This window comes from Gouania willdenowi, chromosome 21 (assembly GCF_900634775.1).
Source record: "Gouania willdenowi chromosome 21, fGouWil2.1, whole genome shotgun sequence".
Classification (NCBI taxonomy): domain Eukaryota; kingdom Metazoa; phylum Chordata; class Actinopteri; order Blenniiformes; family Gobiesocidae; genus Gouania; species Gouania willdenowi.
The window spans coordinates 35058366-35130454 of NC_041064.1; the positions used below are offsets into that span (position 1 = coordinate 35058366).

The 72089-nt window shown below is 38.5% G+C and overlaps 1 protein-coding gene and 1 pseudogene across 1 annotated transcript; both read left to right on the forward strand.

The window, feature by feature from the left end:
- The first annotated feature begins 7014 nt into the window (after positions 1–7014).
- LOC114455710 (zona pellucida-like domain-containing protein 1) lies at positions 7015–8175 on the forward strand. The gene has a single exon (XM_028437091.1). The coding sequence runs from the start codon at positions 7015–7017 to the stop codon at positions 8173–8175; it is 1161 nt and encodes a 386-aa protein (XP_028292892.1).
- Positions 8176–13538: 5363 nt separating this feature from the next.
- LOC114455769 (uncharacterized) lies at positions 13539–13656 on the forward strand (annotated as a pseudogene).
- Positions 13657–72089: the final 58433 nt, after the last annotated feature.

Consider the following 72089-nt stretch of genomic DNA (forward strand, 5'->3'; position numbering starts at 1 on the left):
CATAGTTCACAGAGTAGTTTACATGTTAATGCTAATATTCATAGTTCACAGTATAGTTTACATTTTAATGCTAATATTCATAGTTCACAGAGTAGTTTACATGTTAATGCTAATGTTCATAGTTCACAGAGTAGTTTACATTTTAATGCTAATGTTCATTGTTCACAGCGTAGTTTACATTTTAATGCTAATATTCATAGTTCACAGAGTAGTTTACATGTTAATGCTAATGTTCATAGTTCACAGTATAGTTTACATTTTAATGCTAATATTCATAGTTCACAGAGTAGTTTACATGTTAATGCTAATGTTCATAGTTCACAGAGTAGTTTACATGTTAATGCTAATATTCATAGTTCACAGTATAGTTTACATTTTAATGCTAATATTCATAGTTCACAGAGTAGTTTACATGTTAATGCTAATGTTCATAGTTCACAGAGTAGTTTACATTTTAATGCTAATGTTCATTGTTCACAGCGTAGTTTACATTTTACTGCTAATGTTGATAGTTCACAGAGTAGTTTACATGTTAATGCTAATATTCATAGTTCACAGTATAGTTTACATTTTAATGCTAATATTCATAGTTCACAGAGTAGTTTACATGTTAATGCTAATGTTCATAGTTCACAGAGTAGTTTACATTTTAATGCTAATGTTCATAGTTCACAGAGTAGTTTACATGTTAATGCTAATGTTCATAGTTCACAGCGTAGTTTACATGTAAATGCTAATGTTCATAGTTCACAGAGTAGTTTACATTTTAATGCTAATGTTCATAGTTCACAGAGTAGTTTACATGTTAATGCTAATGTTCATAGTTCACAGCATAGTTTACATTTTAATGCTAATGTTCATAGTTCACAGAGTAGTTTACATTTTAATGCTAATGTTTGTAGCTCACAGCATTGTTTACATGTTAATGCTAATGTTTGTAGCTCACAGCATTGTTTACATTTTAATGCTAATGTTCATAGTTCACAGCGTAGTTTACATGGTAATGCTAATGTTCATAGTTCATAGCGTAGTTTACATTTTTATGCTAATGTTCAACGTTCACAGCATAGTTTACATGTTAATGCTAATGTTCAAAGTTCACAGTGTAGTTTACATGTTAAGGCTAATGTTCATAGTTCACAGCGTAGTTTACAAGTTAATGCTATTGTTCATAGTTCACAGCATAGCTTACATGTTAATGCTAATGTTCATAGTTCACAGCATAGTTTACATGTTAATGCTAATGTTCATAGTTCACAGCGTAGTTTACAAGTTAATGCTAATGTTCAAAGTTCACAGTGTAGTTTACATGTTCATGCTAATGTTCATAGTTCATAGCGTAGTTTACATTTTTATCGTAATGTTCAAAGTTCACAGCATAGTTTACATGTCAATGCTAATGTTCATTGTTCACAGCGTAGTTTACATGTTAATGCTAATATTCATAGTTCACAGTGTAGTTTACATGTTGATGCTAATATTCATAGTTTACAGTGTAGTTTACATGTTAATGCTAATATTCATAGTTCACAGTGTAGTTTACATTTTAATGCTAATATTCATAGTTCACAGCGTAGTTTACATGTTAATGCTAATATTCATAGTTCACAGTGTAGTTTACATTTTAGATTTGTGTTAAAGAAAATTCTCCAAAGGTTGATTTCTGTTGACAGGTTTGTTGTCAGCACTTCAGATCGTTTTTTCCGAAACAACTACGTTTGCCAGAACGTTAGCAGGATTTCATAAGTGACATTCGATTTCCTCAGCATAACAAGCAGGTGTTGGGTCAGCATGTATATGGTTGTATGGAGGCTTTGCTTTACAGACTGACACTTTATCTGGTGTGAAGCAGGTCAGCCTTTAATGGCTGTGCTGCCGTCAGAGCAGGAAAAGGACGAGAAAAGCACAAAACACATGAGTTTTAAACGCTGCTTGGCCTCATGACTCAGAGATGTGTGTGTGTGTGTGTACAGTACATGTGTGTGTACGTGTGTGTGTGTTTAGGGCTCCTAATAAATAAGGGTGTATAAATCTAGCAGTAAATACTGTATAAACAGAGTGATGTAAGTGATGTTTTTAGATGTTTCCTCTCATAATAAAGTGTAGATTCATTGAATAATTCATAATGTTAACAAACAGCTGCAGTATTAAAAGAGCTTTGTAGCTTTTACATAAAACTTGAACTCATCTATTGTCACATCATCGTGCAAACTACAACAATTCTGCACTTTTGCTGCACACTTTATCTAAAAAATGGCTACATTTCCTCTTTTTTTTTTAGTAAACAGTTCATTACCAAGCGCAGAAACCAGAGATGAAGTAAAATAAATGGTTTAATTTAAAAAATATCACTTTCAAAAACCAAATCCCACACACAATAGGTACAATACGCACCACTATAACATTACATTTCACTCTCACTGTAAAACAGCAATAACAAAACATGCATTGCTGTCTTAAAAAGATTGGACTTCTTGTAACGTTGACCTCCGACAGCATGTGCAGACAAGGCCTGGGGGCCAAATCCAGCCCTTTAGAGCATCCAATGTGGCCCCAAGGAGAGAGTATAAATGACAGAAAACATGAGTCATTGTGTACATGATGAAGTAATCCAGCTGTAGATAACTCAGTCCTTCCAAATACACAAATTCAAGAAAATTCCAGAATACTGGCAGGGCTCACAGTTTTTCCAATGCTTATATCACATGATGGAAGTCATGTATAATCTTATATTATACATTATACATTGTCTACATTATACAAATTATACATGACTTATTGTAAATCATGCATGACTTTTTCCTTTTACTGTTTTTTTCAGTGCTTTGTCGTCTGTTGTTTTAATGTCAATATAGATGCCATCCTGTTTTTCACTGCAAAACTAATCTACCTAAGGGTGTTAATAAAGTCATCTGAACCTGAACCTAAATTAACAAAAAAAATATTCATTTTGGTAAAATTCCGCTATTTTTCACAAAAATACCACTCAATTTTTCCAAAATACAAAAAAAAAATTGCAATTGAGGATTTTTCCTGTGAAGATCCTGCAGTCATTGAAACGTGATCATGTTTGCTTGGATATTGTTGGTGCCTTACATTCTCTATATATCATTGTACAAGTGAAAAGTGGGTCACAATAATGTTGAGTTTGATCATTTTAATGTTTGACATCAAACTTCTCCATATTTGGCCCCTGATCATAAAGGAGTTGGACCGTCCTGTTTTAGAGCATCCGACGTGTCCCATAGGAGAAACAATAACAGAGGAATCATGATGTAAACTACATACTAATTCAATCTGTGTACCATTCGTTCTTTGGTTATCATGTTTTAAAACCAAATCAAAATGACAAATAAACAGTGTGGTTATTTTGTTTTACTGTAAACAGAAATACAGAAAAAAGAAAAAAACAAACAAGCAGCATTTTTCTGTTTTAAAATTAAATTTTGTTCTGTTTGTGAGATAATTAGATATTTACGGGGAAACTAAGACGAGAGCTTCATGTTTTAATCTCACCACACAGATGGACTTTTATTCTGCTGCGTTTGATAAAATGATCTTGTATCATGTTGTCCACCTCACACTGACGGTAAAGAAGTGTAATTTGTGCGTTGATAACGTTTCGTTAAAGAGTTATTGATGCTGGAAGTCTGAATCTGTGAATATCTGCCAACTTTACTGAACAGTGTTACGGTACAAATAGTATCCAGATAAACTGATGACTGGGGAGACTTTTGCTTCTCGACAAAAAAGCAGCAAAGCATAACAAGTTTTTTCCGAAACAACTACGTTTGCCAGAACGTTAGCAGGATTTCACAAGTGACATTCGATTTCCTCAGCATAACAAGCAGGTGTTGGGTCAGCATGTATATGGTTGTATGGAGGCTTTGCTTTACAGACTGACACTTTATCTGGTGTGAAGCAGGTCAGCCTTTAATGGCTGTGCTGCAGTCAGAGCAGGAAAAGGAAGAGAAAAGCACAAAACACATGAGTTTTAAACGCTGCTTGGCCTCATGACTCAGAGATGTGTGTGTGTGTGTGTACAGTACATGTGTGTGTACGTGTGTGTGTGTGTGTGTTTAGGGCTCCTAATAAATAAGGGTGTATAAATCTAGCAGTAAACATTGTATAAACAGAGTGATGTAAGTGATGTTTTTAGATGTTTCCTCTCATAATAAACCCCGGGGCCCTAATCAAATTGTGCAAGGCATAATTTTAATCTACGTTGAATTACCTTTGAAATGATATATCGCACGACTATGTTCCCATAAATTTGAAAATTAACGGAAATGAGGGGCTCCGGGCGTCTCATCAAATTCATTGATAAAGTTTTCATACCAAACTGCATCCCAATCTAACGAGAACTAACGGAGGAGTAGTAATTTGAAAAAACGAGGCCCCCAGGGACCCCCTGGCGCCCCCGTGACACGTACGGGGTAATGGGCACCATTTATATATTGGTATGTGCCAATGATTCGGTACCACCTACCATCGTAATATTTGACTGGCAAATAAAAAGGAAATTCACTTTTGTTTTGTTTTTTCTTTTGCCCCTGGGCCCCAAATCAAAAAATGGGCTCCGAGCGTTGATGCGTACACATTCATATATTATAGCTACCAAATTTCAGCCTGATTCGTCCATGAATAACAGAGGAGTAGTGACTTTAACTAGTGTATACAATAACAAGAAGAAGAAGAACAAAGTGAGGGCGTTTTGAGTCCGGACTAAAAAAAGCACAAGATCTTCTGTTTCCGACACAATCATTAAATACTTTTTCTTACACTTGAATAGAAGAGAATAGAAGAGACTTTATATTGTCATTACACAGTGATGTAATGAAATATGATGCTCAGGTCCAAACTTGGTGCAAAAAAAAAAAAAAAATATAGGATCTATTTATGGAAGATAAAATATACATAAACCTTAAGTTAAAATATTTACAGATAAGATATAAAATGTAGGAGCTATTTACAGAAAAATAAAGAGATACATCAGATAAAAAGATGCAGTGTAATGTACATTTATTATTTTTATTTCTTGCACACTAGACCTGAGTATCCAATTTCATTGCATCACTGCGTTATTACAAAAAAAGTCTTTTCTATTCTATTAAACTCAAAATCAGGCCATAGTGAATCTGAGGACTTTTGGTTTGAAACTTAAATACAAAACATTAACTTAAAACCAGCAAAACTGACCAATAACTAAATGTATTTATCCATAGAATGAGGATGTGTACATTTGAGGTAATGTTGGATTTTGTTTCTGGTGCATTTTAAATAAAAGTCAAATAAAAACAGAATCTTTTAATCCACATTATTCAAAATAATTTCAACAAAATGTAATTGTTTTTATATTGTTTTGATTTTGTGTTTTGCTATAATTGACCATGTAACGTTGACTTGTAACGACCACTAGTTATTGGTAGTGCCTAATGGGGATCCAAATAAATAAAAAAAGAAGTACATTTTTGACTACTTTATCAAAAATTGAAATGTCTTGGCGAGTCTCTGGAAAAAATGTTTATGCTTTTCCCCAGAATCAAGTCCAAAAATGTCCAATCTTGATCTTTAGTGGAACATGTATGATGCCTCTTGTTGACAGATTATTCTATTTTTATGTCCCATGCATTGCTTAAAATGTAGATGGAGGTGTGGAACATCTATAGAAGAATCACTTTCTGCAATGACTATGAATTATTTCCTATCACGGACAAAAGAAAAGCTGGAAGTGTTGATGCATGTGTGCACTAATTTATTAAATCCTTTTGAATTCATCAATTCACCTATTGATATTCTTTATATGCATCAATCATCCCCACAAACAACTAAAATCATCAGTTTCTCTGTGTGACATTAGCAGTAGGCCAATAAAAATGCTTGTTATTGTAGCCTTGGCTTCACTTTGCTTTGAATGTCATTGTTTTTGTTTCATTGTATCACAATAAAAAGGACAAAAGAGAATTATTCCTTCTTTTTCCATACCTGAAAGTACACAGAAGACTTTTCCTTAAAGAAACAGATGTCATGTTTTATAATCTTTAATTATGTGTCATTTTACATTCATACAGTATGAGAAAGATGTGGAAATAAATTAGAATGTAACATTGTGATTTCAATATATGAAACTTCAAAATTTTTATGTTCAGGCTTTACTTTTTATAAAAGTTAAAAATCATCTTCTTTCACTAAACAATTTTGTCTTGGTCCATCACATAAAATCTTAATACTTTATGGTTTAAATGTGACATAATGTGGAAAAGCCAAGCGGTATGAAAACATTTGCGAGCGAGTGCGTAGAAGAAGCTTTTATATAACCTGCAAATTAGAGTGAAGTGATATGTGTGTCCACAGCCATTATATAGATTCAGTTACCTTCATAATCCAGAGAAGAACAGGTTGTCCTTTCCTCCAAACACACAGTTTACCACCAACAATGGAACCTAGTAACCATTATACATGTTAGTACAGCAAAATAATGACTCCAGTTCATGTGTTTTGCCATTTGTGCTTAAGATGAACACACAGTGACATCACATCTGGATTTCAAGTAAAAATGTGTGAATAAGGAAGAAGTGACTTCTGGTTCTTCTGTAGGTCAAAAGAAACCCTGAGAGAAGAACCGCCAAAACTTTGTAGGTCATTCACCTATTCATCCTATTCACGGCTATATTTACTTACTTCATGACAGCTTCGTAATACACAGCATAGAAATGTATATTTCAGAGCAGATTTAACAATGAAAGACCCCTTATTGTCTCATTATTGAAGGTACCAAGATGCTTCAGGTTTCACTTGTTGCCCTCAGGATCTGGTCCAGGCTCAAGATCCTAATACAATACATCTGTTCACTAATAGCAAGATGTTTGACCTGGTTTTAGACCAATCCTAGAAGACACACATACCTATAAAGACCCCTGACTGCTAACCAAAGCCTTCAAGCAGACTCTAAAGACTGACAAGCTCTCAAGAAAAGCAGATTTCTGCAAAGAACCCAGCGTAAACCTGAACAAGATGAAGATACTTGTGCTTTTCCTGTCCTTGATAGCTCGCAGTAGCCAACTTACATTGAGTGATTGTGGGTCAGATGCAAGGCGCCCACAGCTCAACGACATCGCCGTGAGTTGCGGCACAACATCTATCGGCCTGGCTATTCAAGTGTGTCCCGTCATCTACACCGGCTACAACGAGACTCTCCTGATCCTCAACCACATGCTGGAGCCAAAGTGTAGAGCAACCCTCGACGAGTCCGTCTCTCCACCGGTGGCTCGATTTAACTTTCCACTGAACATGACGCATTCGTGTGGTAGCGTTTTCAGGACCACGAGTGCTGCAGGGACTGGAATCTTCTCCGACTTCTCCAACATCCAGACGGTGAACATCAGCGGTATCATTCGCTCTGTGGATCCAACCACTGGCACCATCACGTACAACGCTGAGCTGAAGTACTACTACTCCTGCGCCTATCCCTTAGAATATCTGATCAACAACACCCAGATTGACGTGTCGGCCTCTTCCATCTCCATCAAGGACAACAATGGAAGTTTCATCAGCACTTTGAGCATGGACCTGTACAGTGACGCCAACTACACCCGACCAATGGTCATCCCAGAGCTGGGGATTGAACTGAGGACTGATGTGTTCGTAGAGGTCAAGGCCACCAACTTGACGGGCCAGTACCACATTCTCCTGGACCGATGCTATGCCTCCATCTCTCCTCTGCCCTCCAACTCCAGCTTCTTCAACCTGTTTGTGCCTTGCTCCAAGGATCAGTTCACAACCATGATTGAGAACGGAGACAGCCAGAGCGCCCGCTTCAAGTTCCCCGCTTTCCGCTTCATTGAGCAGCAGAACGAGACCGTGTCCACCTACTTCCTCCACTGCATCACCCGCCTCTGTGAGCAGAGCACCTGCAGCACCTTCAAGCAGTGCAACAAGCGCAGGAAGAGAGACACCCTTGACACTTCTGTGTCAGGTATAACCCAGACTTACACCCTCACCTCTCCCAGGATCGTCACCAGAGCTGAAACTACAGATTCCAAAGAGAAGCCGCTCGTCACTGGGAAAACATCCAACTCTGCGGTTGGGCTGGGCGTGGCTGTGGGCGTCCTCGCCTTCGCTTGCCTGGTTGCTCTCGGTGTAGCTGCTGTGTTTTTCAAAAGGCTCCGGAACTAATAAGCACAAGTGTTTTCTGTGTAGTTTGTATTGATTTACTGGTGGAGGACTGGGGTTAGCTTATTGGTGTGTCTTTTACTGCATTGCTTAAAAACGTAGATGGAGGTGTGGAACATCTATAGAAGAATCACTCTCTGCAATGACTATGAATTATTTCCTATCACGGACACAGAAAAGCTGGAAGTGTTGATGCATGTGTGCACTAATTTATTAAATCCTTTTGAGTTCATCAATTCACCTAATTGATATTCTTTATATGCATCAATCATCCCCACAAACAACTAAAATCATCAGTTTCTCTGTGTGACATTAGCAGTAGGCCAATAAAAATGCTTGTTATTGTAGCCTTGGCTTCACTTTGCTTTGTATGTCATTGTTTTTGTTTCATTGTATCACAATAAAAAGGACAAAAGAGAATTATTCCTTCTTTTTCCATACCTGAAAGTACACAGAAGACTTTTCCTTAAAGAAACATGTCATGTTTTGCATCTTTTTTTATGTGTCATTTTACATTCATACAGTATGAGAAAGTTTTGGAAATGAATTAAAATGTAATTGTGATTTCAATATATGAAACTTCAATATGAGGAGAGCAATACAATTCATACACATTAATTGTTATTACTATTAAGAAAACAACAATATAATGAATATTATTATTTTTTTAAATGTTATATTGCAACATACAAGACATGACAGAAACGTTACAGTATATACATGATACACAGACATAAAACAGTACATACACAGTACAATGAGTATATAATGAATATTCTAACAATATTCAAAATAATATCAATAATGATGATAATAATACATTTTTATTTAAAAGCATCTTTCAGGTCACCCACGAACACTTTAAAATAAAAACAGTGTATTACATAATAAAACAGAATAATACAAAAAAAAAAAAAACATGGAAGAAACATTGAATTACAGAGAATACAGTTTTCTTCACACATGAAAGGAAAATACAAACTTTTTAAATGAACAAAAGTCCAATTTCAGACCAAATCAGTGACATTTGGTACAGGTGGTAGAGGGTCGACTTCGGAGAGGTTTGGGGTTCGATCCCGCTACCTGACTATGTGTCGAAGTGTCCATGGGCAAGACACTGAACCCTAAGTTGCTCCCAGTGGTCGACGAGCGCCTTGCATGGCAGTCCTGTCCCACTGGTGTGTGAATGTGAGAGTGATTGGGTGAATGAGCTGATATGTAAAGCGCTTTGGGACTGCTTCAGTGTGGGGATAAAGCGCTACATAAATCAAGTCCATTTACCATTACCATTAGCTGACAGCGGCTAACAGTGTATCTGCTGCCACTGGTAAATCCGAGAAAAAACGTGGGAAAAACCTGTGTGTGTGCATGTGAGGAAGGTCCCTGACAATGTGAGGACTCAGGGTAGTACATCTTTATTCCCACAGCATCATAGTCGTCCCGCGATGTTCAGTGAAAACAGTCTGAGTGATGGAGAGAAAATGTTGAGCTGACCTCTCCAGGGTCATGTGACCAAACCTGACTAACCATTCTGGCCGTCGGTTACCTGAGTTATTGTCGTTAAAGAGACCTTAGTCTTTGCAAACAGTGGAAACCAGATATTTACAAACACTACATCAAAATATTGTTTTAGGTCAAGTAGCAATTTTAGAATTATTTCTAAATTATTATTGCGAAATGTCAGAATAATGATTGAATAATAATTTCTTTCTTTCTTTCTTTCTTTCTTTCTGGAAATCCTACTTCCCATGCACAAACCATCACCAAATTCAATTTGCCAATCATCCTAAAGGTGTTACAACAGCAAGCCTTTGAGTGTCAAGAATCTTAAAAATCATAAAAACCATATATGCTACAGATTAGTAACTCTTACCAAAATGAAGCCCCAAAACTGAGGAAACTTTAGTACATTTAAACTTAATGCAAATTATGAAAACTGTAAAACGTATCAAACTTATCTCATAGTTTCAATTGATACCAAACTTGTTCATCTTCAGACTGTCCTACACAAACCATCATCACATTGGCGTGTACATCCCACCGTCAGCTGATGTGCGCGAGGCACAGCGCACACTCGCCGACCAGATCCTGTGCGTGGAGCGGACCTACCCGGACTCTTTTATCATTGTGCTTGGTGACTTTAATAAAGGGGACCTCTCACACCAGCTCCCCAAATATAGACAATTAATTAAATGTCCGACCAGAGAGGAGAAGACACTGGATCACTGTTACACCACACTAAGCAGTGCTTATCACGCCGTTTCCCGTGCTGCACTGGGCCAATCGGACCATTTGATGGTCCATCTGATTCCTTCATACAGACAGAGGCTGAAGCTCTGTAAACCTGTGGTGAAGGAATCTAAACAATGGACCAGTGAAGCAGTGGAGAAACTCCAGGAGTGTTTGGACTGGACTGACTGGGATGTTTTCAGGTCTGCGAACAGTTCTCTGGATGAGTTTACAGACGCTGTGACGTCCTACATCAGCTTCTGTGAGGACAGCTGTATTCCATCAAAGACCAGGGTGAGTTATAACAATGACAAACCCTGGTTCACAGCTAAGCTCAGAGGGCTGAGGACAGACAAAGAGGTCGCTTTCAGGAGTGGAGACAGAGCCAGGTACAGAGAGTCGAAGTACACGTTTGAAAAGGAGGTGAGAAAAGCCAAACGTTTGTACTCAGAGAAGCTACAATATCAGTTCTCTGCAAATGACTCGGCTTCTGTCTGGAGAGGGCTCAGGCAAATTACAAACTACAAGCCCAGAGCCCCTGCTGCTGCTAACGACCTCTGCCTGGCCAACAGTCTGAATGAGTTCTATTGTAGATTTGACAGACAATGGGACAGACCTGACTCCAACCCCCCTCACACCTCTGACCAGCCTCACTCCAACACCTTCACCCCCCACATCAAAGCTACAGTTTCACCCCAGCTGCCTACAGAGGCTCTCTCCCCTATCTTCCCCCCCTCCTCCCCCCCTCCTACAGAGACACCTTTCTCCATCAAAGAGAGAGATGTGAATAGACTTTTCAGGAGACAAAACCCCCGTAAGGCTTGTGGACCGGACTCTGTCTCTCCCTCTACCTTGAAGCACTGTGCTGATCAGCTGTCTCCAGTGTTCACAGACATTTTTAACACCTCACTGGAGACATGCACCGTACCAGCCTGTTTTAAGGCCTCCACCATCGTTCCTGTCCCTAAAAAGCTGAGGATCACAGGACTTAATGACTACAGACCCATCGCTCTGACATCTGTGGTCATGAAGTCCTTTGAACGCCTCATGCTCTCCCACATCAAGGACATCACCGACCCCCACATGGACCCCCTGCAGTTTGCCTATAGATCCAACAGGTCAGTAGACGATGCTGTAAACCTGGCTCTCCACTTCATCCTCCAGCACCTGGACTCCCCAGGCTCCTACGCCAGGATCCTGTTTGTGGACTTCAGCTCTGCTTTTAATACAATAATCCCAGCTCTCCTTCAGGACAAGCTTTCCCAGCTGAACGTGCCAGACTCCACCTGCAGGTGGATCACAGACTTCCTGTCTGACAGGAAGCAGCACGTGAAGCTGGGAAAAACCATCTCTGCTCCCCGGACCATCAGCACTGGATCTCCTCAGGGCTGTGTTCTTTCTCCTCTGCTCTTCTCCCTGTACACCAACAGCTGCACCTCCTCTCACCAGTCGGTCAAACTCCTGAAGTTTGCAGACGACACGACCATCATCGGTCTCATCGCTGATGGAGACGAGTCCGACTACAGGTGGGAGACAGACCGGCTGGTGTCCTGGTGCAGCCAGAACAACCTGGAGCTCAATGCTTTAAAGACAGTGGAGATGATAGCAGACTTCAGGAAGAACCCAGCCCCCCTCACCCCCCTCACCCTGGGAGACTCTACAGTGAGCTCTGTAGAGTACTTCTGCTTCCTGGGGACCATCATCACTCAGGACCTCAAGTGGGAGCTGAACATCAGCTCCCTTATCAAAAAAGCTCAGCAGAGGATGTACTTTTGCGGCAGCTGAAGAAGTTCAGTCTGCCAACAAAGATGATGGTGAACTTCTACAGCTCCATCATCCAGTCCATCCTCTGCTCCTCCATCACCATCTGGTACGCTGCAGCTACGGCCAAGGACAAGGCCAGACTGCAGCGTATCATCCACTCTGCAGAGAAGGTCATCGGCTGCAATCTGCCCTCCCTCCAGGACCTGTACGCCTCCAGGATTTTGAGGCGTGCAGGAAAGATTGTGGCCGACCCCTCCCACCCCGGTCATAAACTGTTTCAATCTCTCCCTTCTGGTAGGAGGTTTCGGTCCATCAGGACCAGAACCTCCAGACACAAAAACAGCTTCTTTCCCTCTGCCACCATCCACATGAACACACCCCAAGTCACCCACTGAACCCCCCCCCCCCACCCGATCACCACCTCCACCAGCTTGATACCTGCTGCACTGTATATATATATATTTATATTTATATTTATCCTATTTATCCTTTATTCTCTATCTATCCTTTATTTATCCCTCATCCTTTATATTTATCATTATTATTATTATTATTGTTGCTGGGTTGTGCTTTGTTGTTCTGTTTTTATTTCTTTTATTTCTTTTTGTTGCTTGTTTTGTGCACCAACCACCAAGTCAAATTCCTTGTACTGTCCTCAAAACTGTACATGGCAAATAAAACATTTCTGATTCTGATTCTGATTCTGATCACAGACTTTTGGTTTAACTTAAATTGAGCCTACAGTGCATCAACATGTGTGACTGTCAACATCTGTCTGGTTGATGCCTAGACATTCATGGTTGTGGTTAGAGTGGAGCCTCGTCTCCCACTTCTGACTCCTCCCATTTAGCCAACCACACCCTCATTCCATCTACACACAGTCCTCTAACAGGTGCTGTCCACACAGTAGTGACCTTTGACCCCTGTAACACACCCACCACACTGCTTACACACCATTTACAAGCCACACATTCACACCCCATACTCACTCATTCTCATTCCACTCACACATGGTCTAGCACCAGGTGTTTCCATGTAGGCAGACCTGCTAATACTGTATCATGTTTTTCTGCAGTCTGTGCCTTCTCCCCATCATCCTCTCTCCTTTTCTGATTTAATCAAAAATTCATGTTTTTGGTTTGTTTTTGTCTTTACTTTGGGAGCCACACAGAAGTATAGACTAAGGGCCACAAGGGCCCCCGGCCTGAGGGTTGTCCATGATTGACCTTGGAGAACAAAAACAATTAAACTCAATCTGTTGACTATCACACACACAGATTAAGATTATTGACTTACTGTATATAAAGACATTGTTTTAAGGTGTTTCACCATTTTCTCTAATAAACACATTCATAATTGGAATATCCTATTCACCATGTGGCCACACCAGCCTGGCATTGCCCGATCCCGTTAGATCTTGGAAGCTAAGCAGGTCTGGGCCTGGTTTGTAGTTGGATGGGAGACCACTGAGAATTCCAGGTGCCACAGTGGGGTGGCAGTCGCTGCAGTGGTATCTGTCATTGTGTCCTTGGGCAAGGCACTTCACCTACATTGCCTAGTATGAACGTAGTGTGTGAGTGATTGTTAGTGGTGGTCGGAGGGTCCGATGGCGCACTATGGCAGCCTCGCTTCCCAGGGCAGCTGTGGCTACAACAGTAGTTTGCCACCACTAATTGTGGAGTGAAAGAATAATGCCTTAATTCTGTAAAGCGTCTATGATAAAGCGCTATATAAAACTGATGCATTATTATTATTATTACCATTTTTGGCCCTCCAGATTTTGAGTATCTGCTGCACCTTGATTTGTCCTCTAGTTTAAAAAAAGATATGCACAATATTTAGTAAACAATGTAGATATATAATGCATAAAAGCTTAATTTATAGATACTTAACAAGCACTACTCTTGCATGGTCTCCCTATTTAAGATGAGATCAACAGTTAAATTAAAGTTAAAAGTCCTTTGATTCAGAGCTGACAAAACGCACAACACCATGTTTCCACTGTAACTTAGATAGATTCATTGATAGATGCTTTATTGATCCCGAGGGAAATTCAAAACATCCAGTAGCAGTATACAAGACAAAAGTACAATAAACAGTAAACAGTAATAAGTAAAAGAAACAGTAAACTGTAATAAATAAGCAGTTAAAAATAAACAGTAAAAAGTAAAAGTAAACATTAAACATTAAACATTAAACATTAAACATTAAACAGTAAAACAAATAAACAGCGCAGTCGTCCCTCCCTTCTGTATATAATATACACAGACTGATACTGACTCCTGACCAATGAAAGAGTCTTGTTTTTACCTCAGCGTTTACATACCAATGGATGACCAACATTGTAGAGCTTTAATAGGGCCTAGAAAAAGAAGACCTGACTCAGCCCGAGCCCAACACAACACGGCTCGAACCCGTCCAACTTAAATGATGCCAATGTCTCTTTAAAGCTGCAATATGTTACTTTTTTTGGCATCATTTGGTCAAAAATCTATAATCCTCTTTGAGCATATTGTAATCCAAAGTGTTCTGAGTGGACAGTGAGTATATTCTCGTTCTCCTGGTTGTAAATGAAGTTTAGAAATCCAGGAGCTTAACACTCCTAGAATCTGGATGTCAGCCAATCAGAGATCTTTCTACAAATACGAGTGCTCCATGAGAAGTCTTTGGCTTTACTATTGGCTGCTTGACTGAAGTCTGGTATGTTCAGCGACCATCGGTAGTAAAAGTATAATCACCGACGTCCCAGCAAAAGTCTCCATAACAGCTTTAGACACAACAGTGACACGACAAATCAAGCAGAAAAAGGCAGACTGAGGTGGAGAAGCAACAGTTTAAAGCCACAAACACACTGGGGAGGAACGGACCGCTTTGTGTCCTCATGGAACCCCGTGACTGTGGAGGGCTCGCCCCACACACACACTGGTGTCAGACAGACAGTGAGAACAGACGGGATAAACCACATGTAAACCAAGATAAGCTTATTCAAGGTGAATTCATTTTACAGTCTGGATGCAGAGTGGTTGTTGTAAGTCCGCTCAGAGCGGTAGGCAGCCTCAATCACAGCCAACTGTGTGAGCTCTCTGGCGGAAACAAGCCGACGGCAGCAGCCGCTGCTTAGGACAGTAACTACAGAGTAATACGTGCATTCATGTCAGAGTCACTAAAACACCAGAAAAATCTCTAATAACACAAGATAAAGTTCAAAAACTTGTCACTATGTCTTTGTTGAAAAACAGTCGCTAAGAGCATTCAGAAAAGACTCTGGGTCCTCAGGAGAAGATGGGAGCATCCAAGCAAATTGCCTGTATAATAGACGGTGCGGCTGATGTACAGTATGTGTTTCTCGGTTATTCAGATTAAAAAAGAGAATTTAAACAACACGGGCACACCTGGAAGTCCCCTTTGTGTCCAAATGTGCAGCAATTATTATGACTGTACTCATTAAAAAAGGAAAAAAAACAACAGAAAAGCCCCTCTACTCTAGTTGAAACACAGCGTAGGGCATCGCAGCAATCAAAATCACCGTGTCAGGGGCCCCTACGCTCAACAGCACTGGCGAAAACCCTGGACGATACGTGCGTCTGTCTCGCGCTAATAGAAACACATCACCTGACCATTTATTTACCACGCAGGGTTATACCACGGGCCGTCAGGTTCGGGCAAAAACTTAAAGCTCTACAACTTTGTCCAACAACTGCTTTCAATCCCAATCATTTGTGAACATAATTGATCTGAGTTTAGAATAATCTGTAGTAATTCACCAGTACTAAAGCAACAATCGGAACTAAATAAGAGTAAACTTTAAAGGTCCTGATCAATGCTAATGCTAATCTAGCCAAATATAATTATATGTACATTATTTTACATTCAGAGTGAGAGAGAAGGAGATATTGCACATCACTTAGTAAAGTCTTCGCTGTTCCCACGGGTTTGCTGGGCTCAGAGCAGATGCTTAACGCTCCTAAAGCTTTGGCTACGTCCTGAAGGCCGTCACTGCCTCGCTCTCATTCTTCAGGTTCCTTCTCGGTGTCTGTAAACCTGCTCAGGTTCTCACCCGCTGCGACCATGAAACCCAAACTGGCAGTAAAAGTCAAAAAGCAAACATGGAAGAAAGCGAAGAAAAACGACTCTGCCCTTGTGTTGCTTCCCTCTTTGGGGAGCAGATTAGACACTGTTACAGGTTGATGTACTGTGTGCTTTAAAAACCCACTGCAGGGATCATTCCTTAGCGCTGGGATCATGTGGGAGGCCATGTGACCCGGAAGTAAAAACACGTCTTTGAGGCTCCAGTGATGGACCGTGAACCTCCACCTCAGCGGCTTTACGACAATAGAGATGTACTCTGTGAGAGTTATTTAAAATGGACAGCACCCCTAATTCTCCCTAACACACACACACACACACACACACACACCGTCACCAGCGTGTCGGACCTGCAGTGAAGCGTGTAATCGTATCACCATGTCCGAGGGTAGAAAGAACTCACACACCAAATTTTCCATGTCATCGCCGGCTTCTGGCTGTGAAATAGTGGTTGTGACATCATCGCCTCACACAGAGGGACAGAGAGGGTCATGGGAGTGTGTGGGGGGGGGGGGGTGGTATCTGTGTAAGTCGTTATGTTTACAACCCCAGGTGGACGTCTAAAGTTATTACCGGATTTCTTCTTCTGTTGTGATGCAGCTTTCACTCCTTTTTCTCTGTCTTTCCAATTTTTCCCAAACTCTTGTTTCATCCTTTTCCATTTTTTTTCTTTTTTACTCTTTATATCTTTTATAAAACACGTTATCATGATGAAATACCTTAAATTAACAGTTAGTGGTGATCAGAAGCCTTTCTGTACAGTTTGCATGTTCTCATCAATCACGCATGGATTGTCTCCAGGGTTCCTCCCACATTACGTGTGTTATTATTGGTGGGGATTGTTTGTTTCTGTCACCAACATTTACGATATACCTCGTCCTTATGGACGCTCAAATCAATGCTTTTCACCACTGAACTGTAATTTGTGGTGAAAGCTGACACCATGTAGTTTTTTTTTTTTTTTCAAATTTGTCCTAAACCTTTGAAATGCACTTTTTATTAGATCTATGTCTAACAAAACACATTAGTTTGCACCACATTTGTTTTTATTAACTTTTACAAACTTTACAGTTTATAAGAGCCTGTGTTCCTCCATCTTGAAATTACATGATTGATGATGTCACACGGCCCCACTGCCTGTAAACATTGTTTTCTATCGGAGTGAAGCTTTCAGCCTGATTTTTAGATCGTTTAGTAGCTTTTTAGGTCATTGAGCAACTTTTTAGATCATTTAGTAGCTTTTTAGGTCAAAATGACAATTGCCGCTGCACAAACTCACAAAACCTGATGATAGAAGTCCTTTTGGGTAGGGGTCCTTCAAAAGTCTGTGATTTACTCGCTAACTTCAGCCTTCACAGCACAAGCCCCGCACTGTTTAAAGGCTGGCATACACTGTGCAATTTTTGGCCCATTTAGAGCCGATTTTCGACTTGTGCCTATTTAGTGGGATCGTACGAGTCTCTACTAGATCGTGTGTCGTGCATCGTGTACTTTTCTTTTTTAAAGCTCTTTTTGCGGAGATTTGCGAATGTTTCTTCACTTCTGGGTTCTTCTTCTTCGTCTATTTTGTACGTTGCATTTCCGGAAACAAAACCCCAACGTTTCGTGTATGAACGTACAGTGTGAGACCGTGTCAGATTGTCGGTCCGTACAGTGTGAGAACATGAATTGTGAGCTGCTCACATTCGGGCTCTGCACCTGAGTCACACAGTTTGAGCTGGAGCTGAGTACAACGATGGACAAGATGTATCCCAGTCTTAAAGGAGAGTAAAGGTCCCTTAAAGGAGCTCTTCTTCTCTGCTTCATTGTTTACGACCAAACCACAGTGGGAACTGTCGCCCCCTGCGGTCACAGATCTTTTCAGGTCACAACTGTTTTTATTCAACAAAATATAACAAAAGAGGTTTACATCTTTAACTTTTTCTGATATTTCAGAGAAACCAAAAGCAGCACAAGTTTTCATTTTGACTGAAAAAGCTGCTAAATGATTTAAAAAGCAGCTAAATGATTTAAAAAGCTGCTAAATGATTTAAAAAGCTGCTAAATGATTTATAAATCAGGCTGAATGTTTCACTACAATAGAAAACAATGGAATGTTTACATGTTTAGAGGCAGTGGGGCCGTGTGACATCATCAATCAGGTGATTTCATGATGGAGGAACACAGGCTCTAATAATGTAGTCCTTTAAAAAACAAAAACAAAGAAAAAAAAAACAGATAAATGAATACAGTGAAAAAATAATGTGCTTTGTTAGGCAAATATCTCATAATAAGTACAAAATATTAGAAAGATTGTTGCCATTACGTTTGAGCAAACCTGACACACAGCATCCTCAACAAGGCTGGGCGGAGCGTTGTGTCTTTTTATTTAATATTTAATAAGGAACAGACAGATTAATCATATTTTACTAACATTGATGTTTTCTTGATTGTCCAGTTGATTAAATTAGGTTAAAACAAATACCGCACTGAGCAGTTATTGGTATTAGATTATCGGTTATAAAAAAATATTTAGATGAATTCACATTTTTCATGTTTAATTACTTTCTGCAAATCTTAAAAATGAAATATCCTACAAATCTCCTTTCAAATAAATGTGTTATGTTTTATTATTTTGCATATATTGTAATTGGATATGATGCAGTTATTTAAAATTACTCCCAATGTCCGGTTAATTCCAATCATTAATTCCCATGAAAAGTTTGTACTTTTTATTTCCCAAAATTCCAGAATTTATGTTCCCACAGTAATTTACTGCAAACTAACAACAATATAAATGACCAAAAACACCAATGAAACAAACAAAAGTCCATCTGAAAAACAACCAAACTAAGATTTAAACTCATGACATTAAAAACATTTATTTTCCATTAAGAGCAAACCGTACACACATGCCAAGCCCACCCAATGCTAACAACAAGCTAAAGTTTATTCAGAATGATTGTTATCAAACTCTGAATGCTTGAATTACATTATTGAAATGAGAATATTCAGATTGTTGTTGTAAATCTACTGGAGAAGCTGCAGAAAGGCCAGTGGGAGCTTATATTGGGACAGAGTTACTATAATGTCCAGTTTGAGAGTTCTACTGGGAAACAAATGACAAAACAATCCCTGTAACAATCTCAGAGTCACGAGCAGTGAGAGAAACATCAAGTTTAACAGTCAGACGCTGTAGAGAAGGTCAACACTCACTATTGGTGCTTCTATTACTCATTCATGGCTGTTAGGACACACACACACACACACACGCGCACACACACACACACACACACACACACACACACACACGCACGCACGCACGCACGCACGCACGCACGCACGCACGCACGCACGCACGCACACACACACACACACACGCACGCACACACACACACACACACACACACACACACACACACACACACACACAAACATACACAAACACACACACACACACACACACACACAAACACACGCACGCACGCACACACACGCACACACACACACACACACACACACACACACACACACACACACACACACACACACACACACACACACACACACACACACACACACACACACACACACACGCACACACAGCATGCAGGAATGCAAGCTCAGCGATGGTCACGCTATTAGAAAGTAAAGTATTGTCTTCACATTGTCTTCATCGTACTCACACGTCTACATCCTATTAGTTTATCTTCATCTCAAAATAATTCTTGCAATTTGAGCATATACACAAACAAAACATGTGTTTATGTAATTTCTACAGTAGAAGCAGAAGCACACTCCATAGTTTGGTTTAGTATCAATCGTTAGCTTAGCGAACACTAAAACAACACAAATCAGTCAGAGGGTCTTAGATGTTTTTTCCTCATTGATAGCGAATCATCTGCACAAACACCAGCAAAACTTTGTAAATCTGTAAAACCAGGTGTAGTAATGGTGAGTTAAGAGGTGAATGAGAGGCAGGAGTAGAGCTTAAACCAATTAAAACTGCTGCAGATTAACATTTGTTATCAGATAAAGACATTGGAGAAGATTTATCGAAGATGTGTAGCTGTAAAAATCTACACAAATGTCACTACGTGCAGACAAACTCCATGCAGTATTATGGAAGCGGATTAGGGCCAATTATGATGGAGAGAATAATTTGGGGCAAATCAAGAATAAGGTCGAAATGTTGAGAATAAAGTTGAAATTTCGAAATTAAAGTTGAAATATAATGTCAAGATTGAAGTCAGAATAAGGAGACGAAAGCCGAAAGTTTCAAAATTAACAAAAATCGAAGGTTTGTTAATAATAAAGTCAAATCTACAGACACTGACGAGGGCCAATTCACCTTATGACAACAAACGTGGCAGATCGTGGCCATCGACAAAATGCTGCTGGTTTCGTAGATTTGACTTTATTAGCAAACCTTTGACTTTTATCCCCATATTGTATTTTAACTTTATTTTTTAAATTTAGACTTTAATCTCAACATTTCAACTTTATTCTAGATTTGCCCAAAATAATTTTCTCTAATAAAATTTGCCCTAATCCACTTCCGTCCTATCAGGATTGCGTCTGTCAAGCCCACAACACTGTTTGCCACTGATGAATAGTAACATGGAAGGATCAGCCGTAGAAAATGTTAATACATTAATGCAACATGAAACAATCACTTTTATCCAGTTAAGCACAGGAAGGCGGTAACTGTCACAGCGTTACACCAACGGCTGCGTATGTTCTGCGGAGAGGATTTGTTTTTATTCTAGTTAATGTATCGCCTGCCTATGTGGTGTGCTAAGGCTATTCTATTTTTGGTGGACACCGGAGCAACAACGCATAAAGTTCAGCAAAGATAAGCTTGTGTGGGACAGGAAGTACTACACAGACACAGAATGAAACTTCCTGTTTATTTTCAGAATAAAATAAAATGTTTTAGGCGGATCGTTTTGCCATCCATGTTCTGACCATGTAGCTCCTTTTCAGGACGCTGGGGGTCTGCTGGTGCCTATCTCCAGCTTTCTCCAGGCACGAGGGGGTGGGGCTACACCCTGGATAGGGCAGCGGTGGATCGTATTTCACGTATAAATATTGACCATATCCATGGTTATAATACAATAATGTCTACAAAAGATGAAGATCTACAGGACATGACTGAGTGGATTTCCTTCTTCTTCTGTGGTTCTTTGTATTCACTAAAACTCACGATGTCGCGTGATTACGTATGAATTAGAGGGATCTCCTGAGTCCTTGTGATTCTCGCTGTCTGGCAGAGATGCTACAGTGCACATCACAGACACGGAGTTCCCCTCCACCCAACCCAAAAAATGCCAACATAGCTCCTAAGGTGTCATAATTTACCGAAAAGTGTCATAATTTAGCAAACAACACTTGATGACAGCCTTAATGACACTTTATTCATGCTAATGACAGCTAATGACATCGTAATGTCAGCCTTATGTATAAAACTTCAAGTATTTATGCTATATGTGTGTGTGTGTGTGTGTGTGTGTGTGTGCGTCTGGTCTGTCTTTAGATATAATGGAAAATGAAATGTGTGGCACTACTTCCTACTTTAGACAGCGCACGACCCAGAATCCTCTCTGATACGAGTTTATTCACCAGAACTTTTTGACAGGACAGGGGGTGCCGTACACGCAAAAAGAGATGAAACAGAATAACCTCAAAATAAATCGCTTTGCGATATCTGGGAACCACTAAAGTCAGTCATGGTGTAAAGACGAAGCACAAAATGACACAATAGCTCCTTTTCGTTGCGTGAACGTGTTTTTCTTGGAGCCGTTTACAGCTGTTACTGAACCTTTTCTCTATTTGTGCAAACAGTCGACTGCCATCAGAAAAGTGATGAATCATCAGAAGAATGAATGCAGGTTTTTCTCTGTGACAGGGAGGCTGTGATTGTGTTACATTGGCTGTGCTCACACACACACACACACACACACACACACACACACACACACACTGGACCTTTTCTGTGATTTCACGTTGGGTTGGTGTTAGTGAACAGGTGGCAGACACGTGCTGCGACGCTGGCATTCCTCTCATAAGTTCATCTCTGTCATCAAAGGACTCTTTAATGCCGACAAGAGTAAACAAATAGAAATAGGAGGAAGCTAAAAGTTCTGCTATCACATTTCTACAATCTGTCAGGATGGATTAAGTCATCTTGGATCGTTATGGAAAAGAGGGAGAAACATTAGAAAAGGTGAAAAGAGGAAGTAATGGAAAGGATTTAGGAATTATTGAAGCCAGTCTTATCTGTTGTGTAAGTGTGTGTTAATATAGATATTAAGAGGGGTAATAGTGAAGTGTGTAAAAGTGCTGCTGACTGTGATTCCCTGAGGAATCCTCAGCTCTCAGTAACTCAGACCATCTGTACGATGAATGAGGGCCTCCATGAAAGAGGTTTTGTCACTGGTTCAATGAAGCCACAGCTGTTGGAAGATGTTCACCAAACTAAATGATGGTTTGGACTCACAAATGCAAAGCTTTATACAACGTTCAGGCCACGTTTTGCTTTAGTTAAGGCTCACACTGACAGGTCATGACTACAAGAGCTGCTGGTTTTTGGTCCTGTGACTCAAATCAAACAACTGTTTGGTTATGGAATGAACCATCACACACAGATCCTGTGAGTGATGGTTCTTATGAGTCGTCTGAGACGCTGCTGCAGCAAAGTAGAAACAGATCATAGTTACACACACCACACTTCAAGGATTCTGTTGAACAGAATTCCAGAAACAGTCAGGATATGGAAAACTGTTTGAGCATAAATGTGATATCAGTGACATCAACCAACCACAGCTAAGCTCTACTAGTATCACATGTGGCGTACTCATATTTGGTTTACTAATGCACTAGTATACTTTACCAGTCAAGTAAAAAGTGTCACTTGTAAAGGGGCGGGGTCTTATTATTGGCTTTTGAAAATGTTTCAACCAATCACGAAACTGGATTTAGTTATAATCCCTCCTACTTCATTTGCATTAGCTCTGCTAGTAGCGCTAGGGTCATTCCATGTCACTTAACAAATGACCCACACACTTTGGCCTAAAAAAATTCTGAAAAAAAAAAGGTAAATTTTTGCGCGTCCTTATTTTTCTTCCATTTTCAGCTTCTAATATCTCAGGAACTATAGCACATAGGAAACTGAATATTGGTATAGCAATACAGATCTACCTATTCTCTCAGAATATACTAAAACATATCTGCTATACATCCTATCTGGTGGACATGTCAACCCCTGAAAATTGTAAAAAAGTCAATGTGTGTGTTTGGGTCTGGAACATGTTTGGGTCTTCAGTAAACTACTTAGCATATGTCTCAGCTCCCTGTAATGTGATCAGCTTAGAGCTATGAACATAGACTGTTCACATCACTAATGATTAGTCACATATACTGTATGCATTGATTCTTGGCTCACACGCTCTGGAAATCTTTACTATTTTCATTGCTTATAACTAAATTTTTTGAGACCAAAGTGCGTGAGATGTCCTGAAAATATGTTAAAATGACCTGGAATGACCCACTAGTGAATGTTTTAGCTTTACTAGTATTACAAGGATAGTCTACTAGTAATACTAGTTAGATTTTCAGTGTACTAGTAAACAAAAATTGGATAAATGTTTTTGGTGCACACTTTTCTGTGTTTTTGTGGTAATAGTGAACCGTTTTGCTTCACCATAGTAAAGTGTACCCGCACAATGAACTGAAATTGAGTCAAATTTGACACTAGTAGAGCCTAACTATGGTTGATATCACTGATATCACATTCATGCTCAAATAGCTTTCCAAACTGGGTGATAAGAACTAAAAATCCTATCTTACTTAAAGGCAGGGTAGGTAATTTTTGAAAGCAAACATGATTTTGAATGTAGCATCCGCCGAGGGCTTCGCCTTTACTTGGAACAACACCGGCTTCGGTGAAGGAACAGCCCAAACAAAGTCTAAATGCCCGGCTCTGAGGAAGCCTCGAGGCTTAATAGTTACCATAGACTACGAAGCAGCAGTGTTCCTGGGTTTACTTAGCTTCTATAGCATGTCCCGTGTTCCAGAGGCTGAAGGTGTTGTGCCAAAGTCTGTGACCTGAAAAAATCTGTGACCGCTGTGGCTTCTCGGCGGTAGAGAAGAAGAGTGCAAACTTCTTCGTAGCTATTTACTCCCCCTTAAACATGACGATCCGGTGGGTGAAGTAAATGCAGACTGGAGAAGAATTACAAACGTGTTTCGGGGGGGGGGGTAAATGTCCGCCAAGAAGCCACAGGGGTTGGAGCTGTTGCCACCTGCGGTCACAGATTTTTTTGGGTCACAGATTTTGGCACTCGGCTGCCACTCGGCTCGGCTTCTGCTCTAGGTGACGTCATCGACTAGTCGACGTCGACTCGATGCACATAGTCGACCTTTAAAATGATGGAGTTGTTCAACCCCTAGTGCACGCGAGGGGTTGAGAATGAGCAGGGAGACAGGGAGATGTGATTGGTTAATAAAATAAATAAAAAAACATCTTTTTTCATTGCTCAAAGTTATGACAGGTTTACAGCTGCTACAGATGACAGATTTTCTTCCTTCCTTTTTCGGAGCACATAAGAACTTAATTTCTGTCAGGACATAAAGACAATTTTAACCAACAACTTAAAAATAGTTCTGGAGAAAATTACCTACCTTACCTTTAACATTTGCTCTTAAATTGGAGATTTCACCAATATTATTTACCTATAAACATTTACTTTATCAAGGATTCTGGTGCAAAATGCCCCTCATGCACTTTTATTAACAGTAGCTGCAAAATAAACATTCTATCATTTATAGCTTGTCTCTCTGAGGGACAGCACGTGTGAGTGAGTGTTGAAGATGCTGGAAGAGATGATTGGTGCTTGAACCTTAAGACAGAACTGTTTCATTTTTTTGTGTTTTCTATAATAAGCACTCTGTGATTCCCGTTGGTGGATATTCTTGGATTGTTTCCTGGATAAGATCATATAGTAGATATTTATGTGCCGACTCATTGAAATGGAAGGAGAAGCTTCAATTTCATCTTCATGAGGATTAGTTGGCTGATGATTATCACGTTTGAGTGCTGAGAATGTTAGAGGAGCCAGTGCCAAAAGGAAAAGACTTCCTAATATTAACAGGAACATTTCATCACAGTCAGAGAGTGACTGACAGTCTGTGGTTATGGAGCGTTATTGGCAATGAGTACAAGTGACTATCACAGGGAACAGACACTAAAAAGTGGATAAAATTAGAAAATGTTATGCATTTGGTCTAATACAATTATGCTGATACACATGCAAACACACGCCCACCCAAACACTATATGGTTTCACATTTCCCATAAATATTCACATGAACTTAAGCTCAGGAATTTTGGGAGCATTCAAAAATAAAAACTCTTCATGGGAATTGTTTATTGGAAATAACATATTAACTAAAATATATCCCCTCACATATATTCAACATCCATGAAAAGAGCAAACCTTTAATGTTAATTCCTAAGAAAAGTTTCCAACTTTGTTTTTTAATTGTATATTTTTAATGGATGCTAATATTTGTTTGGATTCAAATGGAGAGTCTTTTTAGTTAGTACAAAAAAACTTAAAGCTAAATAATGTTCTGTGTCTTCCTGCTTTCATTTGTTCCACCCCAGACATCTAATGATCTATGTGTAAGTTGTACATTTACTGTTTCTAACTGAACTCAGTATGAGCAGAGCTTTCATATGAGCCTAATATTTGGGCTCTATAATCATAGAAAAATTGACATTGCCAAAAATTGGCAGCCATCTTGAATTTAAAGTTCAAAAATAGGTCAAATCAATATTTCAACATCATTTATGAATTTCTTAACCCAATTAGTCTCAGAAACCATGTAATATGCAAACCATTAAAAAGATCATTTCCAGCTCTGCTGATGATAACCATTTTGAATACAGGGCTCTCACAAGATTTGCCAACATTATAGATGACGAATCCAGTGAAAAATAAACCTTTGCTCTACACAGTCACAGAACTGCAATAAATGACCCAACTAACGCTCACATACCAGGAATGAAACCTAACAATTCAGCTTTTGACCTTAATTTAAGGGGCGCTAGCGCACTAATCTGTTAATTTACAACCTCTAATAATAAGTAGAAGAAGATCCTCCTCCAGCCACACAGACCAGGTACGTTTATTAGTAGCATCGTCAGATAACCTCAGTGTGTGGAAGCCATTAAAGTTCTTCTAATGAACAAAGTGAGCTTAATTCAGCATTTGGTGAGTTTTCCTCACTTTATTTCTCCGTTGTTTGAACATCAACCTCTCAGAGAACTCACAACGTTTGGGTTAATGCAGAAAAAGCATGAGTGTGTTCTGATTCAGTGCAAAGACTGGAATCTTTAATCTGGGTCTTTATCAGCCATGATGATCTGTATATTTTACAAACTTTATACAAACTTTATTTTTTGAATATTTTTTTTATTTCATTTAAAAAAAATTATGTTATGTTACTGTATTAATATATTTTTTGTATTTTAATATTATACAAAAATTTAATAATTTGTGTATTAAAATCCAATTATTTACAACATTATAAATACCAAATACCAAATTCTCTGTGGGAGAAGTAGCTCGTGAGCTGAAAAAGGCTAATTGTGGCGGTAAAATGGGATTTTAATTGGTTAAAGTTGCAAATTAGAGGGACCAAACTTGAGCAGAAAAATTAGTAAAAAGTCTCAATATTTTCTTAAAAGTGGCAGAAATTAGGGGAGGGGGATTAGGTAGATTTATTTTAAAAAGTAGGAACATTTAGTTTCAACTGACAATGTGGTTACGTTGGCAAAAATAAGCATGAAATATGGTGAAAAGTGGTGAAAAGTGACAATAATGGGTCAACAAATGTGACATTAGGTGGAAAAGTGGTGGAAAGGGTTTATAAGTTCTGAACATGTGTTGAAAGTGGAAAAATTGTGCAGAAAAGGTATTGAATTTTGATGGAGAAGTGTCAGACATGGGAGTAATGTAGCAAAAATGCATTAAAAGTAGCAAAAATATGGCAAGAAAAAGTGATTAAAATAGGTTAAAATATGGTACGTTTGGTGTAGTTGCAGAAAAGAGGTAAAAAAAAAAAATGGCTCAAATAATTCAGAAAATGTTCTTAGGTTCTTGAAGGCATCTGGTGACACGTTTCTCATAACCCAAGGTTGAGAACCCCTGGTCTAAAGGAGCGTAGATTGTCATTAAACCCCCCTCAGCCTGAAATGAACCACGAGCTTCATTCTGTTCTATGTAACGTCATCAGCAGCTCAGGAACAAACTCTGACAACAATAATGAATAAAGACAAAACGAGCTAATCAGATCCAAGCGATTTAGCACCTGAACCCAAGCGAGGACGATAAACGTCACAGGGTTATTTATAGCGCGGCCAATTCCCTTCTCCGCAGTAATACTGGTGCATCTGCTAACGGCATCAGTGCTTCTCAGAGGGCTGAGCGGGGATTTGGAAAGTGAAAATAGAAAAGTCTATCATGTCAGCTCATCTCTGTGCCACTGTGCACTTTCCATTGACTTACACGTTAAGCCCCGCGTAACTCAAACCTCAGCCAACTGCGGGGCCTCCAAACCTAAATATACACAACACTCACCTTTACAGCTGCACAACCAGTCCATACGAGGCCTGTATGAGCTGAGAAATGGATCCATAGCCACACTGCTGCTAGCACAGGCTAACGGCTAACAGCTAACCTGAGCCTGTACTGTGTAACTATTTTTCTCTACATCAGGCAGATCCTCCAGGAATTTGCGATGTTGCAAATTCAGCCAATCCCTGCAAATTCTGTCCAATCATTGTACATTTCCACAGTTTTAACCAATCTGACTAAAGATTCCGGTCACTTCGGCGACACAACATGGCTGAAGTCCGTCTGCTCTGTGTGAGCCACATCAACTTCCAAAGCCGGCAGCCACCAGGAGTCCCATGATGCAACCAGAATCACCATTTAGTCTGGTTACAGACTGTTTCACAACAGCCAAACTGACTCTTTAGAGCAAAATGGCGGCGAACGTGTCTCACAAACGCAACTGTTTAATGATCTCCTGCTGCTCTAGAAGGACTTTTAAAGAAAATAACCTGATTGAACATCGACTATTCTATATGATATTTGATAGAGCTTCATTACAGGTACCGTATAAAACGTAAGCAGCGGTTAATATCATTGGTGCTTGGGCCCCCTGGTGGTATCCACGCATAAATGTAGAAATTGCTAAACATCATGAGACTCTTCTGCAGCAAAAGTGTTTGTAGCAAAAGCCATGACTGCATTGATGAGGAAAAGAACAATTGATTAATCTTAAGATTTTCATGTTTTTGTTTCAAAAACGTAAACAAACTGATTTTCTGCACTAAAAAACCTTTAAAATGTGATGGAAATAATCCAAATCTTGTTAAATTATTGTGAGTCTGAGCTCTTTTCTATATTGTTATGAAATAATTGAAAGTCAATCAGGTTTTTTGGCAAATTGACCAGCTTAGGCAAAGTTATAGAAAATAATAAAGCCTCAAAATGCCGCAACTTTTGCCGCAGCATTTTGACAAAGCTGCTGCAAAATCAGGCATTTTAGGCCACAACAATCACATAAATTGGCCAACCTTTCTGAAACAGTGAGCTACTTGAAAGTGACTGAATAATTTGATGGGCTACCAGTGTGATACACACAGAAATACTACGACAATTGATTAGTTTCAGATAATGAAGGAAGACTTGGCATCTACTTAAAAAGTTACAAGCAACACTTTATTTCTCTTTAATTTATGCCATTGTTTTATTTCCAAACATTTCATAGGGAATCATATATTTTCTAGCCACCAACGACTTTTTTACGAACCAAAACATGTTCTTACAATTTAACACATTTTTTATAAAACTTTAATAGAATAACTGGGCTGGTCCAAACCATAAGGTTTATCAAATATGTACTTTTTAATGTTTATCAGATATGTATGAGGCACCAACTCTGCCATAATAAGAAATAAACAAATGTAAAAAACAGATATATGCCATGAATAAATAAATAACTTATATACCTACAAAGAAATGTCATGCAGATCAGGGGCCTGTCCACATGGCAGACGTTGTAATACATTGAAAAGTTGTAAAACTTTTATTCTTTTCCTCAATTGTGATGATCACCAGCTCTCACCAGGGAAGAATAAACAGACTTTAATAGGAGGAGAAACGTATAAAAAGAGAGGGCAGGGAAAACAAGGGACAGGGAGTTTGGTAGGGTAACATAAAGAGGGAAAAGAGCAGAACCACTGATATAACGTGATGCTGCTAAGAGTGAAAAAAAAGTGTCTATTTGTACGGTTGCCGTATGCGAACAACCCCCAGTGCTATTGGTACGGTTACCGAAGTACACGTACGTTAGGGTTATAACCCAGTATCGCTACAATTTTTAGGGTAGGGTAAGGTTTAGGGTAAGGCTTATTCTTAGTCACACAATCTAAACTGGCCGTATAGAGGTGCTGCGGATGAATAGAATGTCGGTATTTTGATACGGCAACCGTGCGGATAGCCACTCTCAGATCTATGGACACAGGTCAGATAGTGAAGCCCAGAGCTCACAGTAAATATGGTGATGCTGCTTTTAGTTGTTATGCTGCAAAGAAGTGGAACAAACTGCCAGAATCTAATGTGAACATTTTAAAATCAAAGTTAAAGGCACTTTTTTTCTCTACTGCGTATGATTGAGAGAGAGATTTATGGTCATGTTGTTGATGTAATATGTTTGTTGATGATTTTAATTGATTTTACTGATGAATTGAATGGATTTTTACTGATGATTTGGATTGATTTTACTGATGATTTTAAATGGTTTTATTGATTTTAAACAATAGAATGTTTTAGCATGTAAAGCACATTGAGTTGCCTTGTGTATGAAATGTGCTATACCAATAAATTTGCCTTGCCTTGCCTAAAAAAAATGCTGTGTCAGCGTAGTAATCTAATGGAGAGTCATTTTCAAGTTTTTTTTCGTTCTGTGTATTTTTTTATACATTTTTGTATGATTTTGGAGTCATTTCTTTCCATTTCAGTTAGTGTTCGGTCTAAATGTTCTGCTAATTTGTGTGAATTGGGAGTTATAATTGTCTATTTTTGCTGTTTTGTGTATTTTTGTGAGCTAACTCTTTAATATGTGCATAAGTGTGTTTCTTCTTGGTTTACCTCTCTCTACGTGTCAAAGTCATCACGTTGTTTAATTACAGGATTCTTTATTTATTATGCTATCTTTAATAAGACATTATTAAGTGTTAAGCTAAAGTTATGACTTTCATAACCTGATGATCAACTGATTAAATTTGACTGAAAGCTACGATAGCATTTCATTTGATTAACGATCACTGTAAGGATAAAAATGACTAAAATGTAATTTCATCTACAGACTAAATCTACAAATAACACTGGTGACAGACTGATATGAATTAGACCATCAGGTGTTGTGTGTGTTTGTTCCACAGTGTGAGGAAGTGCTGCTGAAAGCACACTCTCTCTAAATGATCCTGAGGGTGTGTGTGTGTGTGTGATGACAGCATCGTTCAGGCTCATCAGATCCTTTACTCAACAGAGACGCTGCCTCAACCTAATGTGGGGCTTTAAACTGAGACCAGGGGAAGTATCTAAAGCAGACGTGGGGCAACTGGTAACCCAGGGCTACACTCGGTCAGTGACGACGATAAAACATGACCGAAATAAACAGGACAACAGAAATACACAAAAGTTACCCTGAAACCACAAAATGTCAAATAAAATGGACAAAATTACTCCAAAACCACAAAAGATAGAAAAAAAAAAGGAAATTACTTTAAAGGCACACTGTGTAACTTTTGGCCACTAGAGGCGCTAGACCGGTAACTTTCACGCAAGCGCCCCTAGTGGCCACAAGCGCCGCAGTGCTGTTGCAAAAATCAACAAACAGTCAGCCATTGGGGCCAGCCTGCCTTCGTCTTTTCATTGTGTATGCAGACAGTAGTTGACCTGGACTGGCTACAGGGGTGGGGTGCGAAGCGGGGCTGGAGAAGCAGCAGCCGCCGCCACCGAGGCCCAGCGCTCGTCCCTTCTTGCCGCGTCGGTGGCTCTTCCCCTGTACTCCCTAGCCTTGCCGCTGTTGTTGGCTTGTTGGCCCCCTTCGGAGAAAAGTGGGTGGTGGCGGCTGCTCTTCAAACCCATAGACTGCAGCGAGCTCAGCCCTGAGAGCCAATCCTTATCCCGAAGTTATGGATCTGACTTGCCGACTTCCCTTACTAAAGAATAGGGAATAGGTTTTGTTCTGAATGAGATCTGAGCGAGTATTAAAGCCCCGCCTCTTGACCAATCAGTTCTCTTGGAAAATGAGCGGCCCATTGTTAGAAGATCCTGGTTGGTGCAGATCTGACAGCTGAGTTTAGGAAAGAAAGATTATTAATGGATAAATGAATCCTTTCATTTAGCGATGACATCCTGTAGGAAATATATAGATATATATCTGATGGACTGATCTACAGTAGCTGATGAAGCCTGTGGAGAGAAGGAGTAACTCATTCACTCATTCATTCATTCAGTCATTCATTCATACGCTATAGTAACGCTGTCAGCATCATCAGGAACATACTACAGTAAAGCAATGTGTTCACATCCCAGTGTGTGTGTGATAAATAGAGGAGGACTACCTGTAATAAAGTGATACATCCCATGGATTAATATTGATAATCTCTAACAGTGTCAGCAGTTTCCTGTCTGTGTTCTTTTCTTCCTGCTTTTTCTGCAGCAACAGTGTTGTTTTTAGTCTGAATTATGGATTTGAATTCTTTCATATTTTTAAAGAATTATTCTTGAATTGTGACGTAAGTTGCTCTACACAATTTCTCTATGATTGTGATTGGTCTGACGCTGCAATCGCCGCCCCTTTTGTGGGTGCAGGCACATAGCCAGGCTGGGTAAGTGAACGTGTTTATATCCTGCTTCATAGTGCAGCTGCTCTCTGACAGAAAATGTTTGGCTAGGTGAAGCTAACGGAGAAATATCAGGATATACTGATCCAGCTTCAGTGCAGTACAGTTCCATGTGATAAACAGGTTAAATAAATAATGTTGATCATTTGATTTGCAACTTTTAGTACTATTGTTATACGACACTAAACATCACAACACAACAGGCGGTATCATTTATATCTAGTGTGTAGTTTCCACATGCGTTGGTGCCTCAGTAACACACACTCTTGTGTTTCTCACACACTTGCACAGGCCTGTAGGTCGTGCTTGTCAGAAAACCAGTGTGTTTTTGTGGCCGATATAAATCATTTCAGCACAGCTGCCGTCCACTGCTCTATCTGTGCTCACATAAGCTTCTCAAATCTCCCTCTGACCATCAAGAGGCCTCCCTCTCTCTCTGTGTGTGTGTGTGTGTGTGTGTGTAGGAGAATGTGAGTGAGGGTGTGATTACAGGCGTCGCTCGGTACCGACTAATCCCTGCAAGGTGAAACAATCATCTGTGCTCTGTAAGAACTGGCAGCCAATGTGAAAACACCTAAAACACCTCATGATTTATGTATTTATTAGGCTGCAACTTGTTTGCAGGAGTGAGAATATTTTCACGTAATAATTTTTCATCAAGCTTTTCTTTCCTCGTTGTTGCCGGAGGTAAAAAAAAAAAAAAAGTATAAAGTGAGAAAAGGAAATGTGAGAAGAGAGAAAGAGAGAGAGTAGAAGCAGATGGAATTCAAATTTATGCTTCTGTGAATGAACCTGTCACCATTCATTCTTCTCACACACACGCACACACACACACACACACACACACACACACACACACACACACACACACACACACACACACACACACACACACACACGGCCGTGCAGAACAGATTCAAAAACTGAAGGAACAACAATAACACATGACCTTTTAATTACTGAAACAATATACAAACGTTGCATCGTAACAAATCAGTAATTGACTATTATAAAAACTGCTGCAATAAAGCAGTTACAGCTCCTTTATTTATTATTTTAGAGATGTTGAATGTTGAAGGAGGTTTGAATGGGATCTTTTCATGTGTTATGGATTACTAACCGTGCTAATAAAATACAGTAGAAATACTGTAATGTCTGTCTGGGCTGAAAGTAAAAGTTTAGAAAGCTCTCTGCGACTCGTACAGGAGATATCCCTGTTGTGTGAATAAATGTTTTTTATTAAAGCTGATCAAAAACAAAATAATCAGTTGCTGTAGCAAACGTTACAACAGGTGTTTCATAAAAAGGCCTAAAATCTATGATTTTATTGGAAAAGACATACATTTTCCAGTTTCTATAGTGTCATATTTATGGTAAACGCTGTTATTATTTGTATTATAATTTAAATAATTGTAGTTATAATAAATACAATAATTATAGAATAGAATAGAATAGACCGTTATTGATCCCCATTGGGAAAATTCACACGTTGCAGCAACACAATGGAATAGAACAAAAATAAATACCAATAGAGGATAATAGTGCAAATATGACTGTGGGACAGATATAAAAAATATATAAAATATATATATTGAAATAAAATTTAAAACAAAAACAAAACAATGACACAAAAAAACACAACAAATGTGCAAATGACAAATAAAGAAGTAATAATTGTAATAATTATTACATATTCCATTTTATTAATATTATTTATTTTGTTTGTTTTATGTTTCATTTCATGTTTCAAAAAAAAGGTCTAAAGTCTGAAATATTTCTGGAAAAAGTAGTAATTTTTCAGTTTCTATGATGTCATATGATCTTATTATAAGACGTAAGAAGAAGAAGAAGAAGAAGAAGAATATATTTATGTTGTTACAGTTACAAAGTAATGTGTTAAATAGGACACATCTGTCAGTAATACTGGCTATATATATATATATATATATATATATATATATATATTAGATAGATAGAGAGATAGTTTTATTGTTATTCATACATACAAAAACAGCATTTTTCACACGTGGCTCGACTTTATTATCAGAAAAGTCACATGTTGTGAAGTGAAGGAGAAATATTTTCTCCATGTTTCATGTTAACGTTGGTAAATAATGATGTAGTTCAGTGCAAACCCTTTAATATTAAGTATATGTGATGGTTTCTTAAAGCGTTCATTGACGAGGACCCAGAAAAAGCACCTGGATGAGTTTGTTGAATGATTCTGTCTGAAAGTTTCAGCCTGGACGCCTCGTGTTTTTATAAATGTGTTTGTGTGTCACTAGTTTTAACCTCACTTTCAACAACTCAATGTTTTCCTTTTTGTGACTGCGTTCAACACAGTGTCTACCAATCAGTCAACGACGTCTGCCCTCAGCACACACACACACACACACACACACACACACACACACACACACACACACACACACACACACAAACAAGCTCCTGATTTTTAAATGAAGGCTTTTTTTGAGGCACATTTTCTATTTCAGTGAGGATACCTCGGTCATTACCTGCTCTGCAGAAAGTCCCTAAAGAGCCAAAGGAGCTCAGCTCTTCAAACACTTATTCACACACACACACACACACACTCACACACACACACACACTCGAAGGAAAGCTTGTGCACTGGCAGACATAGTTTTATTCCTGTGGGATTTTTTCAGGCAGAAAATAAAAACATGGTTAAGGTGAGGAAACAGATTCCATCTTCTCTCACTGTTGGTAAAACACAACATATACAGTATTATCTTTGGTGATCAAACTCAACAAGCACACATTAGGAGCTCACTGTGGAGCTTAAACTAATACTAAAAACTACAATCAAGTCTTCAGAAATGACAGAATGTAGGTCTGGAGATCAATAAATCAAAGATCATTTACTAAATAATGTAAAAGGATGAAAATGCAGCTTATTGTCAGTGTTGGGAAAGTTTAGTGCATTGCATTGTGGGATGTGGAGTCCTGTGAACCAGTGTTTTTTCAAATGTGGGCTACACAACGGCAATACAGGGGGTACTTGAAAGAGAAAGAGAGTAGAAATTTACAAATCAAAGCATAAAAAATATGACGGTTTATAATGTTTATTTTAGTTAAAAATAATGACAATCATAATAAATATTACCAGTGACTCACAAAACAACAAAAACACACAAAATAAGAGAAAAATATACTGAATAATAAAAAGAACCGACAAACAACAACAGAATACACAAAATCACACCAAAAACACACACATTAAGTGAGAAAAATACTTACTATTATCAGAAACACACAAAACCACAACAAAGATGCACAATAAATGATAAGAAAATACACAAGATCACTACAAAATACACAAAAATAGCAGAGAAACATACAAAATGACATAAGAATCAACCAAACAACACCAAAAACACACACACACTGGGAGAGAATAATTTAAATAATACCAACAACACATGAAAATGACAACAAAAACACACAAAATGATGATAGAAATGATTTTGATTAGAAAATCAACTGAAAATATAAGGGTTAGTGTTGGTCCCACATCAGGAGGGAGATGACCGTAAATTATAAAAACTATAGCAATAATAGAAGGCACTAAATACTGTTTCATTCACTCGTTTACAAAATGAGATTCTTTAAAATATGTTATCACTCATTCACTCCATCATTATGATATAAAATTGTTTTTTCACAGTATTCTGAGCAAAATGTAGAAGTCAAACAAAGGGAAAAAGGGGGTACGTGAGCCAAAAAAGTGTTTTTACTTCATTCTTACTGGGATTTCTTGTGTTTCTTCTCCAGACGAGGAGGACAGTTGTTGGTTTGGCTCCATTTTTGTTCTCGTGTGTTCCCAGTATTCCCAGTGATAGCACTTCACTCCACCACACATTCAATTTTGACCAGATTTGGATCATAACGCGTAAACCCCAAAATAAACATTCTCCATTGTTTTTGCCAAAACTTTCATTAAAAACACCAGGAATGTGTTGGAAAGTCACTTTAGCAGTTTTCGGAGAAAACACAAGAAATCACAGTAAGAATGAAGTAACAGCATCACTCTGCAGGACTCCACATCCCACAATGCAAAGCATCAAAATGCTACATTTAGACTTCAGCAAATTCTGCCCAAATCAGATTTGAGTTTTTTGGACATATGCAACCTGTATCCGATCTGTTCAAGTTTGAAACGCACAAATAGATTTTTTTCAAATCTGACCCAGTCCATTTTCATATATGCTCCATTTCTGGCAGCGTTCACCACAGCAGCAACACATCTAGCGTTAGCTTGTTAGCATTAGCTCTGCAGAAGCCTCAGGATAACCATCATGTTAAAATGAAAATGATCAGGTTTAACCACTGCTCATTTAATCTGAACACATGCTGGTTAGACTTCATTTTTTATATTAATATTGTATTATTGTGATGTTAAACAAGCCGAAGAGTCAGGTAATCAGAATCAGAATTATTCTTTTTTTATCCCAGGGGGAATTACTTTTGCTACAGCCGCTCAAGAAAATATCACAAATAAAAGAATAAAAGTTAAACGACTAAAGAAAATAAGTGTATAATTAAGTAAATGACAGTTAAAAATAAGGATTAGATACACACACATTACAATAGTAAAAAATAAAGTAAGATAGATCATACTAATAATAATAATAAAAATATACAACTTTGTATACACATATAATACAGATATTTTGGAGCACCGTGGTTGGATCAGCCTGGTGCTGAAGGTGCTTCTGTGACTGACCAGCACATCATGGAGTGGGTGGGACTCATTGACCAAGATGGCCTTCACCTTGGACAGGCTCCTCCTCTCTGTCACCACTGTCAGTGAGTCCAGTTTAATCCTTGAGGATGTAAACATATGTATTTTGTCACGTTGAGTTCCTTCTCTAAACCAGTGTTTCCTACCCTGTGTTTTATCCCATGTACCCCATATCTTTGTTTAACAGGCCTGTAATAATAAAAGTTAGTCAAACAAATGTCACCAGTTCCTATATTTGCTTTGTGGCTTCAAATGTTGAAGGTTTTTCACAAAAATATAAATTACTGCCACATTGAAATATAAAGATTTCAGGACTCTGCACAGAATAAATAATCATTCCACCTACGTACCTGTGTGGATTGTGTGAGCGTCCAAAGGGAAAAGGAGGTAATAGAGAAAGACAATGGATGTGATCAGACATGTTGACATGTGTACAGCTGAGAATTCTATCCTCTATCTGTCATTTCCTTTCTTAGCTTTAAGCACATCTTGACAGACTTACTGTGTGTGATTGATTCTCATCCTCTCCTCGTGTCATCGGACGACTTTACACAAAACACATGCGGGACGGGAATGTCATTGATCACAACAAAGTCACTTATCACTCCTCAAATTTAACCGCAGGGAGCTTCAGAGCCGTGGCGTTTTTTTCCCACAGGTGTTTGGTGTTAATGCTTCCCGGTCACGTGACGGCGGCTTGGCTCGGCTCCCTCAGGATGCCACAGAACCCTCGCTGCCTTTATCTGGGTTAGGAATAACGGTGTTAACAACTTCTCACAGGGCACAGCCACACAGCAGCAGAGAGACGGAGAAGCTCCAGGAATCCAACAAAGACTTATGTTCTACGTCACACTGATCACGATAGGAATGGCTCTTTATCATCCCCGGATCAATTAAAACATCATTTGTCTCATTAACATGTGACTGTGTTCTCTGACAGCTTAAACAGCCTGTGATTGGTTACTGACAGAAGTCGCTTATTTAGCTAGTTATTTGTTAGCTTAGCTGTATCAAAACTAATTAACGTCTTTATTATTAATATTGATTACATTAAACAAGTCTAACAACTAAGTATATGAAACAGTAACATAAAATCAGATCAAATCCAAGCCTGTTTGAGTTTAATTCAACTTTAAAGCGTAACTAAACCCCGAGGTTTGGCTGCTAGGTTTAGTTAGTTTGGCTGACTGCTTCTACAGAGGGTTTTCACGGCAGGTCATCACCGCTTCATCAAACTGGAAGTCGCCATATTGGAGATACTCAGAAGGTAAATAAAGCAGATAGTGAATTATTGCCGTGTTTTTGGCTGTACCAAGCGGTCAGACTGTGAAAAACATTTGGAGTTTTATAGACTGCCAAAGGTTGTAACAAATCAGGGAGAACAATGTCAAAGGTTATTAGAGGAAAGGAGGGGCCTGTGGTTAGCGAAACTAAACCAGGAGTTCAGAACCTGGACAACATCCCAATTTGTTTGGCTGATTTCTTGTCAGGTAAGTGAATTGTTGATAGACTCTTAACTCTTTTTATAATATGATGATAAAAATATAATTCATATCAAGCTACTGCATGTGGCATTATTGACTTAATATAATCACATTTATTAGCCTGTTACAGTAGCAACACAGTTGTTAAAATGTAGAGCTAACATGTAGAGCTGTATTTCTCATTGTATTCAAGGTAAAAGGTCTGACCTTTTTTTAAAAAGATGACCCAGATTGGGTTAGGGTTAAAATCAGGTTGTTGACCATATCAGGATACGCAATAGATGGAAGACTCTCCGGGTCGTCATTGATCCAACTCGTATGGATCTGCACCACCAATAAACCCTAACTTATCTAAATATCGGGCCCTTTCCTGTGGACCAAGTCCTTCCCTTTATGCCTTTGCATCTATAACGCATTTTGAGGAGCATTTATCCATCGCAGTGTTTGTCTTAAAGTGCCTCCAATATGGCCGCGCATTCGGGTTACTGCTCAGAACGTGACGTAAATGAAAACCCTCTATAGGCTGAAAAACGTCTTGATTATGGGCGGGGCTCCCGGAGCAGATAAGACATGCCCAGTCTATACCAAAAAATCTCTAAAGAACCATCTATGCTATGCTAACTAGCTATACTCAATAAGGCTTTTTACACTCTCAGAAATGTCTTTCACGTTCAGATCTCACGCGTGAGGTCAAAGGTCAAGAGGGTTGTAGTCGAAAAACATTGGAAACACTAAACACTGGAAGTCAGGCCTTTGTCGCTCAAAGAATTTAATTTTTGCTCTGAATCAGAACACAAAAAGGCCTCGTCAGCATTAACCCACATGTTGTGAGTTCTCTGAGAGGCTGATGTTCATATAATGGAGAAGTAAAGTCAGGAAAACTCACCAGAAGCTTAAATAAACAAAATAAAAAACACTTTGGAATCAAAGAATCTAGTGAGGATGAAGCAGAGGAAATGACAGACCCATGATTGTGACGGACGACATGCTTTATAAGACTAATCACACTCCAAAATCTCGCTTGTCCCATCAATGGGAGCAGGAGGGTCAAGGCACTCGCTTTGATACTGTTTCTCCCATCGCTTTTCAAAAGTGGTATCAGCGACAAGCTCCGGTCCAGGAAGTCTGTGTTCTGGTCTACCAGGGGTAACCTCAGTCAGTGGGAGAAGGAGTATAGAAGTAAAGAAACTGCTGCTCTACAGATCAGGCCAAAAGTGGAAAAACACAGAGTGAAGGACATCAACAAACAGACAAAATCAGTCAAAATGTTTGTCCAGCAACCTGAAAAGCCTGCCTTAATCTCACATAATATGATAATTATATATCATGGGTTTATATCACATATAAATAAATAACATTAATATTTTGTAAAACAAAAAAAGTATTTTTTTTTTTCATTGTTATTTAAAGTCATTCGCTCTTAAACCAAGATTTTTAGCTGTGAATAAACAAACTGAAAACCTACTGAAGCACGAGGAGTATAATTTACCTCAGGATTTATTTTATTGCACATTTATTCTCATTCTCTGCTTCAATCTGTGTATATATGAATGTTGTGACATATTTTGTAATTAAAGTGTCATTTTTGTTTAGTCTTGGTTTCTTTTTCATTTTTCTTCAGGTTTTCCTTTTAGTTTTGACTATATTTACACTGTGTTCATTTCAATCTATCATCGGCTGTTTAGACTCAATTTGTCTAATGTTATAAAACTAAAGTTTATTCACAAAGCAAAAGATACAGAGATAATCTATAATACCATATGTCTAATTTAAATGATTGTTATTACAGCAGTGACAGTGTTTATTATGTCTACATTTAAACAGATTGAAGCAGAGAACAGTAAACAGATCCTGATTCTGAATCTACTGTAGAGTTTGATTTGTTCAGCTACAAACATGCACTTCCATCTGCAGCCACTAGGAGGGAGTCCTTTTCTTCAGCCACCAGGAGCTGCTGATTCCCTTCATTCAGGGAACACTGGGAACACTGGGAACACTGGGAAGGCTTTCAATAGAAAACACTGATTACCTAGAACACAAGTGGCAAATAGAAAAACTCAAACTAAAGACTGAAAAGTGGCGGAGGCTCTAACATGTTCATTTTGGATGGAATCAGTTGGTAACGTTGGTAACTGGTGCAGAAACGTGACGTGTCAATGGAACAGTAACGCTCAGAGTCTCCACATCATGGAAGGATTGTTGGAAATCTATCAGTCAAGCTGGGGGGGGGGGGGGGGGGTGGTGGAGGGGGGTGGAGGGGGAGGGGCTTGGACTCAGCTCATGACATTCTAACACAAACCCTGTAACAAGATAATGATCTTACAATATTACACCTACACACAATCATTTTGCACACTGGCACATTATGAAGACAGACATCAGCAACATACTGGGAGGCTCCAGTGGTGGTGGTGGTGCTGATGCAGAGGTTAGAGGTTCAATTCCAAGGCATTGCCTGACGTATAACACAAAGTTGTGTTTGTCATGCTTTTGTCAGCAACACCAATGATAATCTCGTCCAATGAAAGGTTCTCATTTCCAACTTGGCCACCTAAGAACCATGGGGATGATGGACAAACATTAATTAGCAGAAGCACAGGGATTAGCACTTTGTTCGTAGATATAAGAACAGCTCTTAAAAGGAAGCTAATGTTCATGTTGGTCCATGTCTGTGAGAAAGATTTATATACATACTGTATGCCCATAGACCAGTAAATACACAGCAGGACAACATAAATACACAATAATTACTTGTAAAACGCAAAATGACAATGAAAACGCAGACAAATGACTCAGAACACACAACATGACAGAAGAATACACAAAAGGACAACATAAATAAACTAAAAAGATGACAAAATCCCAAAACGACAACAATTCACAAAAACGACTCCAAGGATGCACAAAAAGAATTCACAAAACTCACAAAATTACAACACAAATACACAAAAAAACACAAGACAACTACAAATACACACACAAAAGAAACAGTTTTCCCAAATTAATTCAGAAAAATACAATTCTTAATGTAATGTACATATCATACAGATATTTAAAGTGCCATGAAACATTGAGTGTACAAATTATGCTGTATGTGAATTCATTTGTTGTTGTTGTTGTTGTTTAAAAATACCAGTTGTTGATTTGCACTCGAGTCATGTGACCAACCATGTTGAAATGGTTTTGAGATTTTTTTTTTATAAAACATTTTTCTGCTGCTTTGATTCTAACATATTACGTTAGTTTCATGTCACAGACGTTAGTTCTACCTCAGGTGTGTAGTAGACGTTTTCAGTGAAATGGTCCCAAACTTTTGAGACTTTAGGTTGGTTCTTCTTCTGTTGCGCAACTTTTTTTCACAATGTAAATGGTGACACTGCGCCCCGCAGGTCATGTATGGTACTGCAGCAAAAATGAAGCAGAAAGATTTTATCATGAATTTCGATCGACGCAAATTTTTGTAGTCAACATTATCAAGTACAGTATGTTACTAATTCATTTTGCATCTTTGCATATCAGACCCCCCAGGAAATTGTGATGTTGCGATCCCAACTATTAATACAAATTCAGTCAATCCTTGCGATTGGCCCTGCAATTCTGTCCAATCACCGCAAATTTAGGCAATTGTAACCAATCTGACTAAAGATTCTGGTGAATTCGACGGCACATTGTGACTGAAGTCTGTCTGCTTTGTGTAAGCCACTTCAACTTCCAAAGTCAACAGCCACCGGGAGTCCCTGGTGCGACCGGAATCACCATTTAGTCTGGCTACAGACGGTTTCACAACAGACAAACTGACTCTTTCGAGCCAAATAGTGGCGAATGTGTCTCAAAAACGCAACTGTTTAATGATCTCCTGCTGCGCTAGAATAACCTGATTAAACATCTATTATTATATATGACCTTTGATAGAGCTTCATTACAGGTACCGTCTAAAATAAAACAGCAGCTGTGGCTGATATCATTGGTGTTTGCGCCCCCTGGTGGTAACTCCACCCACACATTTACAAATTGCTAAACACATGAGACTCTTCTGCAGCCAAAGTGTTTGTAGCAAAAGTCATGAGTGCATCTCACAGGGTAAAACACCATTTATTTATTTTAGAAGTTTCTTGTATTTATTTCAAAAACTGATTCTTTGTACTAAGAAACCTTTAAAAAGTTGTTAAATTATTGTGACTCTGAGCTCTTGTCTGTATTGTTATGCATTAATTCAAAGGCAATTCGGTTTTTTCACAAATTGACCAGTTGAGGCAAAGTTATAGAAAATAATTAAGCCTCAAAATGCTGTAAGTTTTGCAGCAAAATCAGGCTTTTTAGGCCGCAACAATCACAGAAATTAGCCGCTAAATCCTGGAGGAACTGGTATATGTTACAAACATTGTGGTGGAGACGGTCGATATATTTAATTCTATTTTTTCTTTTGCCCCCCCCCCTCCCTGGCTAGAATCTCCAAGTCTGCCTATGCTTGGCCAGTTTCCAGATACCACAGCACGCCTGCAGAGAAAGAAGCACCAATAAAAGTGGTAGTGGCCGTGACATGAGTGTGTTCCACAGACAATGAGCTGTTCTTCCTCTGTGTGAGCAGCAGGTGTGAGAGCGTGGGATCATGGGAGGTCTGGGACTGGATCAGCTTCCCTCAGGAACTGGCTTTAGATCAGGGAGAAGATGGGAAACCTGCGCTGACTGACCTTTGACCCTGTGGTCTGAGCGAATGGCCGAGGCCGTGTGCCGCATGGTGTGTAGCTGTAATTAGGGCAGCGAAAAGAAAACTTCATTAGTTTTAGGTTTTTTTGTTGAAAGAAAGGGATTTAGTAAGAAATGAAACCCTGGCCGTCCTCCGTCAGATGGACCTCGCAGCTGTCCCTTTTCCTTCTAATTTGTCTTTGTCAGATTTCAGCCTATAATTAGCAGAAAGACCCCAGTGACTCTGAACACACACATGTGAGTGTGTGCAGAACTAATGGTCTAAATCCACCCCACACACACACAGACCGCTCTGTTCCTGACAGGTTCACATGGAGAGAGCACCCACCCTATCCATCGCAGCGTTAAAGGGCGACCCCTGGGAGGGCTCCTCCACGGTGCCAGGGGGCATCTCTAAGCCCCCACTGAGTCCTCCCCCCTGGTCCACATTCCTAGCGTGGCACGGATCTCCACCTGCTGCCCAACGCGCGTTTAAAGAGCGTTTTATGGAATTCAGGGCCTGTGAAGTTAGAGCAGAGCATGGAGGAGGAAACTCTCACAGCTTTTCCATGACATCCATGTCAAGCTGTTGTGTAATTGGAGAACGAGGCCATGTTTGATTGGCTTATGATGGAATGACTGCACAGTGTAGGTTAACCTCTGATACTTTTATACGTCTAAGACAAAACTATACCAAACCAATACCTGCAAAAGACCAGAATGAACAAGAAACCAGAACATAAAACCTGTTTTTAAACAATGATTGTGTTAAATGAGTACATACTGTCTACTATATACTACAAGTATGATTAGGATGATGAGCGTTCCCACTGAAGTATACTTCCACATTTCACAAGATGCATTTGGAACCTACAACATTAAAAACTTTGTTCACACTGAGGCTAATTATCTCTGTTGATTCTGCACCTTTACTTTGAAAGTTCTGAAAACATTTGAAGTGAGAAAGTGACCAAGTAGAATATCAACATGTGCTCATTTCATCCATAAAACTCCCCAATGGAGACCCTCCATAGTGCTACTGACTAAACTTCCTGTTAACTTCAAAATAAGAGCCCTATTAACAAAAGAGATAAAAAGCTAATGGAAGACAAGGAGAGATGCTTTCATTTTGAAAAGGGGATTTGATTTTTAGCTTGAAGCTGGCACCGGTATCATGTACTGAGTTCACATCGTACTGAGATTGTAAATGCGCAGAATTTTTGCTAAAAAATAATATGTATATATATATACTGTATATATATATATATATTTTTTTTATTTATTTATTTATTTATTTTTTGTTTATTTTTGTTTTCAAACGGACATGTGATTTATTTGTTTATTGCATTATGTTAGGGTTATGGTTATAATCTCAGTATGGAGGAAAACTCAGTACGTGACACCGGGACCATTTTACGTTCTGCTCCTAATGCATCATGGGACAGCTGAGTATGACTAGTGTGCCCATATAGTATATAGTACACATTTGGGTATTTCTCACGTACTCAATCTTTTCAGACTATCTAATGTGAACGCACTACATACTCATTTATACATCAGACTTAGTATAAGTAGTACGCAGTGACGTGCCGTGACCACTAGGGTTGGGTAGGCACGTTGCAAATCGAGACCACCAATTTCTGCTGGCAAGTGTTAATTCAATTCAATTCAATTTTATTTGTATAGCTCAATTTACAACAAAGGTCTTCCTCAAAAGAAAGTTTCTCTAGCGCTGTCATCCTGACTGTAGTGTTATCCCGCCCACTAGCTAGAGAATGTAGCAGCGGCGGTCACATGGTATCAATTCACTAATGCACTGTGAACTTACGTATAGCATTTAGCATAGCGCGGTTACGTCCAAAGGCGTGTAGAGATCTGCCTTTGGACGTAAATGGTTTTCATCTTGGGAACTGACTGCACATGCACAAACACATAAAAACACGCAATGGGAACAGAGGCGGAGCAGCAATGTGCTTTTGGGAGGGGGCGTGGCCTCCTCTTGCCATACAGCGGAGTGAGACTGCAGCTGTTCCTGGAAATAGCGCTGTTTAGGGCTGTGAAACGCACACTTTCAAAATTATAAGTAATGTAGGCTATTGGAAATGGAAAAATAAATAATTTATAATTATATTATAATTAAAACAAATAATAAAAATATCAATTCACCCTTGGGGTCACTGGTAGCACGTTAGTATGAGTAGTACATTAGTGTGAGTAGTACATTAGTATGAGTAGTACATTAGTGTGAGTATTACGTTAGTGTGAGTATTACGTTAGTGTGAGTAATATATTAGTATGAGTAGTACGTTAGTATGAGTAGTACGTTAGTGTGAGTAGTACATTAGTGTGAGTATTACGTTAGTGTGAGTATTACGTTAGTGTGGGTATTACGTTAGTGTGAGTAATACATTAGTATGAGTAGTACGTTAGTATGAGTAGTACGTTAGTGTGAGTAGTACATTAGTGTGAGTATTACGTTAGTGTGAGTATTACGTTAGTGTGGGTATTACGTTAGTGTGAGTATTACGTTAGTGTGAGTAATACATTAGTATGAGTAGTACGTTAGTATGAGTAGTACGTTAGTGTGAGTAGTACATTAGTGTGAGTATTACGTTAGTGTGAGTATTACGTTAGTGTGAGTAATACATTAGTATGAGTAGTACGTTAGTATGAGTAGTACGTTAGTGTGAGTAGTACATTAGTGTGAGTATTACGTTAGTGTGAGTATTACGTTAGTGTGGGTATTACGTTAGTGTGAGTATTACGTTAGTGTGAGTAATACATTAGTATGAGTAGTACGTTAGTATGAGTAGTACGTTAGTGTGAGTAGTACATTAGTGTGAGTATTACGTTAGTGTGAGTATTACGTTAATGTGGGTATTACGTTAGTGTGAGTATTACGTCAGTGTGAGTAATACATTAGTATGAGTAGTACGTTAGTATGAGTAGTACATTAGTATGAGTAGTACATTAGTGTGAGTAGTACATTAGTGTGAGTAGTACATTAGTGTGAGTATTACGTTAGTGTGAGTATTACGTTAGTGTGAGTATTACGTTAGTATGAGTAGTACGTTAGTATGAGTAGTACATTAGTATGAGTCGTACATTAGTGTGAGTAGTACATTAGTGAGAGTAGTACATTAGTATGAGTATTACGTTAGTATCAGTGGTACATTAGTTTGACATTAGATGAGTATTACGTTAGTGTGAGTATTACATTAGTATGAGTAGTACATTAGTATGAGTAATACATTAGTGTGAGTAGTACATTAGTGTGAGTAGTACATTAGTATGAGTAGTACATTAGTATGAGTAATACATTAGTGTGAGTAGTACATTAGTGTGAGTAGTACATTAGTATGAGTATTACGTTAGTATCAGTGGTACATTAGTTTGACATTAGATGAGTAGAACGTTAGTGCAAGTATTACGTTTGTATGAGTGGTACATTAGTATGAGTAGTATGTTAGTATGAGTGGTACATTAGTATGACATTAAATGAGTAGAACGTTAGTATGAGTGGTCCATTAGTATGACATTAGATGAGTCGAACGTTAGTATGAGTAGTACGTTAGTGTAAGTATTACGTTTGTATGAGTGGTACATTAGTATGAGTAGTATGTTAGTATGAGTGGTACATTAATATGACATTAGATGAGTAGAACGTTAGTATACAATAGTACGTTAGTGTCTGATTTCGAACACAGTCCTAGAGATCATTCTTTCTCTTTAGATTTAGCTTTAATTACATACATTTGACAAACAAAAACAACCCTTTCAAAGCTCAACATGCAAAAAAAAAAAAAATGTTGACAGCTTTGTTCAGCTAAATTCTTGCAAAAAATGTATCCTTGTATGTATTTAAAATCCACTGATAAGTCCAGAATAATTTTTAATGTATGTAAATCAGATGTTTATTATTCAGGTAAATAAAGCCTAAAGTAAAAGTTCAGATGGATCTCTGATAGAAATCAAATGGATGATGTCCCAGTGTTTGCAGGAATCAGACACATAGGACACTGGAAATAAATTAATTTTTATATTTTAATTTTATTGTTTGTACATTGTAATAATTCCATAGACTAAACATATCTACAACAAAATAAATAATGTATTAAATTCATTAATTCTAAACGGAATAATGTTTTTGTCATTTTCTCTGAATCCCATTTTAGAAGATAAAATAGGATAATAAATTGTAAATGAAAAAGCAATAAGGAAACATTTGCTAAACCAATAAGGTTTTTCTAACACTGATTCGTCCTTATGTATAATCCTTTTTTGTATTATTTTATTTTATCTATTGTCTATATGGTGAAATGGGCCTAAATAAAAATAAATCAGTACACAAACATAATTGGACAAAATACAAATAATAATAAACAGCCTTCACAAGGGAAATAACAGTAAGTAAACAGGTTGCCAGGTTGGATTTATAGTTTCAGGCAAAGGCAGTGCAACCTTTTTGGTGGTTTTTTCACCATTTCTTGGGGAAATTATCAGCTTTATCTGGCAACACAGAGCCGACGGCATCATGGGTGATTTCAAATCCTACAGGAACTTCTTGATGATATTAATAACTTTAGTAGCACAGACTGTAAACCAGTAAAAACAGACTAGTATTATATATATATATATATATATATATATATATATATATATATATAGGACCTGTGGACATGCATTGATGGAGAGATGTCAGAGTGGGGCTGCTTTTACAATAAAGTGAGCGCACCAGAGCAGTGTTGGGGTTTGGTGACTTGCTCAAGGGCACCTCGACAGTGCTCAAGAAGTTTGATTTGATTTTGGGTATCAACATTTTGTGCAACTGAGATCAAAAACATTCCCTCCTTTTAAATGTTTTTATGCTTTCAGTTGGTTTTAGTCAGTCTCAGGGGTGTCAAACTCATTTTAGTTCAGAGGCCAAATACAGAGCAGTTTCAGCTTAAGACAGTCACAGATTTTATGCAAGTAATTTAAACTTTATTGTGCCATAGTTTGCACTTCTACCTATTCATGAAATACAAAATATGTAAGAAACTGACAATATCCATGCAATAAGTGACAGATATAATTCCCAACAGGATCTTCACTTTAAATTTCCTTGATTTTGTCTATTTAATTAAGGGAAAGATTAATGAATAATTTGAACTTAAGCATTTTGACTTTTTTCAACTGTTTAACATTAAACATGACTGCAATTGTGCAAATATTGTTGAGTTTCATTTACACAATTATTCATGTTTTCCCTGAATTGGATGCTCCAAAGGGCCGGATTTGGCCCCCGGGCCATGAGTTTCACGCATGTGCTCTAACTACAAACACTGCATTTTAAAAACATGTCCACTTTCCTCTTTCTAATTTTCAAACAGTTAAAACTTACATTCTTGAACTGCAGTAACCACATGTAAAAAGTTTGCTCTACAAATGAATCTGCGTTGCATTGCTTTGCTTTGATGGTATGAAAGATACGGCCTACGGGCCTGATTCGGCCCTTTACAGCCGTGGTTCCCAAACCTTTTGTTCCCAAGGTACACCAAAGGACAAGTAAAAATCTGAAGGCACACCTATTGTGTAAAATAGCCTTTATAACACGTGTTATCACTCATATCATGTACAATATCATGGGCTGTTTCTCTGTTTTAATGTTGTCCTACAACCTTTGTCACAGTCTTATAAGTCCTGCCTGCGTAACCGTGGGAACAGCAAATATTGCATTCTATTCTTTTTTTTTTAAAGAATTGTTTTTAGGTATAAAGTTATTATGTGTATTGTGAAATGAGTGCATACAAAGTATTATATTAAAATATAATTTTTTTTGTGCAGTTATATATTACAATAATAAGGTATGTGTCAGTGTGTTTATAACGTCATGGATTCCCACACTTGAAAAAAGAAGAACTTGACCAGACACAGGATTTCACTCGTTCTTACTTTTATTATTTCCAGTGACAGAAAGATAAAAAACCTTTGAACATAAAACACAAATGCAAATAAGTTCCTTATTTTTCATCAAAGAAGGTAAGTACAAATAAACACAATTTCAGGTAAGTACATTTAATTTGGTAAAAGTATATATATGTGTGTGTGTGTGACAAAGGCTGTAGGACAACATTAAAACAGAGAAACAGCCCGTGATATTGTACCAAATATATATATATATATATATATATATATATATATATATATATATATATATATATATATATATTTATATATTAACTAAATCAATGCAGACAGTAATCTGTAAAATTAGGCATTAACCAAACAGAAAACTAGAACTACTTTTAAAGTACTTTTATGTTTATATCAAGTATAGACAATACAATTAAAATTTTAATTAATAATTTTTCAACAAAAATGAATTTATATTATACTATTTTCATACATAAATTAAATATTTTCACTCTGAATTTTATTAAAGAGAAATTTGCTATATTTTAAATACTAACTTATTTTAGCCCTTAAATACATAAACAAGGTTTTAAGCAAATTTTAAACTCTTTTCCTCTTCTCATATAAACAACTTAATTAATTATACAATGATGAGTTCACATTTTAACAGTCCAGTCATTATGAGCTCACCAGTAGCCCTTTGGTTTCAGTCCTTTTCCCGTGCGTTTCTCATCAGTGCGATAGCGCTCACCTGTTGAGGTGTACCGCGGAGAAATAAGCGCACACACGGAGCAGTATGAGCACTGGAGCAGCAAAAATGCTCGGAGCAATCAGGCAGATTGCCGCAACAGTATGGTTGTCACAAAATCTCACGGCAACCTGTACTTGCCTCAAGGCCCACAGTGTGCCACGGCACACCGTTTGAGAACCCATGCTTTACAGCATCCAATCAACCCCCGTGGGATCATAAAGGAATAGAGAGGACACAGGTTGAATTCTGAGAAGCTGAATACATGGATTATTCTTTGTTAAGACGGGGGCAATGACTAGAAATCTTTCCGAGTGACTTTTTAATCTGGGTTCAACTATTCAAAGCTACTTTCCTGCTACAATCTGGAATGAAACCACCGTTTCCCAGAAGGAAGGCAGATAATCTACCTCTAAGCTACAGAGAAACTCTTCTGTGTGTGACACAGGTCTGAATGAATGGGGCCACAGCCTGGGCTTTAAGATTCAACTATTTAGTGATGGAAACACAACTGGTTACAACTTAACACAAAACCTAGAAGTAAACAAAGAGGTTTTCAACTTTTGTAAAGTTCTAACTCACTGACTCACAATTAATCGCTCACTGGCAGGGATGTCCAGAAGTGTAGGCGGCGGGCGGAATGTTCTCTTTCTGACCGCCTTCTACTCTTAAACATGTTCATAAATGATTCCTTACCCTTTTAGCACCCAAAGAATATCTGTAATATTACGTGAATATCTGTAAAAGTCAGGTTTTTCTATTAGCTCTGTCTGCTAGCGCGTAGCATCTCTTCTTCACTGCGCAGAATAGCTGCATCCCAACTGAACACTGGGTTACCAGCGCCCTCTGCTGTTCCAAACAAATATCTGGCGGCTGCAACTGAAGGAAAACAATCATTCTCTCTAAACATTTCCTGAATAATATAATAAATCTTAACATTCACAACATTACTGAATTTAGCTAAATTAAATAAACATTAACTTTAAGAAAGATTCAACAAAGAAAAGAGTCACTGGTAAGAATAATTCACAGGCCAAATTTGAAAAAAAAAAAAAAAAAAGATTTTGAAGGGGTTTCAATTTCTTTTCTATGGAATTGAATATGTATTTTTTTTAAATTAAAAGTCCAGGGTACTGGGTTATGAAAATCACAAATTTAAGGATTTATGTAAGATATATTATGAATATGAATGTGCTTGTGTTAGAAATATTATGAATATGAATGTGTATTGATACAAATAAATATATAATAAAAAAAAAATTACATTTTAGGTTATTATTAGATGACAAAAACATGTATTTTTAAAAAATGAATCACAGTCTAATTGTTGTCACTTAATAAAATGTAGTGGACAAAAACGATGACGGAAATGTTTAGTCAACACACTGTAAGACAGAAGTCTAGGAATCCATTAGTGGGATGCAAAGCTACAAAATTAAATAATGAACTGTCTAAACTAAAGGCTTGTTAGAAATTTCTATCCCTATTAATAACCATACAGTGTTTATTTTATTGACTAAAAATGTTCTGCATAAATTTCGTCGACTTTTTTTTTTTTTAAATTGACAACAACTAAACTATGTGAATATAGTTTAAAGAAAACACATATTACCAAAAACGATTTCAAAATGTATTTATGATTTCATTGACTCGTAAAAACTCAACTGTAATTTCGTGACATGGGATGAAATCCAATCAGAAGTCATGTGATCATGTCATGTGATCTTACGCAATGATCACATCAAATCTGTTATTTACAAACATTAATAACATCCAATATCAGGCTGATCAATGCTATATTAGTCTTTAAAAAAATGCATAAACTCTCATCCTGTTTTTTTTTTATATCCGTAACAGATTTAGTCGACTAAAATGTTAATGTCATGTAGTTGACTAAAGCAAAACTATAATTGAAATACTTCCAATGACTACATTTTGACTAAAATCAACACTGATGGGCACCCCATTAAAAAAAACATTACCATGAAATGTGCAATACGCATCGGTTCTGGATAAAACTTTGTTGGATAATAAAGGAACCAACCCAACATAACTGAGTCAAATTTAATAAAGATCGGTTTTTTAATAACCAAAATATGAATTTTTGAAAGTTCTACAATCATGAAAGAGAGGTAGGCTTTTTTTCTTTTTTTTCAAACTGATCCAGAATCAGTTTATTCATCCAGATCATTTCTAAAATGAAATGGAATCTTTCACTCCGAAAAAAACACTTTTGACTTTATCGTGCTAACAGACAAACAAACAAATAAACAATGGTGAAACTATGAGATAAATAATGTTTGCTGTCAATGTGACTTAAAGCAAATTATCATGTCTATAGTCTCATGTCTATAGTCTCACATCTATAGTCTCATGTCTATAGTCTCATGTCTATTCTCATGTCTATTCTCACGTCTATAGTCTCACATCTATAGTCTCATGTCTATCGTCTCATGTCTATAGTCTCATGTCTATAGTCTCATGTCTATAGTCTCATGTCTCTAGTCTCATGTCTATAGTCTCATGTCTATAGTCTCATGTCTATTCTCATGTCTATAGTCTCACATCTATAGTCTCATGTCTATAGTCTCATGTCTATAGTCTTTTGTCTATAGTCTCATGTCTATAGTCTCATGTCTATAGTCTCATGTCTATAGTCTCATGTCTATTCTCATGTCTATAGTCTCACATCTATAGTCTCATGTCTATAGTCTTATGTCTATAGTCTCACATCTACAGTCTCATGTCTATAGTCTCACATCTATAGTCTCATGTCTATAGTCTCATGTCTATTCTCATGTCTATTCTCACGTCTATAGTCTCACATCTATAGTCTCATGTCTAAAGTCACATCTATAGTCTCACGTCTATAGCCTCATGTCTATAGTCTCATGTCTATAGTTTCACATCTATAGTCTCATGTCTATAGTCTCACATCTATAGTCTCATGTCTATAGTCACATCTATAGTCTCATGTCTATAGTCTCATGTCTATAGTCTCATGTCTATAGTCTCATGTCTATAGTCTCATGTCTATAGTCTCATGTCTATAGTCTCATGTCTATAGTCTCATGTCTATAGTCTCATGTCTATAGTCTCATGTCTATTCTCATGTCAATCATCCAGTAAAATGTCCCTTCAGGCTGAAATCCAAGCATAACTATTTCCAGTGTAATACCAAAAAATAAGTCAGCGTGCAAAATGAGACAAATACCGCACGGCATTTTAGCCGCGGCAATATTTAGGAGGAAAGCCGACACTCATCCTAGAGTAAACCGTGTCGTTAAAGGTATTACTCACTCATTCTTTCTCACACTTGATTTGGGCCTCTGTGTGGCCTCTCTGTGGCCATGGTGGATTTGTGTGGTTTATCAACTTTTCCTGGATTTTCTCTTCTGAACCCCGACTCTAAATCACACATTAGTATCAACAGATGTGAGTTTTACATACCATGACATACAAATTGAACACAGCATCTTTTTAGGACACACAAAGTTTAAATTCTGACAGATTTCACCTGCGATCTGAGCATGACTTATTTCCCCAAAATAAGGAAAAATGTTCAATTTCTGGAAAAGAGTTCAATTTGAATTTGAGCTAATTTGTAGTTTTACTTTCTTTTAATTAAAAGTCAAAAGGTGCATTTGAAACCAAAAACATATTATATACAAATATTATTATCATTATTATTATTATTATTATTATTATTATTTATTTATTCTTTTTTTTTGTTATTTTCCTTTTTTTTCTTTTTTTCAAAGTGTTTTTTTCATTGATTCCCTCAATCGTTAGTTAGTGGCTGATTTGCTCCTTTCTTACTGCAGGGTGAGCCCAAACACCTCGCTCCAATTTGATGACATGTTCCCACTTTGCTGACGCATTTGACACGGCACTGAGCTGGAGAAGCCGCGCCTCCAGGAAGCTCTCTGCTTGGTGAGCATTTCAGCGTCCTTCTCGCAGTGCTATGTATGTATTTTCTACAGTCTATGTTGGCTACGGAGTGGGTGGGAGGAGGGCGGGCCGTCCTCTGGCCTACGTCACCGTGTGGGGAGGAGGAAGTCAGTGTCCCATCTATAGACACGCCCACTCATGAATATGCATAAGTAAGCCGCAAATCAGCCTGTTTGTGTAGAGTTGATCACAAAGTGACTTTTCTGAGACTTAAACTCTGGAAAACAGGCGAGTTTGGGAAAATAAACCTGAAATACTATGTTTTTGGGGTTTTTAGAACAAATGGAGATGGTGAAAAATAACATGACACGGGACCTTTAAAGAGTGACTAAACCCCCAAACCAGTTTTTTTCCTGCAGAAATCAAATAAATTTGGGTACAAAGTCCTCTCTACATTTTAACATTTGAGACAAAGTATTTTGTTGTAAAGTGTCAGAGTGACTGCCCTCTATGGGTTGAAACCAGGTTAATACAACTTCATTTTTCTATTGGATGAGAATGGAGGTTTGTGATCTTTTGGTGTCTTCTGATGACACTGATAGCCCCGCCCCCTCATATAAAACTATCACCTGTGGACATTCTGTGGTGAGTACAGTGGATATAAGACAAGTGAAAGATATATTTTGTTCAAACTTGAGCTCTGTTCTAATGGCAATACAACATTCTAAGTCTTCTAGTAAACAGAATTTGGTTTATTAAATTTATGAAAACTTGTATAGACTTTATGGGAGATGTTTCAAGATTTTGTTTTTATGGATTCCAGCACATAGACGGATAAGCAGTAATGAAGCGGTTGATAAATTAGCAAAGCAGGCACTTACATCAAATGATCCTCGTAAGGACATTCCCATAGGGCAGAAGCAAAGTTATTTATTAAAAGAAATATCATGGCAGAATGACAGGCATGTTGGGACTCATCAAATACAGAGAGACATTTACAGTATATGCTTTACAGAGCACAGTGTGTACTTGGAGGTGCGCCACTGGAAGTGGCAAGGAAGAGAGGGTCATAACAAGGCTGAGGATAAGACATACTTTACATCTCATCAATAATCATGATTCAGGATTGTGTGAGCATTGTAACGAGGAAGAGACTGTGGAGCATGTTCTCCTTTAATGTAATAGATATTCAAGACAAAGACAAATTATGCTGCAGGATTTACACCATCAGGAGATGGAGATTAATGTGGGTAATGCTTTGAATAAAGTTTTATTGAAAAGGTGCTCACATTCTTTAGTGATTCAAAATTTATGGGAAGAATATTGTTTTTGTTTTAAGTTTTTAAGGTAAAGCTCTGGTTCACACTCCAGTACAGTAGGTGGCAAAAAAGCACAGTTGAGTGCCACCTGCCAATAAACTACATAAGACAAAGAAGAAGAACTTTGTAGCGAGTAGGTTGGACTGAGAACATTATATACGTATAGAAACCTTTTCTCACTGAGGGTTTCGGATGTAAAATGTGTCCATTTGACCTCAATAGTTAACTGGCAGTAAATTATTATTTTGATTGTATTGTGAGGTGAGTTGCACATTTCTGTCCTTGCTGCATGTGCCACTCCCTTCATTAGGTAATCTATAGACCACATGTGCACACCTTTGGTTTGGCCATGACTAAACTTTTGGTTTGGTTTGGTTTGGCAGGTATGTAAGCAGCTTTTTCTTTTATTGGAATGTCTGTTTTATTATGACAAACATTAATGTTTTAGGCCTGGCTTGGTCTATGAAAAGCAAAAAATGCTGACACTTTCAAACTTATAGGTTCTCTAGGCTATTGGAAATGGAAAAATAAATCATTTATCATTATATTATAATTAAATCTAATCAAAATATATAAATTCACCCTTGGGTAGGCACCGCCTACCTTGCCTACCCTGACTGCACGTCACTGGTAACATGTACTGTAACTATTAATTACTACAATTAAAGCCATTTCATCCACATATATATATATATATATAAAGTTAATTGTTTTTTTTAGTTTCTTACCATTCAACCATTAGGAATCTTGATTAGTTTTGTACAGTTTATTTTGTTGTGTTGTGTGTGTAAATTTAGTTTGCTGAGTTTTGGATTGGGCTTCGTTACCCCGTCATTATAAGATTAAATCAGGGCTTTCACCTTTATTGGTGTATTTTATTTCAGATATGAAATTTGTCCTCTGCATTTACCCATCCATGAGGAGCAGTGGGCAGCCATTTTTGCAGCGCCTGTGGAGCAGTTAGGGGTTAAGGGGTTTGCTCAACATCCCACAGTGATGGGCTGGGTGAGACTCGAACCTGAAAACCCTCCTATTACAAGCCCTACTCCCCTACTCCCCCTACCACTCCATTATTCCACAATCATAATATAACCACAATATGAATTTTCTTCATTATTATTATAATGAATAATAATTTTTTTATTGAAAAACAAAACAACTTTATTATAATTTCTAACTGATTTTTAAATCAGAATAATTCGTGATTCATTTATTGAGGTTATTTATTCAGGTTGATTTATTTTTATTTGTGTGATTATAAAAAGCTGAGTGTCCAAACACTTCAGTCCTGCTGCTTGAGTTCCTGTGCAAAAGAAAACAGATAAACAATGTTGACCTGATGTGGTAATAACGTTGCAATGTTGGCAGAAAAACGAATGTGGGATAAAACGGCAATAAGAAGCACGAAGCTGCTCCTAACATGAGCTTGATTGATAAGTTCATGTGGGGAGACGTTTAGCGTAGCAACACAACTCTGGTTGCTGGGAATAACAGAGGCAGATGGATGGACTGTCGGATTTTCCGCACTGACCGACACTGAGCGACGGCATCTGCTGCTCTGTGTTTATTTGTGTGTGCCATCGATCGTACATCTGAGTTTCTGCGTATTGCAGCAGCTAGCCCGTACGGCCGTGTGTATATGTGGGGACCTTGATTCTCCACGCTGGGAGTTTTGGCACAAGAGGAAAAGTATTAGATTCAAGGGACAAATAATTAACTGACATCAGCTGGTGAGGTCCGGGCGAAAGGTTGCCGTGCAAATATAGCCACGTTTTTTCCCAATAAATCGTTGTGGAAGTAGGCAGAGGACTTTGGATTGACAGAAAACACTGCCTGGCATCCACTACAGCCCTGATTAATGTGACAGAGTGCAGACTGAAATAGAACATCAAACGCTTTGGACAACAGCAAAACAAGGTTGTCAGGAGCAGCCAGGCGGCCTGATATAACACCACAACGTATCTACTGTCCAGCTCCAACATCTCCTACTCTGTAAACACTTCCTCCAGACTTTTAATAGGCTGTACTGGTATTTGTATTTGGCAAATTATTGCCAAATACATTGTTCCTGTAGGAGTTATTATTATTTTTCTTCCGCAACTCTTTTGTCCTGCAACTCCTCCCTGGCTGTTAATGCAGCACTAGTGACACATATGTCATCTCATAGGGACAATGTCAAGGATGTGCAGTTGACCATTTTTGAAGCCAAAATGTCAAAGTCAAGGTTGCGTCAGGTGTCAACAATCAAAATTTTCCACATCTCTACGAATATTATTATTATTATTATTATTATTATTATTATTATTATTATTATTATTATTATTATTATTATTATTATTATTATTATTATTATCTTGTTATTTTTATTTAGTTTGCACATATTAGTCTAACTACTCTTATATTTATGTTTATACTTCTTTTTTCATTTATTTTTATTTATTTTTCTTTATTTTATTTATTTTTCTTTATTCTAGTTGATTGTTATTATTTAATGTTATACTACCTGAGAGAGCACAGGTCACCAAAAGAAATTCCTCGTGTGTATTCATTCACCCCTGGCCAATAAAGTTGATTCTGATTCTGATTCTATTTATCGTACAAGTTCAATGCATACATTTATGAAAAGCTCATCTCAAGTGGAGTATTTTATTTGTTTGGACCGAAGCTGTACGACCTACCAGTAAAAAGACCAGCAGGGGTCAAAGTTCATGACGCACAAAAAAAACAAAAAAAAAAACTTTTTTTCCTATAACTTGGCCACAAATTGAGATACAGTGCTCATAATGGTACCATTGAGCAACATTTCCTTTCAATGTGTGACCTTGACCTTGGCTCAAGGTTATATTTAAAGTCATGGTCAGTCTTCTGTGTGACTGGCACCATTTAGCACGCCATATTAGAAAAACCGCTATAAATCTGATATACAAAGTTCAAACAGCCTCATATTTGATATACATGTTGACTGTCCAGCCCTAAACAAGAATCAATGTAGAAATTACCCATCATGCTTTGCGTTCTCAGTTGGCGTCTGATGCTAACAGCTCAAGCGGAAAAACGATATGACGTGTTGACTTCAAAATAGTGTCGGATAAATCTTATAAAATGGGAGCAGGTCGCTGATGAAGAATAAACAGGCTGTGATCCGTGGGAGGGGCCTATAATGTCACTGGAAACAAAAACATTTTGATCAGCTTCAAATTTCACACAAATAGCATTTGCCCAAGCCTATTCATGACTGCCTTGAAACATTTCCCATCATGCCTAGCGTTTTTGACTGGCGCCGTTTACGGTCATGTTCACTGTTAGCAACTATAACACGTCATAATAGAAAAATGCATATAACTTTCAAATGCAAAGTTCAAACTGCTTCATATTTGATACACATGATTGTCCATGATGACTGTCCATCCCTAAACAAGACTCGATATGAAAATTACCCATCATGCCTTGCGTTCTCAGAGGGCACCGCTTTTTGTGGCATCTTAACGTTAACAGCTCTAGCAGGAAGACGATATGTTGTGTTGACTTCAAAATAGTGTTGGATGAATCTAATAAGATGGGAACAGGTCGCTGATGAAGAAAAACATTCTGTGATCAGTGGGAGGGGCCTGTAATGTCACTGGAAAATCCATCGCCATCACATTCTAAATGCTGTATCTTGCTATTTTTCAATGAATTTGCATCAAATACACATGATGACTGTCCAGCCCTAAACAAGAATCAATGTGAAAGTTACCCATCATGCTTTGCGTTCTCAGATGGCGCCACTTTCAGTGGCGTCCAACGCTAACAGCACTAGCGGAAAGACAATATGTTGTGTTTACTTCAAAATGGTGTCGAATTAATTTTATAAGATGAGAGCAACATTGTCCCAAATTGTCCTACATTGTCCCAGTGTCCCAAATTATCTTGTGTTGTCCCAGAGTGTCCCACAATGTCCCAGCATGCCCCACATTGTCTCAGAGAGTCCTACATTGTCTTAAATTGTCCTACATTGTCCCAGAGTGTCCCACAATGTCCCAGCATGCCCCACATTGTCTCAGAGTGTCCTACATTGTCTTAAATTGTCCTACATTGTCCCAGAGTGTCCCAAATTGTCCTAAATTGTCACAGATTATCCTACATTGTCCTAGAGTGTGTCACAGTACCCCACATTGTCTCGGGGTGTCCTACATTGTCTCAAATAGTTCTACATTGTCCCACATTGTCCCAAACTGTCCCACATTGTCCCAGAGTATCCTACATTGTCCCAAATTGTAATACATTATCTCCATTTGTCCTACATTGTCCCAGAGTGTCCCAGACTGTCCTACATTGTCTCACATTGTCCTACATTGTCACAGTATCCCACATAGTCCCAGAATGTCGCAAAATGTCCTACATTGTCTCAAATTGTCCTACATTGTCACAGTATCCCACATTGTCGCAAATTGAACAAAAATGTCATGCTTTTATTTCGAAGGTTTATTTTGGCAGCAGAGAGCAAACAATGCACACCTAGGCCTACAAACAGGCACTACACAAATAAAAAATAGACACAAATACAGAAAAAATGTGCAAAAACTGGAAAAAAGACTCAAAAACATAAAAACATACAATAAACATAAACACATAATTATTCCAAAAAAATTTACAAAAGAATACAGAAAACAGTTAAAATAGATACAATTTACTCCAAAACTAACAAAACAACAAACACACAATATAAGGGAGAAAAAAATATATATATACAAAACAACAACAAAAAACACACAAAAATGAGCAGAAAATACACACAAAAATGCAACAAACACACACACAACTTGTTGTGGTTTCCTGTATTAATGCTCTGATTGTTGATTATTCTAATGAATGTTGACCGTCTCTATTGTGATGAATATAACATCAGTGCAGAGTGAATCCAATCATGAGAGCTGCTTTCTTTTTTTATTATGGGATCATTTAAACTTATTAACTGTCCGAACATTCTGGAAAGAAGAGTACAGGCGTACACTGAAGATTATCACCAGTAAAAAGTAGTGTGTGGATCACAGTAGTGTGACTTCCTGTGTGAAGACAGTCAGTAAACACCTCAGTGTTGAGAGGGTGATATCTGCTCTACTACATCTAGAGCTAGTGAGAGGGTGATATCTGCTCTACTACATCTAGAGCTAGTGAGAGGGTGATATCTGCTCTACTACATCTAGAGCTCAATGGAAGGGTAATATCTGCTCTACTACATCTAGAGCTAGTGAGAGGGTGATATCTGCTCTACTACATCTAGAGCTCAATGAAAGGGTAATATCTGCTCTACTACATCTAGAGCTAGTGAGAGGGTGATATCTGCTCTACTACATCTAGAGCTAGTGAGAGGGTGATATCTGCTCTACTACATCTAGAGCTCAGTGAAAGGGTAATATCTGCTCTACTACATCTAGAGCTAGTGAGAGGGTGATATCTGCTCTACTACATCTAGAGCTAGTGAGAGGGTGATATCTGCTCTACTACATCTAGAGCTAGTGAGAGGGTGATATCTGCTCTACTACATCTAGAGCTCAGTGAAAGGGTAATATCTGCTCTACTACATCTAGAGCTAGTGAGAGGGTGATATCTGCTCTACTACATCTAGAGCTAGTGAGAGGGTGATATCTGCTCTACTACATCTAGAGCTAGTGAGAGGGTGATATCTGCTCTACTACATCTAGAGCTCAGTGAAAGGGTAATATCTGCTCTACTACATCTAGAGCTAGTGAGAGGGTGATATCTGCTCTACTACATCTAGAGCTAGTGAGAGGGTGATATCTGCTCTACTACATCTAGAGCTCAGTGAGAGGGTGATATCTGCTCTACTACATCTAGAGCTAGTGAGAGGGTGATATCTGCTCTACTACATCTAGAGCTAGTGAGAGGGTGATATCTGCTCTACTACATCTAGAGCTAGTGAGAGGGTGATATCTGCTCTACTACATCTAGAGCAAGTGAGAGGGTGATATCTGCTCTACTACATCTAGAGCTCAGTGAGAGGGTGATATCTGCTCTACGACATCTAGAGCTAGTGAGCGGGTGATATCTGCTCTACTACATCTAGAGCTCAATGAAAGGGTGATATCTGCTCTACTACATCTAGAGCTAGTGAGAGGGTGATATCTGCTCTACTACATCTAGAGCTCAGTGAGAGGGTGATATCTGCTCTACTACATCTAGAGCTCAGTGAGAGGGTGATATCTGCTCTACTACATCTAGAGCTAGTGAGAGGGTGATATCTGCTCTACTACATCTAGAGCTCAGTGAGAGGGTGATATCTGCTCTACTACATCTAGAGCTAGTGAGAGGGTGATATATGCTCTACGACATCTAGAGCTAGTGAGCGGGTGATATCTGCTCTACTACATCTAGAGCTAGTGAGAGGGTGATATCTGCTCTACTACATCTAGAGCTAGTGAGAGGGTGATATCTGCTCTACTACATCTAGAGCTCAGTGAGAGGGTGATATCTGCTCTACTACATCTAGAGCTCAGTGAGAGGGTGATATATGCTCTACGACATCTAGAGCTAGTGAGCGGGTGATATCTGCTCTACTACATCTAGAGCTAGTGAGAGGGTGATATCTGCTCTACTACATCTAGAGCTAGTGAGAGGGTGATATCTGCTCTACTACATCTAGAGCTAGTGAGAGGGTGATATCTGCTCTACTACATCTAGAGCTAGTGAGAGGGTGATATCTGCTCTACTACATCTAGAGCTAGTGATAGGGTGATATCTGCTCTACTACATCTAGAGCTAGTGAGAGGGTGATATCTGCTCTACTACATCTAGAGCTAGTGAGAGGGTGATATCTGCTCTACTACATCTAGAGCTCAGTGAGAGGGTGATATCTGCTCTACTACATCTAGAGCTCAGTGAGAGGGTGATATCTGCTCTACTGTTGCTGTCAGCATCACTGTCTCAGAGAGCAGCACTAACTGTAGCACATTGACACCCATGCAGCCTCTTTAATTCACCAACAGAATCCCAGAAGACACAATCCCACCACATGGTGGAAAAAACACACAAAACACCCGTCTCAACTTTAAAATAGAATTAATGACACTGTTTATTAAACGTTTATGGCTATGATGGCATTGGATCACCTTATTAGTCGGCTACTGTAGTCCAGACATGGCAACTTTTATTACAGCAGGGCAACAAACATGTGATTGTCTGATCCAAGGGTCACATGATAAACATTCAATTAAAAACTATTTTATGTCAGCTTTTAGAATAATGACCAATCTGATCATTAACATAGGAAACATTTGTGTTGTGTTGTGTTGTGTGAGTTTGTTGTTACTGTGTCCATTTTTTAAGTATTGCAGTCATCCTGTGTATTTGTGTTATTTGGTGTTGTAAAATTTTTTTGATGTCATTTTGTGCACTTTTTTGTAATTGTGTATGTTTGTGGGAGACATTTTTGCATGTTAATTTTGGAGGTCATTGCCTATTGTCTAACGTATTTCAGTTCAATTCAACTTTATTCATATTGCGCAAATTACAACAAAGTCATCCCAAAGCTCTTCATAAAATATAGAGTCAATAGTAAGAAAGAAAAACTCAACAAAATCCACATGAACAAGCATTTATAGACAGTGGGGAAAAAACTCCCTTTTTATAGGAAGAAATCTCCAACGGAACCAGGTTCAGAGGTGGCAGCCATCTGCGTCGACTGGTTGAGGTTAGTGAACAGAAGGACAAACAGAATAGAATAGAAGGATAGACCATCAGAGTGTTCCAAACTAGTTGAGCCGTGAACCATTGATCAGGAACCACCAGCTCCAGCATCAAGACACCTGAAACAGAAAAGAGAGCAGAGGGCGAGGAGAAGACACAGACTGCAGGAAAAAGATGATACATTATTATACACTCGTATCTAGTGGTTAGGTTAATATTAAACATCTTGCGGCTTCCTCCATGCTCTGAAATGCTACCACGACAGACAAGGTTTGGTCTTGTACTGGTCACATGTAATGATATATGGGGTGGACATCAGTGTAAATGGTGTGAAGCAGTGTTTGCAGATACCTCTTCTTAAAAACTGATAATTTAATCAATCAGAATCAGAATCAACTTTATTGGCCAGGGGTGAATGAATACACACGAGGAATTTCTTTTGGTGACCTGTGCTCTCTCAGGTAGTATAACATTAAATAATAACAATCAACTAGCATAAAGAAAAATAAAGAAAAATAAATGAAAAAAGAAGTATAAACATAAATATAAGAGTAGTTAGACTAATATGTGCAAACTAAATAAAAATAACAAGATAATAATAATAGTAATAATAATAATAATAATAATAATAATAATAATAATTAAAGCTGCGAGCGGCGTCATAGGTTCCGATGAAGCGGCCGGGGGCGGTAACCCACGGTCACGTATACCACTGTTGGGGATTTGGGAATTGGCCTGTAGTTGTAAGCGTTTTCGTATAACGGCGTACTTATCGCGAAGGATTTTCCTGTGTCATGATAGGCCCCTCCCACTTTTCACAGCCTGCTCTATTTGCCATAGCAATGTGCTTCCATCTAATAAGATTCATCCTACAGTGTTTTGAAGTCAACACGACATATCGTCTGTCCACTACAGCTGCTCGTGTAGGACGACCACAGAAGCGGCGCCCTCTGAGAACGCAAGGCATTGTGGGTAAATTGGTTATCGTTTGTTGTTTAGCTCTGGACAGTGATCGTGTGTATCAAATATGAAGCAGTTTGAACTTTGCACTCTAGAGTTATAAGCGTTTTCGTATAACGGCGTAGTTATGGCGAGGGATTTTCCTGTGTCATGATAGGCCCCTCCCACTTTTCACAGCCTGCTCTATTTGCCGTAGCAATGTGCTTCCATCTAATAAGATTCATCCTACAGTGTTTTGAAGTCAACACGACATGTCGTCTTGCCGCTAGAGCTGCTGGCGTAGGACGGCCCAAGAAGCGGCGCCCTCTGAGAGCGCAAGGCATTGTGGGTGTTTTTGGTTATCGTTTGTTGTTTGGGGCTGTACGGTCATCATGTGTATCAAATATGAAGCAGTTTGAACTTTGCATTCTGGAGTTGTAAGCGTTTTCGTATAACGGCGTAGTTATGGCGAAGGATTTTCCTGTGTGATGCTTTCTTCTTGCTTCTCTCGACGAGGTCAGTCGCATTCTCTGTTTCTCCCTCCCTTCCGTCTTATCTCTCTCCTAGCTGCTGCTTTGTCAGGTCTTGTGAAACTAACAAGAGCCTCTCTCTGCAACTCATCCAAAACCGGAATAATGGAACTAATTAGTTGGTCTCTCAGTGCTATCGATCAGATTTTTTCGACGCAAAGAACCAGGGGTGGTGACCCCGCATGTCCAAGCGGGACGTTTGCGGCTGGATACACACTTGACCCTTGGAACAAGTGGCGAGTTGTGTGTCTGTCCATCCTTTCCGTGGAAGACGTGGAGGACATCTACATGATTGGAATAATGATAGTAGGCATGCTGCTGATCGGAACTGGTGGCTTCCTAATCTATCGAAAAGTCCGTACTACGCTGGCGACTGTTTTGGAAAAGCTGCCAGTGATTTCTGAAGGATGTAGCAGGGCTCTGAACACTCAGACTCATGTGTTGATCGATATCAAAAGCAAGCAGGAGCTGCTTTTGGATCGTCTACGCGTTATGGATAACAACTGGGAGAAGTTCGAGACCCGGCTTGGAAGTGGAAACTAGGCCACTCATTGGATTACAGCAGAGAGACCCAGGACAGAAGGCTATTGGAAATTAACATAGCCTGTATCAAATCACATTGCTCATCTCCCTTTCGGCTCCCCAGCTGCCAAGGCTAAAGCCAAGGTTGTCTCAACTCTTATCACCAGGAAGTTTCTGCAGACGGCGGCTCTTACCCCCCACTCCCTCCCCCCGCTCCTTCCCTACATTCCTCCTGGAACTGTTGATGCTGAACTTTTCCACACGTCATCTGGTTATCAGTAACGCAGCTACAGGTCTTCAACTTCAAATGCCTCGTCGGCCATCTTTCCCCACCTCCCCAACCGCAGCTGCATGGAGGCGTGGTTGCAGCGCCGACTGGCAGCACGCCCATGTCCCCAAACGGCTGGACTCCTGTTGTTCTTCCCACCTGACCCTCTCCCCCAGCCAACCTCCCACCCAACCCTTCCTACATGCCTTGTCTCGAGTTGTTTGACTGTGTCATGCTTACATTTATGTTTGCAGAGGCGGTTTTTTTCCTGGTTTCACACTGCTTTCTCTGTTTAGGGAAATCAGTTTCAAACTGGCAGTTTTTTTTCCCCTCACCCCTCCTCTCCTCCTGTTATTGATCCCTTTTTTCACCTAAATATGTGGGCGCCGCAAATGGCTGCTCCGGTGTGTTGATGTGTCTCCTCTCACTGCAACTACCAAGTCAAATTCCTCGTATTGTTCTAAACTGTACCTGGTCAATAAAGCTGATTCTGATTCTGATTCTGATTCTGATTCTGATTATAGGCCCCTCCCACTGGCCATGATGGGTAATTTGGTCATCGAGCGTTGTTCATGGATGGACAATCATCGTGTGTATCAAATATGAAGCAGTTTGAACTTTGCATTGGAGCGGTATAAGCATTTTCCTATTACATCGTGTTGATGGCGAAGAATTTTCCCGTGACATTATAGGCCCCTCCCACTGATCACAGCCTGTTTTTTCTTACATAGCAATTTGCTCCCCTCTGTGTAGGTTCATCCTACAGTGTTTTGAAGTCAACACGACATATCGTCTGTCCGCTACAGCTGCTCGTGTAGGACGACCACAGAAGCGGCGCCCTCTGAGAACGCAAGGCATTGTGGGTAAATTGGTTATTGTTTGTTGTTTAGCTCTGGACAGTGATCGTGTGTATCAAATATGAAGCAGTTTGAACTTTGCACTCTAGAGTTATAAGCATTTTCGTATAACGGCGTAGTTATGGCGATGGATTTTCGTGTGATATTATAGGCCCCTCCCACTGGCCATGATGGGTAATTTGGTCATCGAGCGTTGTTTATGGATGGACAATCATCGTGTGTATCAAATATGAAGCAGTTTGAACTTTGCATTGAAGCGTTATAAGCATTTTCCTGTTATAGCGTGCTGATGGCAAAGGATTCTCCCGTGTCATTATAGGCCCCTCCCACTGATCACAGCCTGTTTTTTCTTCCATAGCAATTTGCTACTCTCTGTGTAGGTTCATCCTACAGTGTTTTGAAGTCAACACAACATATCGTCTGTCCGCTACAGCTGCTCTTGTTGGACGACCACAGAAGCGGCGCCCTCTGAGAACGCAAGGCATTATGGGTAAATTGGTTCTCGAGTTTTGTTTATGGCTGTACGGTCATCATGTGTATCAAATATGAAGCAGTTTGAACTTTGCATTCTAGAGTTATAAGCTTTTTCCTAGAACGGCGTCCTTTAAATGCTAACCGTGTACATGACCTTAAATGACACCGGTCGAAAACACAAGGCATGATGGGAAATGTTTCAAAGCAGTCATGACCAAGCTTGGGCACATGTCCTTTGTGTGAAATTTGAAGCTGATCGAAGTTTGTGTGTCAGAGTTATGGAGATTTGGAATTTTTTGCGTGCTAACGAAAATTAGCATTGCATTTTTGTGGCGGCGCCACGACCAAACCGTGACAGATACGAAAATTCTTTCGATAACTTTTCATCTTCAATGGGTCCTATGTGGTGTTGCCAAGTTTTAAGCGAATCGGATGAATCCCCTCAGACTAGTTAGCGCAGATGCGTTTCGAGGGCGAAACGCCATTTTTGACCTTTGACCCAAGATGGCTGACTTCCTGTTTGGTTTTGGGCGGGGTCACAATGTAACTTTTTGCTCATTCTGGGGCGAAGACTACATGTGGCGATTTTCGTGCAAATCAGTCAGACCTGGCGGTCGTGTGGTTCCATCGTTTGTTTTGGCGGCTAAAACGCACGCTACGCTACGCGTGCGTTTTCTGTCCGATTTTTTTTCACGCCACCAAATTATCAAATTTTTCGCCAGGCCTGAGGTGCGTGCAAATTTCGGTGAGTTTTCGGGCATTTTTAGGGGGTCGAATTAGCGATCAAAGGCGGTCGGGGTATAATAATAATAATAGGAAATAAATAGGTTCCTCTGTCCCATTCTGGGACATCGGAACCTAATAATAATAATAATAATAATAATAATAATAATAATAATAATGAAATAAAATAAGAATACAATAATAATAATAATAAGATAATAGTGCAGTAGTGCATTGATGAGTAGTGCAGGTGAACATTTAAATGAAAAAGTTATGTCCATGAACATTCGCAGTGACAGGTTGATCCAGGGTTGATATGTTTAGTTCCAGGTTATTTCACAGTAACAGAAACAGGTCTGACACTCTATGACTGTTTAGTGTTGATCACAGTGACAGCCTGGGGGAAGAAACTGTTTTTATGGCGGGAAGTTTTGGCGTACAGTGATCTGTAGCGTCTGCCGGAGGGGAGGAGTTTAAACAGATTGTGTGCAGGGTGTGAGGGGTCTGCAGTGATGCTACCTGCCCGTTTCCTGACCCTGGACAGGTATAAGTCTTGGATGGAGGGCAGATCAACACCAATGATCTTTTCTACAGTCCTGATTATCCTTTGTAGTCTGTGTCTGTCTAGTTTGGTTGAAGATCCAAACCAGACAGTGATGGAGGTGCACAGAACAGACTGAATGATGGAGGTGTAGAACATGATCAGCAGCTCCTGGGGCAGGTTGAACTTCCTCAGCTGATACAGGAAGTACATCCTCTGCTGTGCCTTTTTCCTGGTTGTGTCTATGTGGGAGGTCCACTTCAGGTCCTGTGAGATTGTGGATCCCAGGAACCTGAAGGAGTCCACGGGAGCCACTTTCCTATTCAGAATGGTAAGGGGGGGTGAGTGGGGGGATTTCTCCTGAAGTCCACTGTCATCTCCACAGTCTTGAGTGGGTTCAGTTCCAGGTGGTTCTGACTGCACCAGAGAGCCAGCTGTTCCACCTCCCGTCTGAAGGCAGACTCGTCCCCATCCCTGATGAGACCGATGATGGTGGTGTCGTCTGCAAACTTCAGGAGTTTCACAGAGGGGTCCCCTGAGGTGCAGTCATTGGTGTAGAGGGAGAATAGCAGTGGGGAGAGAACACACCCCTGAGGGGCGCCAGTGCTGAGTGACCGGGTGCTGGATGTGATGCTTCCCAGCCTTACTTGCTGCTTCCTGTTAGACAGGAAGTTGGTGATCCACTGACAGGTGGAGGCCGGCACTGTGAGCTGGGTGAGTTTCTGGTGAAGGATGTCCGGGATGATGGTGTTGAACATGTAAACAACATTAAAATAACATGTAAGCAACATTAAAATAACATGTAAACAACATGAAAATAACATTTAAATAACATGTAAACAACATGTAAATAACATGTATATAACATGTAAATAACATGTAAACAACATGTAAATAACATGTAAATAACATGTAAACAACTTGAAAACAACATGAAAACAACATGTAAATAACATGTAAATAACATGAAAATAACATTTAAATAACATGTAAACAGCATGTAAATAACATGTAAACAACATGTAAATAACATGTATATAACATGTATATAACATGTAAATAACATGTAAACAACATATAAATAACAACTAAACAACATGTAAATAACATGGAAACAATATGAAAATAACTTGTAAATAACATGTAAACATGCAAATAACATGCAAATAACATGCAAACAACATGTAAAGAACATGTAAATAACATGTAAATAACATGTAAACAGCATGTAAACAACATGTAAATAACATGTAAATAACATGTAAATAACATGTAAATAACATGTAAACAACATGTATATAAGCAGGGGTTTTCTTAAAAAACTCAGGGGGTGCACGAGACATAAAAGGCTGGTAAACAAGAGCATCTAATGTGTCCCACATGGAAATAGTAAAAAACATGAATCATTGTGTAAATTATTCAATAAAACTCATATTATTTGCCAGGGTTGCCACTTTTCCTCTCCTTACGTCACAGGACAGCAGTCATTTTTTAACTGCAAATTATTGAAAAAATTCATTTTTTTTTTTCAACTTCAACATTTTTTTCTGAATTATTTCACAACATTGTCACTAATTGATTGAATATTGTTGGTGCCATACATACTTTATATACTGTATCATTTATACGTGGAAGTGCAAACTAGGCCACAATAATGTTAAAATTACTTATTTTTCCACCTAAAATCAAACATATCTATATTTGGCCCCTGAACTAATGAACTATTTATAGCTTATGGCTGCTCATTATGGACTCATGTATATTGTGCACATATATTGAACTGTTCTGGTGTTGAACTTCTGAAATGTCTCAGTTTTCTAATTTGTTGCTTCTCTGTTTGCATTTTTGACATATTTCCCTATTTTTTTTTGACTAAAAAATACCAGCCATGAAAAATAACAATTTCAAGCAATAATAAAAGTTGTAAATTCAAAGTGATACTGTGATTTTGGCCATTGAGTCGTATTTGGATGATTGGTGGGCCTCCTTTTTCAGAAGTAACAATAATGACACACAATGATTTTGTGCCTTTGACAGCGTTGGCTGTTGTGCCGTTGTTGGTTCTCTGTAAATAAAATGAAAGTGACTCGTTATTTTGGCCTTTAAACACAGAACTCACTCTGCTTTGTTGGCTCAGGTTCTAGAAAAACAGGATCAACATCAACCTTTTCTCTTCTCTCACTCACAGTCATTCATCATTCTGCTGCATTCGGCCAAAATCAGCAACTTTCAAACTTTGGTTTATGAAGTGAAACTTTGACTTTCCAAAGACTTCAGTTCACACACACAGAGCAGTTCACACATGAGGAATACTCTGAAAAAGTTACTAATCTGACCATTTTACACACACGTCCAGCTGAACTTTAGGCTGCAGTGAACACTTTGGTGTCACGTCTCTCTAAACACCTTCTGTCATTGGTTCCTCAACACTCACTGTGCCTTGTACAGACAGATGTTTACACCTGGAGCAGGGCTGTCAAACTCATTTTTGTGTGATTTTTGTCTGATTGTTTGAAAGAAATTGCAGGATTTCCACAATTTACGATTAAAAATGACCACAGTCATGTGATACAGAGATTGGGGGCAGTTTATTCCATAGTTGAGATGATCTAAATAAGACAGACTTTTGTAGTGAATTAGTTGTAGTTAGATTAACGACCAAATCATGACTAGAAACATGCGTCATAGAATGTGAGCTGGGTTTACATATCTAATATTTTCAGACAATGAAGCTGATTTACCACCAGGATTATTTTCTTTAAAAATAATAGTAGGTTGTATTGTATCTTGTTTTGGCACATAGGCAAAGACCAGATACCATACATTTCTTTAACACGAGTAAAGTAAGGACACTTTAATACAGGGGTCTCAAACTCAAATTACCTGGGGGCCACAGAGGCAGAGTCTGGGTGAGGCTGGGCCGCATCCGGTATTCCACAAAAAACTTGAAATGAAATATTCATAAACGTCATTACTAACAGTTCTTTAAAGGTAGGGTAGGCAATTTTTGAAAGCTAGCATGATTTTGAAAGTAGCCGCCCCCACGGCTCCGCCTTTACCCCCCTCCCCTCTGAGCTCCCTCTCACTCACATGCATGCTCACAGCTGCAGCAGAAGAGGAGCGCAGCTCGTCGCTTGTATTGTGTTGAAACATCATTGTCTCATGTCTCATTCAGCAGTAAATAAACACTAAACTTTACCATCATATATGTTAAAAATGTGACTAAAAATTATTCTGTTTTAACTCTGTCAGCGGTGACGCGCTTTCAGTGTGAGCTTGTGCATGTGACAGATCAAGAACGAGCAGGGAGACAGGGAGATGTTATTGGTTAAAAAAAAAACTATTAATTTTTTTCATTGGTTGAGGTTATTACAGGTTTACAGTTGCTACAGATGACATATTTTCTTTGTTCCTTTTTCAGAGCACATAGTATCTTAATTTCTGTCAGGACATGAAGACAATTTCAACCAAAACCTTAAAAAGTGTATCTGGAGAAAATTACCTACCCTAGCTTTAATTTCAGGTATTCCACAAAAAACTTTGGTAAAAAAAATAAATCTTCATAAATATCATTACTAATATATATATTAGTTGTAGATTTATCACTGTTTAAATAAATGCATAAATAAATCATTTACAAGCTATATTTCATTTGTCTTTAATGAATCTGGATGGGGTGGCACTTGGGGTGGCCAATCAGATTTTAGGGGTGGCACGTGCCACCCTGTGCCACTCATTTGGCCCCGCCCATGGTTGAACAATATTTGATTGAACGACCAGTTTTATGATTCCTAGAGTGAAAAAGTCAGAGCAGTAGCTCCACCCATTTTACTGTTTACTTCTCTTTGTTCCTTTTCATGAACACGTCATTGACTTTATTCTTAGGATCGAAGAAATATTTCACCAATAGTAAAAAAAAAAAGTTGTTTTTGAACAGGATTGCAGACCCTACCTTTAACAAATAATCCAATTATTGATCGTAATATTTTCAGGTTGGAGCAGATTGATTACATTATTGAATATTGGGACTTGAACCAGGATTTCTACACAAGTAAGAATAGAAATCTTTCAAACATTTTGTCAATAATGTGTCTTTAAAAGCTGGTTTAAACTTAAAGTTTGAGAAAGAAAACATGACTGTGAATCTCACGTATAAATAAATGTTGCAATAACATGATTTTTGTATCAATGTTAATTTTGTTGACTAAAAGTTTTGGTCATAGTTTCCGTCAACGAAATTTTGACTCATTTAAAATATTATTATAGATATATTGATGTTTTTTGACACATGGGATGAAATCCAAGCAGAAGTCATGTGATCATGTGGTTTTACGTATTGATCACATCAGATCTGTGTGTTTACAACCAGAGGTGTAAAGAGACCTGATGTATCCTATTCAAGTACATGTACTGTTTATATTGATTTAAATTATACTAAATTACAAGTAAGTCATACATAAAATACTCATGTACCAATAAAAAGTAGCTTAACTAAATAGTTCTCAAAGTAAAGGTTACTAGTTACTTTCACACATTGCTTTCT

What these genes read in the sequence shown, in the direction of transcription:
- LOC114455710 (XM_028437091.1), top strand. Translation starts at nt 7,015, where the DNA reads ATGAAGATACTTGTGCTTTTCCTGTCCTTGATAGCTCGCAGTAGCCAA.